Source organism: Lactuca saligna, chromosome 6 (genome assembly GCF_052625555.1).
Source record: "Lactuca saligna cultivar CGN05327 chromosome 6, ASM5262555v1, whole genome shotgun sequence".
NCBI lineage: Eukaryota > Viridiplantae > Streptophyta > Magnoliopsida > Asterales > Asteraceae > Lactuca > Lactuca saligna.
In genome coordinates, this window is record NC_136422.1 from 147373802 (window position 1) to 147445890 (window position 72089).

Genomic DNA, 72089 nt, shown 5'->3' on the forward strand with positions numbered 1-72089 from the left:
AGTTCGGGAATCTGTCAGCCAGCAGCTCGGGTGGAGTCTGCGGGACTTCAGCAGTGTGGGATTGTGTCAACGGGACTTCAGCAGTGTGAGGTGAGTTTCCTTCCGGTAGGAACGGGTCTAAGGCCACAATGCCGGCCCGTTTAGTAGCAGTAGTTTCCGGACTTGGGTCCGATGCAGTTGTTAGTTTGTTTGATGCCTTCGTGGCTCAGACAGGATTTATGTGTTAAGTGTTATGGGCTACGACCTGACGTAGTATGCAGTATATGAGTTTATGATCATGTGTGTTATGCTATTTGATATGTGTTTTGCTATGCTATGCTATGCCCAGTCAGTTCCGGACTTCGATCCGATGCAGTTAGTTCCGGACTTCGGTCCGATGCAGTTAATTCCGGACTTCGGTCCGATGCAGTTAGTCCCGGACTTTGGTCCGATGCAGGGGACAAGGTCGCAGTCAGTTCCGGACTTTGGTCTGATGTAGTTAGTTCCGGACTTCGGTCCGATGCAGGGGACAAGGTCCCAGTCAGTTCCGGACTTCGGTCCGATGCAGGGGACCGGACTTCGGTCCGATGCAGTTTCCGGACTTCGGTCCGATGCAGGGGACAAGGTCCCAGTCAGTTCCGGACTTCGGTCCGATGCAGTTTCCAGGCTTCGTTCCGATGCAGTGGGCAAGGCCCAATATGTGTTTATATGTTATTGTATGGTATGTTGTGGTTTGGGGGAGCTCACTAAGCTTCATGCTTACAGTTTCAGTTTTGGTTTCAGGTACTCAGTTTTCAAAAGAGGAGCTCGGGAAGATTGCAGTGCACACACCATTTGTTCAGCCTGGGATGTTTATACTCTGATATATTTGACAGTTGTTATAATATTTTGAGATACATTGCTTATGCTTTCTATATGAGGTTTATTGACTATGGTTTTATCATTAAATTAAACGAAATTTTCAGACTGTGTTTTTGGGACGTTACAATTATTGTTTGAGAACTCATCTAGTGGGAGATAAGTATCCCAACTTCTTCCATAATCTAAAACACATGATCGAAGCATATCTTTGAGCGTTTGAATCATTCACTCGTTCTGACCGTTGGTATGGCGGTGATATGTTGTACTAAAATGCAACTGAGTACCCAACTCCACATCGAATGTCCCCAGAACCTAGAAGTAAAACGAACATCAAGGGTTTGAAACCACTGAATCTGGTACTCCAAGTCAAACTACCACCTCCTGAGTATAGATATTGTCTAGCTTCTCAATAGATATTCTCTCAGAAATCAGTATGATATGAGCACTCTTGGTCAACCTATGCACAATGACCCATATAGAATCAACTCCATGCGCCTTGGTTGGCAGTTTTGTGATGAAATCCATGGTAAAATCTTCCCACTTCCACATGGGAAAGGGTAACGAATGTATATTTCCATGGGGTGTTTGATGTTCGGCCTTGACTTTCTTGAAATTCAGGCACCACTTGACAAACCATGCTATCTCCCTTTTCATATAGGGCCACCAATAACTCAACTTCAGATCTCGATAAATCTTTATAGCCCCTCCGATGGATTGAGAACTTTGACTTATGAGACTCCTCCATAATTGTTTGTCTCACCCTACTAGTAGTCGGAACCCAGAATCTACCGCACTAAGTCAACAACACTCGGCTATCTATGACAAATGATGGAATCCGACACCTTATTCGCTTGGATTTCCAATTCTCTTTTTTCAATGCCTCCACCTGATCCTTTCTGATGAAATCCAACAGAGATGAAGTAATAACCATTCTCCAACAAATATCCTTGATAGGACCACCCACTACCTGATGGCTCAGAGCGTCGGCCACTACATTGGCCTTCCCAAAGTGGTACATAATCTCACAATCATAGTCCTTAACCACATCCAACCACCTCCATTGCCACATATTCAAATTCGATTGATCCATCAACTACCTCAAACTCTTCTGGTTAGTATAAGTAGTACACTTAACCCGATATAGATATTGCCTCCAAATATTGAGGGAAAAGACCTCAACCCCCAAGATAACTCTACTTATGAGGCTTAAACTGCCTTGAAGCGTAAGCAATCCCATGACCCCTCTGCATAAGGACAACTCCCAAACCTGAAATAGAGGCATCACAATAAACCAGAAAATCATCCAGTCCCTCGAGAGGTGCGAGAATCGAGGCCTCACACAAACTCTTCCTAAGAGTATCAAAAGGCAGCTGCTAATCAGGCCCCTACCGAAAAGTCACATTCTTCTTCGTCAAGCAGGTCAAAGGCACTGCAATATTGGATAAATCTCCGATATTACCCTGTGAGACCTAGGAAACTCCAAATCCCAGATGGGCTGCTTAGAACCTGTCATTGCATCATGACCTTAATCTTGGGTGGGTCGACCAATATACCCTTCTGATTGGCGATGTGCCCCAAGAACTGCACCTCACAAAATTAGAACTCACATTTGGAGAATTTCACATAAAGCCTCTCCCTCCTCGTGAAAACCAAGAAGCACCATGAAGCTGGTCACACAGAGCGTCAATACTCAGGAATAGATAACATCATAACAGTTATTCAATGTTAGCTTATTCAGCTCCCAATAGTCAATACACATCCCATGAGACCCGTTCGTTTTCTTCACAAACAAGATTATCGATCCCCATGGCGAACTGCTCGGTCAAATGAAACCCTTGTCTAACAGCTCCTACAACGGTGTAGACAACTCCTGCATCTCTGGAGGAGCTAACCGATATGGTGCCTTGGCTATCGGTGCCGCACCATGAATCAAGTCAATCCTAAACTCCATCTGCCTCTCCGGAGGCACCCTAGGAAAATCCTCCAAAAACAAATCCAGGTACTCCCGTACAATCGGTACATCATCCACGGTCACCTTACCCATATCTTAGGTATCCATAACATAGGCGATAAATTTGGAAAGATAGCGACTGACCCTAGCCACTGAACAAAGAATTGGCCCATGCTAAGCTCTCTCTCCCAGAACCACCAACTCTCTCCCACTTGGGGTCCAGATACGTACCAACTGATGCTCACAATCAATCAATGCCTCATTGGGGCTTAACCAGTCCATCCCTATGATAACCTTGTTCTCATGTAAAGGAATAAGAACCAAATCCATTAGATACTGTTCAATAAACATCTAAAAAACACAACCCTGATAAACCCTCGATACCTGGAAATATCGATCATCTACAATCTCGATGTCTAAAGGACAATCCAGCTCCCTCGGAGCTCCAACAAATCTCTCGTTAATCACAAGTGATACAAAAGATCGGGTAAACCCAGAATCAAACAACACCAAGGTAGAAATACTGTTCACGAGGAACAATACTAAAATAAAACACATAAATATAAGTAGGAAATATAATATAAATAAAAAGATAAAGAGAAGACACATACCTTTCACCACATCAGGTGTTGCGCGAGTCTTCTCGACCGTCAGCTGAAAAGCCCTGCTCTTCACCACAGGTGCATCCGCCTTGCCATGGCAGCCATTGGTGTTCCTCAGCATCGCTGGAGCAGGTGCTACCATTGGTCCTGCTACTGTCAAACTTGGACAATGGGCCTTCTTGTGGCCCCTGTGATTGCAATGGAAGCAAATCAGATCAGACTTTGGGATGGTGGTGGTGGTAGTAGCAATACAATCCATGCTATTATGACCCGTCCGGCCGCACTTGAAGCAACCATAACCACCCACCCTGCATGTCCCATCGTCTATCTTGTCATACTTGCCATAGCAACTCCGACCGAGCTGGCTCTTAACCTAGAATCAAATACCTTGGGCCTTTGCCCGAACCCCCTGAAAACTGAGCTTGATCTGGCATCCTCTTCCCCTCCATCTAAAGATCAATCTCTCTCACTCTCTGGCTCACAAACTGGCGAATATCACTGCTCAGCATCTCATGGTATCTCGCCTTCTTCATCTCCTCGTCCGCCACATATTGTGGAACCAACAACGCCCACTCACAAAACATCGTAGTGATCTCAGCCACTGTCAGAGTAGTCTAGCGAAGGTCTTGGAACTCACTTGCCAGTTGACGTACCTCAATCACCGGTGCGAACTCAGCTCAGAATTTGGTCGTAAAATCATCCCATGTCATTGAATCAACAACTTCATCACCAATGAAGCACTTAACCTCCTCCCACTAGTCTCGAGCTCTGTCTTAAAGAAGACAGCAAGCAAGTCTGTGGTTTTCTCATTCGGGACGTCTCCTCGTAGTAATTCAGAGCCCTACATGCCTGGAACTCCCTGAAGGTCTATGAATGTGTCTCAATCAAAGCCACCATCTCAGAATGGCAAGAGCCCAGGTGCTCCTCCAACACCTCCATGATACCCTCCTTGATCGTACCAAAGATCACATGAGTCTACTTAAGTATGTTGCGGGTAATCTCAGATGAAATAAACTCCCATGTTTGATCATCCAGTTGCTTGGCTCTAGAACCTACACCTGAGCCTTCACCAGCACCAAAACCACCAATCGGTCTGCCTCGAAGAGTCGTCATACTAAAAATAGACCATACAAACCATTACAAAATGCATAAACAATATCGAGAAAAATCATACTCTATAAGCTTCCAAGTTTCATCGCAGATCTTCTTGATTCGAGTACGGATCATCTGCTTCCAGTGGTATGGGCCCATACTACTTTCCATATATATCCGTACTTTCCTCAAGGATCACTTTGAATCCTACAATTCACTCCTTATCCCCATATACAACCATCCACAAAACAAGGCTCCCAACACTAAATCTCTTCCTAGTTTTTCCTAGGACAAACACCACACCACTCTTTGCTATCAGCTGCAGAAGGAACTCCTACCAGCACCCTCTAACTAGCTTACGAAGACAATTACATATCACCGGCACCAGATAATTCTTCAAATGAAAGGTCCCACACTACAACGGTTGGACTCAAACAAGAACTGTGCAATAGAGTTAAAACCTAACCATCTAAAATTATTTAGTTTCCGTAATATGTAACTTAGCATATTCATTTACTATTTAGATGAAATTAGTGAGAACTCCTAAAAAGCACAAAGCAAGCAGCATTCGAGCATGGAGTAATAGAAATTAAGCATGACCTAATCAGACCATCCTATCATTTACTAATCAGTACTAGCATGCAAGTCTACAAGTTGATACAGTAGGCAATAAAAAGGCATCTCTCCTAGCATTTTATCATGTAAATCATGAGAAGCTCCTTAGCCGTAACTAACATGTGATTCACAGATTCACCAAAACATCATCATCCAACCAAGGTGGAACTAAGTGTATCAAATACATCATAAAACATTAGAGAAATCATAAAATGCGGAATGACATGGTGTGTGCACTGCAATCATCCCAGACTCTTACCCTTCGAACCAGAAGTACCTGAAACATAAACTGAAAACTGTAAGCATAAAGCTTAGTAAGTTTCCCAAAATACCACATAGCATACATAATAAACACATAATAGGCCCCACCCGGCATCTGGCTCTGCCATACATTGAGCCCCGCTCGATATATAGATATGTCAATCATTGGTCCCTGCCCAACATCGGTCCCTGCCCAGTATACATATAATCATATAACATATAAACACATAACAAATGCAATAATTATAAAGATAAATAGCATACAAAATGGTTATCGGGCCCTGCCCGGTAAGCATATAAGAACATAATACGTGTAAGAGTCACACAAACATCTACCATCCTAATATAATAAACCATGGGTCGACATTGGTGTCTTTGACCAGTTTACACAGTGAGGAAACTCATCTCTTGCTGCTGAATAACTCAATTGAATCTCTTTCTGCTGGTCCGGAAAATCTACGCGCTATCAACATAAAAATAACATCCAATTAATAATTGGATTTTGACCCGTAACCAAAAACCTAAACTACTTAGCCCATAACTAGAGTAAAAGACCATTCTACCCCTTATCTAACTTTCCCCATAGCTTAGGCCCAACTCAACCACTCAAAAGGCTCAAATCCTAAATGGAAACCCAAAGCCTGATTTATGGCCCAATCTTCCAAATAGGGCCCAAACATGGACGTAAATCCAAGGAAGCCCAACATACTGCCACCAAGTCCAAAACAGAAGTCTAATGGCCCAACAAGGCCCAAACTTACAATGTCCAAAACATGGCACCATACCAAGAATGTCATGCCCAAAAGCCTATCTGCTGAATATGTGGGGTGTACTCAGCTCGTATGCTTAGCATACTCCATCCGGGGCTAGTACATGCAGCGCACGAGCTGGGTATGCCCATCGTACTCCCCATATTTCCAACCTACTCCATTAAGCACTTAATCAGTTAATACCTCAAGCCAAACTCTTACATCTGGTCCCTAAGTGTGACTTATCACATGAAGTTGGCAACTTTTCACTCCTGTAGGGCTTAATGGGATTCAAAGCTCAAAAGAGCTTAATAAAGATCTTAATACTTGCATTAACAAAAAACAACCATAAAGTTTGCATTTTTATGAACATAGGGCCTAAATGGAGCTTAGATCTAGCATCTAGTGCTTCTAGAGTAGATTAAAAGCTCATATTTACTTCGAAAGACTCAAAAATGCCCAAGAAACAACATAAAGTAGAGCTAACACAAATGATCATCAAGGTGTGAGCTTTTTACCTCAAAAAACTTGCAAATGAGAAGATGATCTTGGATATATAAGCTCAAGCTACTCCTCCAAGTGTTCATCATCTTATTCTTCTCCACAAAATACCAACAAATCACTTTTTAAGCTCAAATATTACCAAAAGCTGTTAGGATTTCGTTTTTAAGGTAAAGGGGGTGGAGGTTGGTCAATAATGTCCATGGGGTGGGTTTAAGTCATTTAAATAGGGCACAAACCCTAAAAATTAGGGTTTGTCCAACCTTGCATACACTATGCGTACTCCACATATGACCTGCATACGTGGATGAGTCCCGCGATCCGGATTGGGCTAGTACGCCTAGCGTACTCTAGAGTACGCCCACATACTAGCTAAAGGACCAAAATGAAAAGTTTTTGCATAAAGTGCAAAAAAGGAAACATACCAAATTTTGAATGTTACATGATTCCTTGCAAGCTCCACCAAAATATCACCTTCTTCTTCTTCTCTTCTCCAAGCCAAGGAAGCTCCCAAAAAGACCAAGAATCAAGCAATGGATGAAGGCTAGGGTTTTCTGAGGTGAAAGGGGGCTTGGAGACTAATAATGAACCCTAAAATGGGTTTAGCAGCTGCTACACTGTGACCTTCATTGGCTACGCCATGGTTACCCAAAAATACGCAACCTGCTTAACCATTGTCACGTCGTGGCATAGGGTCTCTTCCAAAATTTCATATTCGGCCCTTGATAATTGTAAGCTTAACCAATCTGGAACATGGTTATTACACTCATCATCTACAAACTGATGGTCAGACTGAGGTTGCAAATCAAAGTTTGGGAAATTTATTAAGAAGTTTGATTTGTGGTAATCCCAAACAATGGGATCTTATTCTTTCACAATTAGAATTTGCTTATAATCGATCAATTAACTGTACCATGGGAAAGAGTCCATTTGTGATTGTGTATGGTAGAAATCCAATCACCATGCTTCACTTAGCTCCTCTAGCAATTATTGATCAGTTTAGTGTTGAAGGTGACGAGCAATCAATTCAGATTAAAGAGCTTCATCAATAGTTTCGTATGCAGCTTGAGAAGCATAATAAATAGTACATTGATCGAGCCAATAGGCATCGCAAGCGAATTGTTTATCATGAAGGTGGTCTTGTGTGGATACATTTAAGGAAATAGAGGTTTCTGAATAGGTGTTTAAGCAAAATCCAGTCAAGAGCAGATGGTCTTTTTTTTGTTTTGAAGAAAATCAATGATAACAGATACAAGATTGAATTACGAGGTGATCATCATGGCATTTATCTTAATTGGTACCAAACTGTTTCATATATAATCTCGTAACATGCGATCATCATGGCATTTATCATCGATTAAAAATCTCATAGACCTCACCGAGAATTGCCCAAAGAGATCGGCTTTGCACACCCACTTTTCAAACGAATTGGACTTAATCGAACCGTCCACAACAACACCTAAGAAAACCAACTCCTCCGTCTCTTGACCTTTTCTCGGGTTTCTTTCCCTCCACCCCTAAAACACAGCCCCATTTTCACCGTTTATTCAATATGAAATCATTAAAATATTTATACTCAAGTTTGTACAAGAGCCCAAACTATTTGTATTTCAAAAAATATGTGGTTAAATGCTCACAATGGATTTTAGATAGATTTAGTTTCACCACTAACTCATCACGAAATGATTTTTTTTAGCAACGACATTGTAACAAATTTCTTTTTCCTTGATGATCTGTCAAAATATAAGTAAATCTTTTAATATTGAAATCCGTGCTAAGTCATTGCTAACACAATGGAATTTCTAGCAGCATATTCCTCCGGTAATTCGTACTGCAATATTTTTTTATCGTTTCTTGATGTGGATTTGTTATTCCTATCACATATCGATTGCCAGATTTCTCGGCTAATCCATTGTGCTATTTTTCTTGAATTCGGAATAGACTTTGGTAACAATGCATGAAAAGACAAAATTTTCGTTGATATCTTCATCCCTTGTTAACATTAACGTTCTAATCTTGTTGTCAAATAATGCATACAATGTTTTGTCTCTAATTGTTTGTCAAAAACCTCAAAGCATTAATTTTGGACAGCTAGATTTTTTTGGGTAGCCAAAACCTAAGCAAAACTTTGACTATATATATAGACGTGAAAATGTAAAGTCATTGAACTATCATCCTTTCACTCTCACAATATGGCGCATTGGCCCAAGACTTTCCAACTTAACTTGCTACTACTGAGTCTACTTGTAGTGCACTTCTCTCAAGCTAGCAGGCTTACTTTGTTTAATACACTAACGTTGGGTTCTACTGTTAATGAGCCACAAGGCAATAGCACAACATGGGCAGTTCTTGTGGCTGGATCAAGTGGATACCAAAATTATCGCCATCAGGTGATCAATATCTAAACTTTTTATGTACTGAGTGCGTATAAGAATGAAACACAATTCAATTCAATTGTCCGATAAACAAGAGTCGAAAACCAAAAAGAAGATAATATAACATCTTATATGTGTTTCCAATTCAGGCAAATGTTTGTCATGCGTATCAAATACTTAAACGTGGTGGGTTGAACGATGAAAACATAATTGTATTTATGTACGATGATATTGCCAATGACCCAAGCAATCCAAGGCCAGGTACATTAATTAACAGTCCCAACGGCTCAGATGTCTACGCTGGTGTACCCAAGGTATGTTCACCACCAACTTTTTACACATCCATATTAGTTGCTTCTTTATATAGAAAATATTCTGTCACTTATTAGCAATAATTCACACGGAAAATGACCAAAATGTCATCGAACTTTCTAGTTTACCTGTAGAGTCCCTAAAGTTTTTTTTCGGGCTTTATGGGTCCCTACAATAGGATATGACATGCTCTTTTAGTCATGTCAACGTATAAGTGACCTTTTAGACCAAAAAAAAAAAAAAAAAAAAAAAAAAACTTATATTATATCTCTATAAAGCAAAAAAAATAAGTTAGGAATAAATTCGTACCAAAAAACTCTCCTATTTTTCTAAAGCTTATTCATACTCAATTCGTATTCATCCCTGAACTTATTTTTTTGGCTTTATAGAGGTAGAATATGAATTATTATTTTTTTATGTTAAAAGTCATTGAACCGGTTATTACAGGTTGACAGGGACTAAAAAAGCAGATCATATCCTAGTTTAGGGATCCCTAAAGACCGATAAAAATCTTTAGGGACGGATAAACCCTAGAAAGTTTGTAGTGCATTTGTGTTATTTTCCCTAATTCCTACAAATATACATTTCAATAAGATAACCCCAATGTTGGATTCAATTAAGTAATTTTGTTGATTAAGCAAGCTATAAAATCATGTTAATTAGGATTATACGGGTGAAAATGTGACTGCGGCGAATTTCTACGCTGTGCTTCTTGGCAACACAACAGGCGTGACAGGAGGAAGCGGGAAAGTGGTAGCAAGCAAACCAAACGATAGAATCTTTGTTTATTACACCGACCATGGTGGTCCTGGAACCCTTGGTATTAATTAATATTGTTTTTCCATATTTTATTTTCTTGACAAAAATCAAAAATGAAACATGATTATATATTAACATAATCCTTGTGTGTTATAAATTACCTAGGGATGCCCAACATGCCTTACATTTTCGCTAATGATTTCATTCAAGTTCTGAAAACAAAGCATGCGAGTGGCTCATATGATGAGATGGTAAATAAAGAGTTTAATTGGTATCCATTTATCACACCATGAGATGTTAAATTTGATAATGCGAATAATAATTCATGTGCTAATTAAATAAACGTATGTAGGTGATATACTTAGAAGCGTGTGATAGTGGAAGTATTATGCAAGGTCTGTTGCCAGATGATCTGAACATATATGTAATAACTTCAACGAATCCAAGTGAGTTGGGTTGGGCTACATATTGTCCAGATATGAACCCACCTCCTCCTCCAGAGTACGACGTTTGCTTAGGTGACTTATTCAGTGTTTCATGGATGGAAGACAGGTATATAATATATGCATCTTGTTTTTATATTCAATGGCGGATGAATTGACATTCAAAAGACGACAGTTTTTAAGCTAGGTGATTCTTTTTAAAGTCTTGTAATTGTTTGTGAATTTTGCTTCTTAGTGACTCACAAGATTTGAATACTGAAACTTTGGAACAACAATACTTAAAGGTTAGTATTTTGATTTTTCTTTTCCTTTTCTTTATCAATTATAATCTGTCTATACATTCTGCAGGTGAAAACGAGGACTTTAAATAGTAATTATTCGGATAAGGGATCTCATGTGATGCAATTTGGTACTCTAAGTATAACCAATGAGACTGTTTCCGTTTATCAAGGTTCCACTCCTTCGAACTTCTCTGCCAATCCAATTCAATCTCTGGGCTCCATGGATGTTGTTAACCAAAGAGACGCAGATCTTTATTCAATGTGGCAAAGGGTATATATATGCGTACTTAATGAAAAACAATGATACTGGACTTGATGGTTTTATAGTAATGTATTAATATTATAATTTCATACTCTTTACAGTATAAAAGATCAACAGATAATTCAGAACAGAAGGAACTACTGAAGAAAATCAAGGAAATAAGAACACATAGGGAGCATTTAGATAGTAGTGTCGATATGATCCAAGGCCATTTATTAGGCAACGGAGAAGAGTCAGTGAGAGATGAAGGATCGGTTCTGGTAGATGATTGGGAATGCCTCAAGTCTATGGTAACAAAAGAATACATTTGTCATTCACTTTAGCATGCTTTTGCTAAGTTATTTTTCTATATTACTAACTTTTTCTACTTCTGATTGATTAAGGTTCGAATATTTGAGACACATTGTGGATCATTAACTCAATATGGCATGAAGCATACACGAACTTTCGCTAACCTCTGCAACAGTGGAGTTACTAGGGATGCCATGGACGCTGATTCAGAGGCGACATGTAGCTCGTATAACATGGGGAAATGGAATCCTGCAACTCTCGGTTATAGCGCCTGATGCACACCTGAGAGAACCCCTTCGATCAAGAAGGAATGAAGAATTGGTGTATTTCGAGATTTTCATTTGTAAAAAGAGAATAAAAATCGTTAACAGAAATCTCAAACTACGACATGATATTTCTTGTTCCATAACCAATTCATCATGGTTATGATTATGGTATAAAAAGAGAATAAAAAACGTCAATAATGAGCAAGGATTATATTTTAGGTTTGAGAAAATTTGGTTTTTTTAAACGGATAAATATTTAAAAGTTATGAGAATATTTTATGCATTTTAATTTTATATAATATGCATGTGACTGATCGATAATGATTTGCGTTGGGTACATGGACCCCACTTAGCAAGATTGTTACCCTAAATACTATGTAAAAAGGTAAAATATATTTGTTGTTCTTCTGCTCCCCAGACGACCCCAAAGGACAAGAAAAACAAAGACCCTTAGTAGCTTAATTGGAAAAAAGAAAAATAAGTTTTCATCCAAATCTAAGTATAAACCATATCAAACGAGTATACTAATTACTAAGAGAAAGCTGAATTACAAAGCCATCTAAGTATAAACCATATCAAACGAGTACAAATGTCAAGAAAAACAAAGACCCTTAGTAGCTTAATTGGAAATAACTAATTCGATGCTGGAAAAAAAATCAATATATTCATTTCAAATACTGGACCGATTGTAGGCTTTTTAGATCCGATCAGATTCCAACTTCTAACTTCGTTCGGTTCTACTAAACAAGCATGCTCTTATTTTTTATTATTTAACTCTTTGGTCTTTAAATGATTTTCTTTTTTTTTTTTTATAAAAAAAATGGATGAAACCATTTTTCTTTATCGTACATTGTTCTCAATTGCATACTGTAATAAAAAGCAAATTATTATGTTTATCATTTATATATTTATATATTTATAATTATATTTAGTTATGTAAAATTAAATGTAATTAAAATTATAAACTAGAAAACTAAACCAAACACTACAAAATCTAATCCAGTTTGTTTTTTATTCACAATAAAAGCGTCTACATCATTGGATGCGACATTTCCAGTTTTATAATCGGGGAGAAAATCAATGTTTGCTGGATAAATAAATACAAAAGATAATATTTTATAATAAAAACAAACTCCCTAAATAAAAAGTAAATAGGGGGATGAACGTGAATGGAAAAATAAAATTTAGTAATATAACTTTATTACAAACATATTCATATATTTTTGTACAAAATGTAAGTTATATCAACATTAAATTAAATTTTCTTAAATATTTGCTAGTAATTAAAGTATATATTTATTTTAGATTTGGCTATAAATAGTAATATATTTTAGATTTTAATATTAAGTTTATTAATTATTCAATTTACATTTCATTACGTTCAATTAAAAAAATTAAAATATTATACATATAATTTGTTGAAATATTATTACAACAATATAATTTTCGACTTCAGTTTAATTTAAATTTAACGATTAAAAGTAAAATGTATGAAATCACTAAATTGTATTTTTTTTTTTATACATACGAGTCTTACGAAAAAAAAAACTAGGGAATTTATTCGCCCACCCTAAGATTCCAGTCAGTCAGTCACATAGCATATGTAGTAAACAAACACGGAGTGCATCAGTTTCCAATACATAGAGGAATTTATTGCAAAAAATGGATGAATGTAAATCTTCTAATTGAAAGGAGACTCCATAAACATTATACCAGAACTTGTGTCCTATCCAGGGAGTCATTATATGGATGATTAGTATCAACCCAAATCAGAATATATCTAGTAATATGGAAGAATTCTATGGTAAATTTAAATCGATCATGTGCGATAAAATCTTTATTAGGCAATATTTGAGCCCCCATGTTAGTGCTGGCATGTATAGCCAATATCTAAAGCATGCCGTACTAATAAGTGCATGACTTGTTTATGATAATCATGCTACAATATTTGAGGCTTTATTCAGGACTCCTAAAACGTTCAATTGGCCTTTTAAACACTAATTATTATGTTACAATCAAAACAAACAAAATTGAATACACTGATAAATTTCAAGATGGCCATTTCACATGTCCCAAAAAGCATTTCTCATCGTACCTTCTGAAAATGTCCTTTTGTAATGCAAAGTGCCCATTTTGGAAAAATAATAGTATGTAGAAAGTAGGAACTAAATATCCAAAATACCCATTTTGCGTATATATTGATTAATTTCCTTCTCATAATAATTTTGCAAAATTACCCTTTAGCATGAATAGTAGCTAATGCCTAAATCATGTGCTAGTGTAGAGAGAGAGAGAGAGAGAGAGAGAGAGAGAGAGAGAGAGAGAGAGAGAGAGAGAGAGAGAGAGAGAGAGAGAGAGAGAGAGAGAGAGAGAGAGAGAGGATGTCATTTGGTCGTGGGTAGGGACATTTTGGTGCATGTCACTTTGCGAAAATGTTTGTTAATTGATAAATCTTGTATCAACATTAAAAAATAAACGGTTTATCAAAATTTAAACTTATAAAAGTTCAAGAAATTTTATTTGAATTACTGTTTTATCCTATATGATGATGATAAGTCGAGAGCTTTTCTTAATGTTAGAAAAAACGGTTTAAAAAAAATTACAACTATCCAATCCATTAAAACTCACTTCTTAGTACTTAGGACCATTTCACACAATTTAGAGGTGATCATAGTGCGGTCTTTGGACCAAACTGAACCGTACACTACAAGGTGTGGTTTTGTCTTTAGAAAACCATTGGGTATCGTTTTAACTGGTTTTGTTTTGCAGTTTTCCCATCCAGTATTGGTTTGTATCGATTTGACGTTAGTTATTAAGTGAGTCAAAAATATGGTGCGACTTTTATGTTTACTACTAAGGTTTTATATTGGGTAAATTACACCAATCGTCCCTCGAGTATGTGTCCAAAAGCACGTTTGATCCTTATTTTCAAAAATTAACTCGGACCGTCCCTCATTTGGTTAAAAGTTGCATGCTTCGTCCCTCGCAGATATAAAATGACTATCTTGCCCTTTTCTTTTTCTTTTTCATTTATTCTTCATTTGTTTATAATTTATATACTATTTTTTTTGTTAAGTATAATTTTTAGAAAATGGAAATTCCACTTAAATTGGTTCCGAACCTTCTCACCATCAACGACCTCTTACAACCAGTCACTTCTGATACCAGCCACCTCCGGCCACCAGCTAACTCCGACAAACACCACCATTCATCTCCAAAAATAAAAAATAAACCTGGAATTAAACCCTAAAACAAAACCCAAATCCATACCCTAGATCTACAAATCAGTTAAATGAAGAAGAGAGATGAAAGGATATGAGAAACACTGTGGTCGGACACCAAGCGTTCAATCCCTTATCCTACCATTGCCATGAAACCTGAAACCTGGAACTCCGGTTGGTTTCTCCCCAAACTTGTTTGAAAAAAAAATCCCAAAATTTGTTTCAGTGAGGAGAGTTGATGTGATCTATTCGGACATTGTTCTTCTTCCACCAGGCATCGTCGTTCCCCTCCCTTTCCTTCCTCTTTGTCTCGAAACTCAAGGAGCTGACGATCTATTAGATGATGGTGTAGATATGAGACAATGGTGCCGATGGCTTACAGGTAGAGATCGACATTTTCAAGTGTTTCCGGCGAAGAGATGGTGACGATGGCTTACAGGTCTAGGGTTTCCGGCGAAGAGATGGCGAAAAGATGGTGACGATGGCTTACAGGTAGAGATCAACATTTTCAAGTGGCGATGACAATGTTGTAAGTGGCTTTAGATGTTGATGGATGTAGAGAGAAGTTTCATTGGAGGTTAGGGACGATGATTGGAATAGCCACCTGAGGGAGTGGTCGTCGGAGGGAGTAGCTGCCAGTGATGGTTTAAGGATGGTGGTTTTGAGTTTCTTAGAAGAGGTTAGAGACAAGAGGAAGAGAAATATCGATAGAGGAGACGATGAGGTGGGTGGGAAGGTAGGACAGGGGCCTTTTTTTTCTTTTTTAAATTACTAATAATAATAATAACATTAAAGTTAATGGAAAACAAATGCACATAGGGCATTATAGTCATTTCAGATCCAGCAAGGACTAAAACCGCAACACAATAATTTGTTAGGGACGAAGCGTGCAACTTTTAATGACACGAGGGACGGTCCGAGTTAATTTTTGAAAATAGGGACTAAACATGCTTTTGGGCACATGCACGAGGGACGATTGGTGTAATTTACCCTTTTATATTTAACCATAATGTTCATGTGAAGATTTATGATTATATGTCATGATGTCGTTTCCTCATTTTTAGAAATCATGATTTCAAGTTTTTAACGTTGATTACTTCATTTGCATCCAATACTCTCCAGGGACGGATCTAGTATGGTGCCAACAGTGGCACCGACAACACTTAGTTTTTCCTGACGTAGTGCAAAATTTTCAATTTTTTTTTCTTTTTTTAGTATAAAATATGTCATCGGCAACACCTATTATCGATCGGCAACACCTATTACGGACCGACAACACCTACTACAGAATCCTGGGTTCGTCTCTGATAGTCTCAAACTCATTTTTTGTTTAACTTACACTTGTAACTTGTAAGTTATAGCCCGTAGTGGTTCCAAAAGCTAGCAACTCACAAACACAAAGTGATAAACTTATAAATTGTCATCAAATTTAATATATAATATATATTAGAATTTATTAATTTTTTTAAAAGTACATATAACTTTATATAATATAAATTTGTGATCTATTGTGTTTATGCATGCGGTGCGGTTGGGTTTTGGTGGTACACTTTCTAGATAAAAACCCTAACATAACAATAAATTCGGTTTTTGCGAAAATTAATTTCGTAGTACTATTGTTTATTGCATCGTTTTCGGTTTTCAGTTGCATTTTGTTGCCTTTTTAACAATTTTTTTTATTCGGTTTTAGTTTTGATCACCATGATAAAATTGTTGACTATTTTTGAAATGAAATATATATATAGAAAAGTCCTAACATTTTACTATAATTTTGGAAAAATCTCAAATTAAAATTTGTTTACGAAAAGACATGAATTACTCTTATAAATGATGATTTGACCCATTTTTCCTGGTTTACTGGCATCATTATTTACTGTGCTCCATTAAAGTCTTATTATTTTACTATAATTTACAAATATTTTTCAAACAAAAATTAAGTGATGATTTTATAGGTTTCATGGTTGACCTAGACGCTTAATCATTAAATGGGTTGATAATATTGATACGATTGGTTATATAATGTTATGTTTATCGTAAAATTTGATATCCATCTCATCGGTTCTTTTATGATTATGTATCAATTTCAACAATGGAACCGGTAAAATGTGTGTTGGCAAAAAAAAAAAAAAAAAAAAAAAAAAAAAAAAAAAAAAAAAAACTTATGAGATATATATTGGGTTACATAAGATTAGATAAACAACTTGAAACCTTTTCTAAACTTAAAAAATGACCAATTTGTTACTAGTTTCTGTAATTATTTATATTTTATAGTTAAAAATATATATATACAATACATCATGATATCAAGTTTTATGATAAATTAAACTAATATTATACAACTAAATATATTCATCTCATCCGTTCATTTAATAACTAGTCGTTCTGATCAGGAATTAAAACCGACAATATATATGTTACATAAATAAAATTTATGAAATCATCGCTTAGTTTTAGTTTGAAACTTATTCATAAATTATGATAAATAATAAGTCGTTAATGGAATTGAGTAAGTAATGAAACTTGTAAACACTGAAAAAAATGGTCAAATTGTTTTTTTTTTCGTAAACAAATTTTAATTTGAAACGCTCTCGTAAATTAAAGTAAAATATTAAGATTTTTCAGAAAATTTACATTTTCGAATTTACTTAACTTTCGTTATTTTTTGAAAAATTAGTTATGTATTTACCTGTATTTTCATTTTTTTTCTCTATATAAGATTTTGTAAATGACCCAATCTTGCAAAACCTTTATTTGATTGTTGGGTTGACTAAAGGGCAAAAAGTTAGGGGAAGGGGAAGAGCAATGAAGGAAGAAGACACCTACCATACCCTTAATCCAAGGACCAGACAAGAAAAGTAAAAGCTTTGATTAACCTATCTGCACGCACAAGCACCCACTAAAACATAAATGAATTAATTAATCTTCAGTCCACGTGGCAGCCATGGACTAACCTCTGACCCACCGTGGCACCATGGACCAACACCATTATCAAACATAAGTCCACGCCAGACCACAGCCGCTACGTACAGAATTCAACCCCGGTCCAAATCGACATAATTCATCTGGTCTTACTCCGGTCCCACATTCCACTAATCAGCCAAGCTAATAATGAAGCCAGTTAAGCCAACAAATTTTTTTTTTTGTTTATTTTAATAGAGGTGTATGGACTCGTGGGAAAAAGAATAGTAGAAAATAATATTTGTAAATACAAATAACTTCACATTTTTACCTTTATAACCATATAACCGAATATTTGTCTTTATTAACCGCTAGGTCGTCACATATCTGTTATTTGACTTTATTAACCGAATATTTATCTGTTATTAACCGCTAGGTCGTCAAATATATTATAAAGATCTCATGATAGCAAGTAGCTAGAACATGAGGAAAGTATAAGAAGACTTAAATATGACAATTTTTAACAAAATGGAGATATGTTCCAATCAATCCATCTATTTATAGCATGAGTATTTCTATATTTGAACCACAAATATGTTTGGGAGATCATCTGCAATCTATGCAGGAGACGTGCTATTAAACACCATATTATTCCTAGGTATCCAAATGAACCATAATAAACCATATATAACTTTATTGCACATTTCTTTTTTGTGGGGACAGTTGCCCCAATTTGCCGTGAAATTTAGTAATGTTGTCATGTTGTTGAAAGACATCGTGGGTATGCCGCACCATTTTAATATCTAATCCCTCGCCTCCATCGCTATCTTGCATTTTATCAATAAATGCTCACCTGTTTCTTTTTCTTCTTTGCAAAGAGGGCACATAGATGATTGTAATATGACACCTCTCGTTTCCACATTTGATGCAACTTGGATTCTATCTGGGATCGCCCTCCATATAAAGCATCTGATCTTGAGTGGTACCGCTTTAGACCAGTTAATTTGTACACTGTTGCCAGGGGCTACGATTTTTGAGTCCATCAGTTTCCTTAGAGTTTTAACTGTGTACCTACCATCCTTATTTAAAGTGAAGTTTAGTCCATTCTCTGCTGGTGTTATGTTGAGATTTGCAAGTAACGAACAAAAAGCCAAGAAATCAGCAGACGTCTCAGCGTTCATCTGTTGTTTCTTCCAGTTCCATGTGTGGCCATTACTTTGAATCTTGTCTGAAATTAGACACAACTTAAAATTTTCCAGATCATATAATCCTTGGTGGGATGTCAAGTCCACCAAGCAAATTACACCCTTTGTTTGTAAATAAAACGTAATATAATGGTAAAAAGAAGTATCGATCCTTAGGGGAATGGTCGTATTCAATCACCAATACAATTTAAAAGAACTATTGTAGATAAACTAACTAACTACAATTAAACTAAATGGAGGGTGTTTGATTACTTGAAAACTAAAAGACTTGAATAACTAAAAAAAACTTGCAATTAAGCAAGATAGTGGGATGCTCAAATATTGGAGAGAGTTGGTTAACTAAGGCAATTCAACACAATGAACATTTGTGTGTTTATCATTAGGATTCAACATGAAGCTTATCATTCATCCCAATTTGGTTATAGTAATCATGAAACATGATATGCCAAGATTCCTCTTAGGTAGTATGGAGGTTGGGGAAGCCCACAACACACCTTCTTAATCAAGATCAAGAGTTTAATTGAGGCAATTGAACCCAAGAAGTTAATTAGCCTTAAGAAAAAAAAAAGAATCCCTAATTCCTAAAGGATGTCAATGCTTACACATCCATAAAGGGGCTATGATTCATAAACTAGAGATGATTTTTACCATCATAAAGCCCTTGTTCTAAGTTAATTCAATGATTCAATGCAAAACCAAATAAATAAACTAACAATAGCTCATCCAAGTGCCAAGCTCATGATCAAAGCATTAAACAAGCATAAGAAATGTGATCTAGAACCATAAACATAAGATAATTGATAATCTAGCATGAATCCTTCAAAAACCCACAAACATTTAATGGTTTTAACCAATGTTAACCAATATAGAGAAATTAGCCACTCATGGCAACAAAATAACAATCACAAAAGTCTAATTGCATAAAGAAACTACCAATGACTTGGAAAGATGAAAAGAAACGGGTTTCAAGCTCCAAAATTGCCTTTTTCAGCTCTCCAATGGTGTAAAATCGAGGTCATGACTGCTAGATCTGATCCCCCAAGGTTATGGTGTGCCAAATAACTAAAATGCCCAAACTGGGCAGTTGCGCGAGTACCTACGCGACAGAAAATCCACTCGCGCAAGTGTTGTTGTAATGTTATTGGCCCTTCATTCCTCCACTCCACCCTTCCACTACCAAAGATTCCTTTGATCCCCTCCATATCCATGTGATTTAAACCAACCAATCATCAGTTAGCTACAAAAAATGGATACTCCAAGCCCGAAATAAAAGTTTATGACCCATCTTCACAAGCCCAAAATATCCAAGTCTTTAACTCTTAAGGCCCAAATCTTCTTTTATGGATCTGCCAAGCCCAACAATGCCTCGAGAGCCCACTAAGCCTGTCTCCAATCAACCCGTAACCGCAACGAACACCGAAAACCTGTAAAGTACCTTATGCAAAATAAAAAGCACCCGGTACGATCCATAACAAAGAAAATAAAGAATATATAATGCATTAATAATAAAAACATCTAAAAATTCTAAAGTAAACTATAAAAAAGTAAATAAAATAAACTATCAAATCACCCCAAGCTTAAACCTAATTTGTGCTCAAGTTATAACAAGACTAAAATGAACTCGGGATGAACTAAACTAAAAAGAGAAAAAGAAAGATACCATAGAACTTGGTCAACATCAATCAACATGGTCAGAATTAGTCCTTCATGGACCCTACGCATCGTCAAAATGTTCCCCGCTTTAAAGCCATAAACCACATTCTCAACCACTTGATGGGCGAATAGATTCCGAATGGATATGGACGTGGTGTGCAAGACAAAGGAAATAGAGGATGCGCCCAGTGGGGGCACTTTGAATCACCAATGCAAACCATAGTGCATGAAGGAAAGGCGCCTCTTCACACACTATGATTCCTACATTTTTCAGGCTAAAGTGTATAATAACGAAATAGGGCTTTGCAGCACTGCCGCCGGGAAAACATCCGGTTTCAGAGGCTTCTCCCTTGTACTGTCCTTTCCAGTCTATTGTCTCATCGTCATAACCTTTTCTCACCAAAATCAAAAATAAAAATAAAATAATAAAAATCTAATTAACCTAAACCTAATAGCTTAAATCTTCAATCTTGAACTTCGGTCTTCAGTTTTCTTTGCTGCTTGATCTTTTGTCTTCTTATTTTTTTTTCATAATAAACCATAGGTCTTGAACTTGGATTCTTATTCTTCTTTTTGTGTTGCTCTTTTTCTTCATTTTTCTTCTTTGTTTTTGTTGCTTTTCTTTAATCTTCTTCATTGCTTCTTTTTGTCTTCACTTTTCCAATTTCTTCATTTTTTTTCTTCTTGGAAGGTCTAACGAATTTCACCATATAATATAGGATGGAGGCTAACATGAACACCTAATGATCATTGACAATTTGCCAAGATCAACTAAAAAGGGTGGGATGTGACTCAAAAATGGGTGTTACGGAAAAACTTGGCCCCAAAAGATGTAAATTGGGGGACTTACTTCAAAGTTCATCAAGCACCTCAATGTAAGGTGTGATAAGCAAAATCTATCTAACTATCTATTCTAGACCCCTAGAAAAATGATGACCTGTCTTAAAAAGGTGGTGAGAATCTAACTAAGCAAGGCTTGGACAAGACTCATGTCTTCAAAAACCATACCAGGCTAATCTTTGCTCGCACACATCGGTTTGACCAACCACATTCCTCCGCACCTAGACCCAATCAAGCTACATGCATTTGACCCCCACACAAGCGGTCTTAAAGTTGTATGTGAGGCTCAAAATGTGTCCCATATCTCAAATACAAGGAATTTCATATCAAGACCCAGGACCAATCTATGATTTAATACTTATGACTCGGTGTTATGGTACCTGTAGGGATGAGAAGACAAGAGAGAACAAAAATGCATGGACTTAAACTAGAATGTATCTAAAAGGTATGAAAATTAGAAAAGAAGGAAACAAAATATGCAATATTTTTGAAATTTTTATGCACTTTTTATGAATGACCTAAATGACTTACTCTAAATGCAATAATATACAACCTAAATGCAATAAAAAATTAAAATATAAGAATACCTCACCCCAAGCTTAAAATTAAGCATTGTTCTCAACGCGTAGGATGAGAGTAAGGAATGATCATACCGGGATCAAGGTGGAGGAGGCCCACGAGGGGGGTAACCGCCTTCGGGCTAAAAATGATACCAAAGATCCTCCATTTAGTTGTTGGTGCGAGCTTGCTGCTCCTCGATGCGGCGAATGGCTGCTGTATTTTGGTTTCCCTGGAGGCGCAATGAAGCAAGCTGACTGTAGATATCAAGAGGGAATTTGTGCTTGGTATCAGGATCATTGTGTTCCTGATAGGAGTGGTACTCATGTTGTGGCTGAAAGTGTGATCCTGAGGGCTGATCATGATAAGGTGGTGGCAATTGTTGGATCGGGAGGTCATAATGGTCTTCGGCCTCAAATGGACTACCAGCATTGGAATTGTAGACTTGCATTTCATCATCATCATCGTGTAACTCTTCAGGCAAGAACCAAGTTTTGGGGTCGCTGGTGGAAAAGGCGGAGATGCTAGGATTAGGCAAGATGTAAATTGGTTCCTTGACATGATTGAGCCAAGAAAAATGGTTATGATGGGTAGGATGAGGTATCAGTAATTCCATCCAGGTGAGAGTTATGAAGTCAAGGAGGTAGAGAGGTGAGTCATCCATTGGAACATACTCAGACTCAGGAAATTGAAGGCCCACACCAAAACCAATTAGGGTAATGAAACCTCCGATGCAAATATCGCTAGTGGTCTTCGTGCAGATGTTGTCACATTTATCCAAGAAAAAGTGGCGAAATCTGGAAAAGACCAATGCTGATGGATCATGCAATAGAGAAAATAGAGCTCAACTGTGTTGATTTGTTCCAACTCATGATGAGAAAAGATGGAAGTTGAAAGGATTCAGTGGGTGATTCTCCAACAAAGATGGATGATGTAAGGATCTTTTTGTCAACTTTGATTGTAGTTTGGAAGACTTGTGAATTGAGTCCAAAACTCTACTTTGGGCAAGCTCTTGAATTAGGTCTATTGATAACTATAGATGTCGGTGTTGTGGCTATCGTATGTGTCCATGATTGTGTTGAGGGTGTCATATGTGAGTCGGTGTTGCCGACCCTGGGGTCTAAATGTAAGCATCTCCTCCTTGTTATCCCGCACATAAGTAGAGAGGAACTTAAGTGTGGGTTGCTTGTATGTGCGTGCGGATAGAGCTAGGGACTCGTGCCAACCAATGTCGAAGAACAGTTGTTGCAAGAATTCGTTATGGCCAAGGTTGATCATCGACTCTTAGTGGTAAAATTTTGTAGCTCGGATTGCACGTTTTTGGAGATTTGACTTGAACTGTTTGATTTGTGCACTCGTGAGGGTATGGTTTCCATCACGATCAACATGGTTGGTTGACACTTTTTTGGGTGGCCCTGAGGATTGAGCTACACGGGAAGAACCATGAGTTGCGTGAATGGTTTTATCCCTTGCATTGTACCTTTTAATAGAACCTAACAAACACAAAAACTTGGCCAAAATTATACCTAACACTCGCCTCACACCAATCCAATCAAACCAAATAGCATAAATATAAACCGGGAAAATATTCCAAACTTGTAATTTTGTACAAGTCACTGTAATCCAGTCAATTCAAAGAAAACTAAGCCTAATTATAATCAACTTAATGCATAGCACTAGCCTATGAAATTAGAAATTGAATGCAAAAGAATTAAAAGAAATGTACCAATTTTTAGAGTGTCGAAACCCGAAAAGATATCCACAAAAACCGCACCCCAAGCTTGAATTTGACCTACAAGATTGAATCTTTTGAAACTCCGGTCAGAAACAAAAATTTTGAAAATTTTTGGTCAAAATTAGCGGTGGCAGCGACAGACGGCGGTCAGTGGTGAAGCTAGGGTCCCGACGAATAAAATCTGCCCAAATGTGCTATAAATCGATGTGCCCGGGAGTATTTGGTGAAGAATAGCCCAAGAAAAATGTGAATTGGATGGAAGGCGGTGGCGGAATGGAAATGTTGCGACTTTTATGACAAGTTGGTGAAATATGGTGGAGGCGAAGATTGAAGGCTGTGGTGGGGCTGGTTGTGGTTGGAATTAGGTAGGGATGAGGGTGATGGGGTTGTGCCAGTGATAATAGCAGGCGGTGAGGTAGTATGTGTTGTGCTCGTTTTTTCAGCGAGATAGGGAGTGTGAAATCGGGGCTGTGGTGCTGTCGTTGGAGGGACAAGAGGAGGAGAGGAACTTGCGAAGGCGACGGAATGTAATGGTGAGGTTGATGACACCAACTGGTGGCGAAAGCAGTGGTAGTGGAGCTTCGTCAGCGGCAGTCGGCATTCGTCGAGAGGGAAGGTTGCTTGTTGTAGACGGGAGGAATAAGGGCGAAGGGGGATCCGGTGGGTTAAGGAGTTATAAGGGTGGGTGGTAACTGTGGGTCGAGTTCAGTGAAGATGGAGCGGGTTATCGGCTGGGTTTGTAGGTACTGGGTCGAGTAAATGGGTTATACAGATCAAGTATGGGTTGTGGGTCGAAACAATAAATATGGATCAGTGGGTCACGCAATAGGGGTGATTATTTTGCCTTGGTCGCGTAAGTGAGTGTGAGGGTGAAGGTTGGCCACGCAAGTGGTTGCGAGGGTGAGTATTCAGGCATCATAGAAGTTGTATGGGTGGGGGTTCAGTCGCGTGCATACATCAGTGAGCATCCCGTGTGGAGGTAATTTGGACTCGGATTTGCACGGCTGGGGGTCGTCCGCATAAGGGTTGTGCGGGCACCCGTGCAAATTGCAGATTTTTGGCATTTTTCAAACTTCACCAAGATCATTGCTAGACTTCAATATGCTTATTTTTAGACCAACTTCAAGCTTAGAAACACCCAAAACTTCAAGCTGAGATTATTTATTTACAATGCATTTATTTAACGTATTTTCCAAGACTTAGCCCCGTTTCTGTTAACCTTCGTAATTCGGAGTTTCCAATGTTACGTTATTGAATTCTCCTATGTCAAAGCCTTCATAAATTGGTTTCAAGCGATGCCTGTTCACTTTAAATATTTTATTTGTTTCCAAACTCTTGATTTCAACCACACCGTGATCAAACACTTTTATAACAATAAAAGGTCAGTGCCATCGAGATCGTAACTTTCCCGGGAATAGATTTAAGCGTGAATGATAAATAAGAACTTTTTCGGCCTAGAATAAAATGCTTACGATTGATGTGCTTGTCATAAAACACTTTTTTCTTATCTTTGTAGATGCTTGCATTTTCATAAGACTTGTTCCTCAACTCCTCGATTTATTGAAGTTGCATCTTTTGGTGTTTTCCGATTTCTTCGAGATTGAAATTACACTTTTTAACCGCTCAATATGCCTTGTGTTCCAGTTATATTAGTAAATGTCAATAATTTCCATAAACGAGGCGGAATGGAGACATACCAATTGGAGTTTTATAGGCGGTCCGATACGTCCACAATGCATCTTCTAACTTCAAGCTCCAATCTTTTCGTGTAGTGTTAACTGTCTTTTCAATAATTTATTTGACTTTTCTATTTAACACTTCGGCTTGGCCATTCGTTTGAAGATGGTAAGCAGTTGATATTTGGTGTGTGACACCATATCTTTTTATCATGGCTTCCATCATTTTGTTGCAAAAATGAGTACCCCTATCACTCACCAAGTCTCTCGATACACCATATCATGCAAAAATGTTTGACTTCAAAAAGTCAATTACAGTTTTGGAATCATCATGCCTTGTAGCCTTTGCTTCCACCCACTATGAAACATAATCAACCGCCAAGAGTATATAAGTATAACCGAAAGAAACGAGGAATGGACCCATGAAGTTGATTCCCCATACATCAAAGATCGTACAAATGAGGATAGGGATTTGAATCATTTCATGCCTCATGGATACAGTTCCCGTTCTTTGACATCTATCACAACTCTTGAAAAATAGATAGGTATCTCTTGACATTGTTGGCCAATAGAGTCCACACTCAAGCACTTTTCGCATGGTTTTGTTTTGACAAAATGTCCTCCGTCTGCATACTCATGACAAAACTTCAAAATTAACTCAACCTCGTTTTGATGATCACACATTCGTATTAGTTGATCCAGACAATGTTTCCAAAGATAAAGGTCATCCATCACATAGTATTTGGAATCACTCTTCAATTTGGCTTTTTGGTACTTGGTAAACACGTGAGGAATTTCATTAGTAAACAAGTAATTCACAATATCTGCATACCATGGAATGGTGTTTGAAATATAGAAGAGGTGTTCATCTGGGAATTCATCAAGGTTAGAAGATGAGGAGTCACCAATATTGAACCAACTTAAGTGGTCGACAACTAGGTTTTCGGCACCACTTTTGTCCTTTATTTAAAGATCGAATTCTTGTAAAAGAAGAATCCACTTAATCAACCGTGACTTGAAATCTTTCTTGGTCATGAGATATTTCAAGGCGGCATGGTCGGAGTACACAATCACTTTTATCCCAAGAAGGTATTGTCAGAATTTCTCCAAGGCGAATACAATGGCTATAAGTTCCTTCTCAGTGGTTGAGTAATTGGCTTGAGCATTATCCAAGGTTTTGGAGGCATAGTAGATGACATGTGATGCTTTTCCCTCCTTTTGACCTAAGACCTCCCCAACTACAAAATTGCTTGCATCACACATTATTTCAAATGGAAGCTCCCAATTTGGAGGTTGGATTATTGGACTGGAGGTGAGCAAGTCTTTGAGTTTCTCAAAGGCTTCTTGGCATGCAACATTGAAGTCAAAATCAACATCTTTTTGGAGAAGGAGGCACATCGGTTGCGTAATCTTTGATAAATCTTCTATAGAATCCCTCATGGACCAAGAAAGATCTTACTTCTCTAACACATGTTGGGTAAGGAAGGGTTTGTATGACATCAATTTTGGCTTTATCAACTTCAATTCCCTTTTGGAGACGATGTGTCCCAAGATGATGCCTTGATTGACCATGAAGTGATATTTCTCAAAATTTAACACCAAATTCTTCTCAATGCACCTTTCCAAAATCTTCTTAAGGTTATCTAAGAATTCATCAAACGAATTCATATACTGTGAAGTCATCCATGAACACTTCAATTATATTCTCAACATATTCGAAGAAAATTCTCACCATGCATCTTTGGAATGTGGTTGGGGAATTGCATAATCCAAATGGCATCCGCTTGTAGGCAAACATGCCAAAGGGGCATGTGAAGTTCGTTTTGTCTTGATCTTCAGGGGCAATGGGTATTTGATGAAAACCCGAGTATCCATCGAGGAAACAATAATGTGACTTGCCCGCCAATTACTCAAGCATTTGGTCGATGAAAGGAAGAGGAAAGTGATCTTTTCTTGTGCTCGAATTAAACTTTCTATAATCAATGCACACCCTCCATCCATTTTGAACTCGAGTGGGTACCATTACTCCTTTGTTATTCTCAACAACCGTGATTCCCATTTTATTGGGAACCACTTGAACCGGACTAACCCATATAAAGTCGGAAATCGGGTAAATCATGTCCGCATCAAGGAGTTTGATTATCTCTTTCTTGACAGCTTCCATCATGGGGAGATTTAATCGTCTTTGAGCTTCCCTCCTAGGCTTACAATCATCTTCCATGAGTATTTTGTAAGTTCATACATTAGGGCTTATCCCCTTAATGTTTGCTATTGTCCACCCCATGGCTTCTTTATGATCTTTCAAGACTTCAATCAATTGGTTTTCTTCAAAGCTTTTCAATTGAGAAGATATGATCACCAGTAGAGTTTCATCTTTACCTAGATAAGAATATTTCAAATGGATAGTTAAGACTTTCAATTCAAGTGTGGGTGGGTGGATTATGGAAGGTGGCATCTTGTTTGGAGAATGAGATAAGGCAATTTGAGAAACATCCTTCTTTATGGAATTGTTAACTTCTAATGTTTTCATAATCTCATCAACTTCAAATTCCAATGTATACATATCAAATGTATTCTTCAAACTTTCACCATCAAGATTCTTGTTGAGCACCATCTTCAAAATATCTCCATGTGATAACTCAAATAATTCTTGGGTGATTGGCTCAATCACATCAACCCGAAACAATGGAGAAATGTTGCTAGGGTATGTCATGGCTTCAAAGATGTTGAAGTGAATGGTTTCTCCATCAAATTCCATGGTGATCTTCCTATTATAAACATCGATAATCGTGTGAGAGGTAATCATGAAAGGTCTTCCAAGAAGGATCATGGAAGACTTGGAAGGGGTCTTCTCTTCAAGGTCAATGACATAGAAGTCCGCGGGAAATACTAGTTGATTGACTTGCACTAGTACATCTTCCAACACGCCCCTTGGAAATACACTTGACTTTTCCACTAATTGAATTATCACTTTGGTTTCTTCCAAAGGTCCAACATTGAGAGATTGAAAAACCGAGTATGGCATCACATTAATCGAGGCTCCAAGATCTATCATGTCACTTTCGACATGCAAATCACCAATGGTACAAGGGTTTGCAAACATGCCCGGGTCCATGCATTTAGGTGGTAGCTTCTTTTGGATAATCAAAGAAACATGTGCATTGAATTGAATCTTTTCATTCGCCTTAAACTTCCTCTTATTGGTGCACAAATCCTTAAGAAATTTGGCATAGCACGGAATTTGCTTTATGGCATCCAATAGTGAAATGTGGATTTGAACTTTTCAAAAAGTCTCAATAAATTCTTTTTCCTCCTCTAGTTTCTTTTAGGGAGCCAACCGAGATGCGAAAGGTGGTGGTATGACCAATGGCTTGATTTTCTTGTTGGAAGAGTTGGGTTGATCATTGGTTGGCATAATTGGTTCCTTTGTAGTAGCTTCAACCTTCGGAGGATCAACAACAATAACCTCATCTTCTCCTTCTCTTGAAACTCTTTTAGGATTGCTTTATCCAAGTTTTTTGCCACTTCTCAAAGTTATTTCACTCACATTGGGGTTCTTCTCGGTTTGAGATGGAAGTTTAACCCTTTGTTCCATCTTGTTGAGAGCGGTGGCCAAGTCTCCAAATTGTGCTTGAATATTGGAGAAGGTGTTCTTGGTCTCTTGTTGAAATTGGGTTTAGCTTTGAGCAAGAGAAGAAACAAGTTCTTGAAGAATCATTTAATGGTTACTACTTGATTGGCCTTGTTGTGGAGGTTTTTGGTAATTTAGAGTGGGATGAGATATTTGTGTATATGGAGGTTTTTGTGTTGGATATTGAGAAAATTGGGGTTTCATCATAACATGTGGTGGGTTTTGCTTTAGTGGGTATGGGTTGGTTGTGTTATTCCTCCAATTTGGGTTGTAGTTATTTTGAAAACCCATGGGTCTTGTTTGACCTTGATATCCTCCCATTTCATTAACATCCTCCGGTTCACTACCAAGTGAGGGACACTTATCTGTATAATGCCCCCCTCATTTCACGAATGCCACACACCATCAATTGTTGACCATTTCCGACCACCATTTGACTTAGCACATTAGTCAAATCCAAGAGCTTTGATTCCAAGTATTGGGTGTTCCTAACTTCACCAACCATTTGTGGAGAATTTCTCTTCATTTCAATTCGAGTTCCAAAGTTCCTTTGATTTTGAGAAATGGTTCCAAAAAGCGATCTTATCTCTTGAGGTGTCTTGTTGAAGATGTCACCACCACTTGAAGCATCAATCATCCTTCGATATTTTTCATTCATACCATCATAAATTGTTGAAGAATGTGACAATCCGAAAACTTTCCGTCGATGTAACCAGTTTCTGTCAGTAAAACCGTTGCGTTCAATTTTTTCCGTTAACTTTGGTTTAAATTAATTAAATTGAGATCTTATTTTGACATCATAAGTGTCGGAACACAATGAAAACACGTGAAAACATCCCAAATGTTTATTTGGAAAATTTATAGTTTCGACCACGTCGGGTTACAACAACTTAATCGAGTACAATCAAAAGCCTCGTTTAACGTCAATATCGGGTAAAATTCCACTGAGCCTCAAACTCGAACCATATTTAATGTTGAGTGGCATTCATTTGAAGCTTTTACACACACTCTCTCTCTCTCTATCTCTCTCTTTACTCTCTCTCTCTACAAACTCAATCTTGGATCCAAAAATCACTCTTTCAAGCTCCAAATTGGTATGTAATCCATCCTAGCTCATAGTATAACACATTTATCTTTCAAATTCGTGTTTAATTCATGAAATAGGACCAAGAACAAGTGTTTATGGCCCAAGAACAGCCCTAGCCCGCAAACACACATAAATGGGGTTTTAGAGCCCCAAAACCCTTCCAAACCACTTCTGGAGCTTAGATATGACTTAGGAGCTTACAATACTAGAATTAGAACACCAAAACCTTATCATTTGAGGGGTAAACGGCCCAATAACATGCATGGACCGTAAACACCCTTTATTAGGCCGTGAACACCTTTTAAGGTGTTAAAAAGCCCCTTAAACACCTCCTAAGCCTTGGAATAATGTCTAGAATCATCCACCATTGTGTTAGGGACCTTAAACATGCGAAAACCATCCCCTAGGGATATTATGGTTGTAAACCCCCCCAAGGAATGGTTCCTGGGCCATAAACTCCTTTGTGATGGTCAAATGGTGCCCTAACTTCCTTCCATGGCTTCTACTTTGGACTAGAAACACTTGTGCTTGATCTAGGACCACCAAAACACAATAAAAATGGGTACTTGAGAGTTTACGGCTGTAAACGCCTAGTTTAAAGCCATAAACTCCATAAATGGTCCATATGTTGCTCAAGTCCCCTTCCAATGCCTTAAAACTAAACCTAGCATCACCCCCACAAGAGTTTTAAGACCATTAAGCATCCAAGAACACCCCCACCATGAGTTTACGGCCATAAAATCATGGGGATATGGTATTAGGGCCGAAAACTCCCTCAGGAGTTTACTCTTGAAGAGCAAACTCCATATTTAGGCCATACACACCCTTAGATGCTACCAGGGTCACTCCTAACACTTGAAATAAAGTGTTTTCGCGCCTCGGAGTGTACTGTCTTATCTAATTAGTAGTTCAAAGTATAAATAGATACAATTATGTATCTATTCATATTAAATAGGAACCTTGCATGTTCTCAATCCCCGAACTGACACTTAGCATCCAACCGACACATTTCTTGTCTGGTGAGTTCATACCCCTATGTTTTTCCATGTTCTCAATGTTTTCAGGGGGGATACAAGCAAAAGTACAAGGAAATATTGTACTCAAACTTATTATTTCATTTGAAATGTTTCATATTTCGTATGCTTTTAACACTGGAAATTGTATTAACCAATCGTTCAACTTGCAGAGTAAACCTTCAAACTATTTGTGAAACTCGTTTTAAAATGCTATATTTTATATTTCACAAATGAATTTCCACAACATTACTATTAAAAGCATGAACCTTAAAACTTTAAAACGTCCTTGATATCACTCCCCCTAAATACGAGAGTGAAGAACTAATGACATTAAAACTTAGAACTTTAGACTCATCCTTGATAACACTCCCCCTAGATACGAGAGTGAAGGACTAATAACATTAATCTCAGAACTTTAACACTCCCCTTAGTTACAAGAGTTGAGGAATAGTAACATTAAATTTAGAACTTTAGACACGTCCTTGATAACACTCCCCCTAGTTACGAGAGTGAAGGACTAATAAAATAGAATTTCCCGTTTTATTATCTTTTAATTCATTAATCTTAAGATTGGAGAGACATCCTTGTAACACTCCCCCTAGTTACGAGAGTGTAGGACTACCCCCGTAACCAGAATCTCTTGGAGGGAGAACGTGACTTGAGTGTATAGATCTATATGGGATTGACAACACCACACTTGGCTGCTGGCTACAGTCGAACCGAAAGGTTTAAGGGTGAAAAAAGTCATAAAATGATACTGGCCTCGTTTCGAGCCTTATCTAGTCTATTGTATGGTTATGGAACTCGTAGTTTAGATTATGAAAACTTTTCTACTTACTTATTAGTTTTATATACGTGTTAAAACTAATGTACTTTTGAAAGATAACCAGTCTTTCAGGAAACTTCACACAAACACTTTAAGTATGGTAGATACTTGTACATTACATTCAGAACCGATAACTGATTACAAACTTTTAAGGAAAATAAGGGTTTTTCCTGGGATAACAAATTGTATATAACCAGATCGTATAACAAACGGATAACTAAACTTTAATTATAAGAAAATATGGGATTTTCTTGAATAACAAATTTTCAGAGAACTAAAGGAAACTTGTTCATTTTCAGAAAACAAACCGCTTATGAACTCACCAGCTTTATGCTGATTTTCAAACTGCTTGTATTCTCAGGTCCACATTAGATAGGTACCCACGATCTTTTAGAGAAGACGGAGCGTTTCATCAGACTCCTCTTTACTTTTGTTCATTTTGGATGTATATATCTATAATCATGTATAACTTTACTTTCAAACAAATGTAAATACTTCTATGTAATGTAATGGCTGTGTTTACTGTGCTTACTATGTACATTGGTTGTCATACTTTACATGACGTCCTCCGCTCCGGAACGTTTCCGCCATCGGTTTCGAGGTGTGACAATTTTATATCAGAGCCCTTGTTTATTGTGAACTAAGTAGACCAAACCTTATATGGTATAAGACTATAAACACTAAGGGGCCGCAATGCTCTGAACTAAAAGTATACTTTAAAATATAAGTATTTTTCAAAGTATACAAGTATACCTAACCACCGGAAACCGTAACTACGAGTAGAACAAAACATAAGTAAATGGGTGTTGTACACTGTGGTTAAACCTGGGCAGTTATGTAGTCGTGTCTAGGGTCAATATAGCCTGATCAACTATATTCATTCGAGACACGACCAACATGTGCTTGGGAGTGACTGTGGTATGCAGCATGCCTAAAACTTACCTAAGATCTAAACAATGATTCGTTGATGCAGCGAAACATAAAATACTATGGGAGTATTTTAGCCAAAACCGAATACGTTGTAGAAACTCATTCCGAGTGTTGCTACTCATTCCTTCCTTAGCGATAGTTTATATGCTTTGATAACTCTTTCCTGTTTATCGCTTAATAGAACTTTAAATCTGTCATAAGGAGATATTTCTTGTTCCATATCTCTTGATTTAATTCAGAGGACTTATAATCCTCTCTTTCCTGGCTATTATAGATCAAGATGCCTCCAAGGAAAAGACCCAACTCAAAGAACAACAATCCTCCTCCTCCACCACCTCCCTCTCCATTTGATCCTGCCATGTTCCAAGCAGCTGTTACTGCTGTTGTGGCTGCTGCCATGTCACAAATGAACCCCGGTGGTTCAGGCGGGCCAGGAGGTGGTACTCAGTGTCAAAACCAGGAAAGTAGCCAGGGCCACCGGAAGGAGTGTTCCTACAAGGACTTTATGAATGCAAAACCCACACCCTTCAATGGCACTGGAGGTGTCATTACCCTAACCCGATGGTTCGAGAAAATCGAATCTATCTTTGAAATCTGTTCCTATTCGGAATCTGATAAGTTGAAGTTCGCCGCCTGCACTTTCACCGACAAAGCTCTGATTTGGTGGAACGACCGAGTTAAATTCTTAACCCTACCTATAGCCAATGATACGGGTTAGCAGGTCATGAAGGAACTCCTGCTTGCAGAATACTGCCCTCGGGGCGAAATGCAGAAGCTGGAGCACGAACTCTGGAACCTGAAGATGAAGGGTTCCGATATCGCCGCCTACACTTCCAGATTTGATGACTTGGTGCTTCTCTTCTCGGGAATGGTTACCCCAGAGAGTAAAAATATTGAAAGATTTATTTGGGGGCTGACCTAACCAACCAAGGGAAACATTTTGGCTGCGAAACCAGATACCTACGACAACGCCAAATGCTTAGCGCAAACCTTGATTGACCACAGTGATGACCTTGAGGAAATGACCACCACTCCTGAACCGACAAAAAGGAGTGGTGAGAAAAGAAAACTTTGGAAAAAGAACAAGAGTAAGTCTTTGCAGGAGTCCTTGAAGAAACAGCAAACTGTGGCAGTCCACGCTCTGACTTCCCCTGCTGTTGTTTCTGCTGTTGGATCCACAACCCAAACACCTACTAGTAGGTATGCTGGTACCCTTCCTATGTGCAACAAGTGCAACTATCATCACCTCACTTCCAGCCCATGTCAGGAAGTGCTTTGCAACAACTGTGGAAAAAAGGGCCACACTGCGAAAAACTGCAAGACACCAACCCAATCAACAAATCAACCTTCCGGAGTGGGTGTCGGTCAGGCCTGCTATGGATGTGGTGAAGTCTAACATTTCAAAAGGAACTGCCCCAAGGCAGCAACAACTGGTAACACCGGGAGATTCCTAGCTATAGGACAAGAGGAGGCAGCCACCGATCCCAAGGTTGTCTCGGGTACGTTCCTTCTCGACAACTCTTATGCTAGTATGCTTTTCGATTCTGGTGCTGAAATAAGTTTTGTTAGCCATTCATTCAAACATCTCATTAAACATAATCCCCAACCATTAACCGAAACGTTTACCGTCGAGATGGCTAACGGAGAGAAAGAAAACGCTAACGACATATTCATAGGCTGTACCCTTACCCTGAAAGATCATTCTTTTCCAACCGACCTAATGCCAGTGTCCATTAAGAGCTTTGATGTTATCATTAGCATGGATTGGTTGAGCCCTAATCATGTAGATATCCTTTGTTACGAAAAAGCTATCCGTCTTAATCTCCCCTCTGTCCAGACTCTTATGATCTACGGCGATAAACTTAGTTCCAATCTTCGCATCATATCTTGCATCAAATCTCAAAAGCTTCTACGAAAGGAGTGTCACGCATTCCTAGCTCATGTAATCAATGAGAAACAGGAAGTTAAAGACCTCGAGAGCACCCCCGAAGTCTGCGACTTTTCTGATATCTTTCCCAAAGAGCTCGCGGGAATTCCCCCCGCACGTCAAGTCGAGTTTCGAATAGACCTAATTCCTGGAGCTAATCCTGAAGCCAAATCTTCGTATCGCTTAGCTCCAGCAGAAATGCAGGAGTTATCCAGTTAGCTCAATGAGCTACTCGACAAAGGGTTCATCAGACCGAGTTCCTCACCTTGGGGAGCCCCAATATTATTTGTGAAGAAGAAATATGGATCCTTTCGAATGTGCATAGACTACCGCGAGTTGAACAAGTTGACCGTCAAAAACCGTTATCCTCTTCCTCGAATAGATGACCTCTTTGATCAACTTCAGGGAGCTAGTTACTTATTGAATATTGACCTTAGATCAGGGTACGATCAGCTTCAAGTTCACGAGAATGATGTTTCCAAGACAACATTCAGGACTCGATATGGTCACTACGAGTTTGTAGTGATGCCCTTCGGCCTAACCAATGCACCGACTGTGTTCATGGACCTGATGAACCAGGTGTGTCGTCCTTTCCTGGACAAGTTCTTCATCGTGTTCATTGACGACATACTTGTCTATTCCCGAAGTGAAGAAGATCACAAGCAATACTTGAGGTTGGTGTTGGAGACACTTAGAAGGGAGAAGTTGTACGCGAAATTCTCCAAATGCGAATTCTGGATTCGGAAGGTAGATTTCCTTGGTCACGTGGTAAGCGAGGAGGGTATACACATGGACCCATCCAAAATCAAGGCGATAGAGAATTGGTCGGCACCGAAGACACCCACAGAAATCCGTCAACTCTTGGGTCTCGCTGGCTACTATCGCAGGTTCATCCAGAATTTTTCCAGAATCGCCAAACCCCTAACTACTCTACCACAGAAAGGTGTAACCTTTTGTTGGAGTGAGAAGCAAGAAACTGCATTTCAAACATTGAAACGATCCATGTGCAGTGCACCTATTCTATCCCTGCCGGAAGGAACAGAGGATTTCGTTGTTTATTGCGATGCATCCAGTCAGGGCTTAGGCTGTGTGCTTATGCAAAGAGGAAAAGTTATCGTTTATGCCTCGAGAAAGGTGAAGACACACGAAGTCACGATTTGGAATTAGGAGCAGTGGTCTTCACTCTGAAGATTTGGAGACATTATCTCTAAGGAACTAAGTGCACAATCTTCAGTGACCATAAAAGCCCGCAACACATCTTCAATCAGAAAGACTTAAACATAAGGCAACGACGATGGGTAGAGCTACTCAGTGACTACGAGTGCAAAATCCGCTACCATCCCGGCAAGGCCAATGTGGTAGCAGATGCCCTTAGACGAAAGGAGAGTTCAAGCCACAAGGCAAAAACCCTGACGATGACCATTCATTCCTACCTATCCGTACAGATCCGAGAAGCCCAGTTGGAATCCCTAAAACCAAAGAACGTATTGAACGAAGCCTTGACAAGAATGGATAAAAAACTTGAGATTAGAGGTGACTGAGTCTATTGTTTCATGGATCGAATTTGGACCCCAAAGTTCGGAGGTTTGAGGGACGTTGTCATGAACGAAGCTCACAAGACCAAATACTCTATTCACCCTTGTTCGGACAAGATGTACCTGGATCTCAAGAAATAATACTGGTGGCCAAACATGAAAGCCGAAATCACAACCTTCGTGGGCAAGTGTCTGACTTGTGCTAAGGTAAAGATCGAGTATCAGAAGCCCTTGGGTCTGCTCCAGCAGCCCGAGATACCTGATTGGAAGTGGGAGATGATTACCATGGATTTCATCACCAAGTTACCCAGATCTCCGAGTGGGTATGATACCATTTGGGTAATTGTCGATCGTTTGACAAAATCCGCTCACTTCCTTCCGATTAAAGAATCATTCAAGATGGAAAGACTCATGTAAGTCTACATCCAAGAGATAGTCCGACTGCATGGTGTGCCTGTGTCCATTATCTACGATCGAGATAGTAGGTTTACCTCTAGATTCTGGCAGTCCCTTCATAAAGCTGTTGGAACCAAGCTGGACATGAGTACAGCTTATCATCCTCAGACATACGGACAGAGTGAGAGAACTATCCAGACCCTGGATGACATGCTGAGAGCATGTGTCATCGATTTCGTAAAGTCGTGGGACACCCATCTACCCTAGATCGAGTTCTCGTATAACAATAACTACCACACCAGCATCAAAGCTGCCCCGTTTGAAGCCCTCTACGGTAGTAAGTACAGATCCCTTCTATGTTGGGCCGAGGTAGGGGACACGCAGCTAGACAAGAGTCAAGTTCCCAATAGTGCTCTCACTGGTCCTGAAATCATTCGTGAAACCACCGAGAAGATCATCCAAATCCGAGAGAGACTGAAAGCCTCACGAGACCTACAGAAGAGTTACGCTGATAAACAACGAAAACCAGTAGAATTTCAGGTTGGAGATCATGTCGTGTTGAAGGTCTCACCCTAGAAAGGCATGATATGCTTTGGAAAGCGTGAAAAACTTAACCCAAGGTACATAGGACCTTTCGAGATCCTCACTAGGATCGGTCCTGTAGCCTACAAACTCAGATTACCTCAAGAACTTAGCAACATCCATCCTATCTTCCACATCTCAAATCATAAAAAGTGCTTATACGATGAAACCCTCGTGATCCCTCTTGGCGAGATTGAGATCAAAGAAAACCTGAACTTTGTGGAAGAACCCATCAAAATCCTGGATCGAGATTTCAAACGTACGAGACAAAGTCGCATCCCGATAGTGATGGTTCGCCGGAATGCCAAGCGAGGACCCGAATTCACTTGGGAGCGCGAATACTCGATGAAACAGAAGTATCCACATCTCTTTTCAATTCCATGATTTGTATTTTAATTCTAAATTTCAGGATGAAATCCCCTCTAACGGGGGGATAATGTGACAATCCGAAAACTTTACGTCGTTGTAACCAGTTTTTGTCAGTAAAACCGTTGCGTTCCAATTTTTCCGTTAACTTTGGTTTAAATTAATTAAATTGGGACTTCTTATTTTGACATCATAAGTGTTGGAACATAATGAACACACGTGAAAACATCCCAAATGTTTATTTGGAAAATTTATAGTTTCGACCACGTCGGGTTACGACAACTTAATCGGGTATGATCAAAAGCCCCGTTTAATGTCAGTATCGGGTAGAATTCCACCGAGCCTCAAACTCGAACCATATTTAAAGTTAAGTGGACTTCATTTGAAGCTTTTCCACTCTCTCTCTACTCTCTCTCTACAAACTCAATCTTTGATCCAAAAATCACTCTTTCAAGCTCCAAATTGGTATGTAATCCATCCTAGCTCATAGTATAACATATTTAGCTTTCAAATTCGTGTTTAATTCATGAAATAGGACCAACAACATAGGTTTACGGCCCAGGAACAGCCCTCGGCCGCAAACACACATAAATGGGGTTTTGGAGCCCCAAAACCCTTCCAAACCAATTCTGGAGCTTAGATATGACTTAGGGGCTTACAATACTGGACTTAGAACACCAAAACCTTATCATTTGAGGGGTAAACATGAGTTTACAGTCCAAGAACATGCTTGGACCATAAACACCCTTTCTTAGGCCGTGAACACCTTTTAAGGTGTTAAAATGCCCCTTAAACACCTCCTAAGCCTTAGAACAATGTCTAGAATCATCCACCGTTGTATTAGGGACCTTAAACATGCAAGAAACCATCCCCTAGGGAGATTACAGCCGTAAACCCCCCCAAGTAATGGTTCCTGGGCCGTAAACTCCTTTCTGATGGTCAAATGGTGCCCTTACTTCCTTCCATGGCTTGTACTTTGGACTAGAAACACTTGTGCTTGATCTAGGACCACCAAAACACAATAAAAATGGGTACTTGAGAGTTTACGGCTGTAAACACCTAGTTTACAGCCATAAACTCCATAAATGGTCCATATGTTGCTCAAGTCCCCTTCCAATGCCTTAAAACTAAACCTAGCATCACCCCCACAAGAGTTTTAAGACCATTAAGCATCCAAGAACACCCCCACCATGAGTTTACGGCCATAAAATCATGGGGATATGGTATTAGGGCCAAAAACTCCCTTAGGAGTTTACTCTTGAAGAGCAAACTCCATATTTAGGCCATACACACCCTTAGATGCTACCAGGGTCACTCCTAACACTTGAAATAAAGTGTTTTCGCGCCTCGGAGTGTACTGTCTTATCTAATTAGTAGTTCAAAGTATAAATAGATACAATTATGTATCTATTCATATTAAATAGGAACCTTGCATGTTCTCAATCCCCGAACTGACACTTAGCATCCAACCGACACATTTCTCGTCTGGTGAGTTCTTACCCCTATGTTTTTCCATGTTTTCAATGTTTTTAGAAAGGGGGGGGGGGGTGGAATACAAGCAAAAGTATAAGGAAATATTGTACTCAAACTTATGATTTCATTTGAAATGTTTCATATTTCGTATGCTTTTAACACTGGAAACTGTATTAACCAATCGTTCAACTTGCAGAGTAAACCGTCAAACTATTTGTGAAACTCGTTTTAAAATGCAATATTTTATATTTCACAAATGAATTTTCACAGCATTACTATTAAAAGCATGAACCTTAGAACTTTAAAACATCCTTGATATCACTCCCCCTAAATACGAGAGTGAAGGACTAATGACATTAAAACTTAGAACTTTAGACCCGTCCTTGATAACACTCCCCTTAGATACGAGTGTGAAGGACTAATAACATTAATCTCAGAACTTTAACACTCCCCCTAGTTACGAGAGTGAAGGACTAATAAAATAGAATTTCCCGTTTTATTATCTTTTAATTCATTAATCATAAGATTGGAGACACATCCTTGTAACACTCCCCCTAGTTACGAGAGTGTAGGACTACCCCCATAACCAGAATCTCTTGGAGGGAGAACGTGACTTGAGTGTATAGATCCATACGGGATTGACAACACCGCACCTGGCTACTGGCTACAGTCGAACCGAAAAGTTCAAGGGTGACAAAAGTCATAAAATGATATTGGCCCCGTTCCGAGCCTTATCTTGTCTGTTGTGTGGTTATGGAACTCGCAATTTAGATTATGTAAACTTTTCTACTTACTTATTAGTTTTATATACATGTTAAAACTAATGTACTTTTCAAAGATAACCAGGCTTTCAGGAAACTTCACACAAACACTTTAAGTATGGTAGATACTTGTACATTACATTCATAACCAATAACCGATTACAAACTTTTAAGGAAAATAAGGGTTTTTCCTGGGATAACAAACTGTATATAACCAGATCATATAACAAACGGATAACTAAACTTTACTTATAAGAAAATATGGGATTTTCTTGGATAACAACTTTTCATAGAACTAAAGGAAACTTGTTCATTTTTAGAAAACAAACCGCTTATGAACTCACCAGCTTTATGCTGATTTTCGAACTGCTTGTATTCTCAGGTCCACATAAGACAGGTACCCACAATCTTTTGGAGAAGATGGAGCGTTTTCTCAGACTCGTCTTTACTTTTGTTCATTTTGGATGTATATATCTATAATCATTTATAACTTTACTTTCAAACAAATGTAAATACTTCTATGTAATGTAATGGTTGTGTTTACTATGCTTACTATGTACGTTGGTTGTGATACTTTACATGACGACCTCCACCCCGGAACGTTTTCGTCATCGGTTTCGGGGTGTGAAAAAGAAGTAGTTGTTTGGGAATGTTATGTTGAGGACAACTTGTACACAAGTTGTTGAATCGCTTCCAAAAATCATGAAAAGTCTCATTCTCCCCTTGACGAATCCCCAAAATGTCACTTCTTTGGCTTGATGTTCAGGAGGTGGGATAGAACTTGCTATTGAAGGCTTTGAGTACCTCTCCCCATGTGTGAATAGATCTTTGTGGTAAGTTGAATAACCACTCTTTAGCTTTATCTTCCAAGGTGAACGGGAAGGCCGTTATCTTGAAATCATCCAATGTCACATTTTCGGGTAACATGCTAACACACATCATATGAATCGACTTCAAATGCTTTTTAGGGCCTCGAGAGCCCACTAAGCCCGTCTCCATCCAACCCGCAACCGCAACGAACACTGAAAACCTACAAAATATGTTATGCAAAATAAAAAGCACCGGGTATGATCCATAATAAAGAAAAGAAAAAATATACAATACATTAATAATATAAACATCTAAAAATTCTAAAATAAACTATAAAAAGAAGTAAATAAAATAAACTATCATAATCGGGGGAATCAATCTTGTAAGGTTAAGTCCCCGCACCACCTGTCTTTCCAGAAAAGGAAACTATATTTGGAAATTGGATTTACAGTGAACAACTCATGATAATTTACATCAAAGGATGGTAAAGATTTAATTGCTTTGTTATGTTACACCAAACACCATTTGAATTCTTAGCAATCATTATGACTGGTCTTTTGATAAGATTATCAATGGAAACAATGATGGGTTAAGTTCATAACATCATTCCTATGGTGTACATGCAACCCTAATTGCTTTCATCTAGGTTTTTCTAATTAAACATACAACTATGAATACCAAAGTAATGAACCCTAATTACTAGCATACAAATCTAAAAAACACATATGATTAGGGTTTAGATCTTACCTTGATTGTTATGTAGCAATAACAATCACAATCCTTCTTGATCTTAACTTATGAAAGCCTAGTGCCTCAAATGTTACACCTCTAATGGAATCACAAACACTCAATGCAACAAGATGACTTAGAGAGGGAAGGATTTTGGCTAGTGTTTCTCATAAAACTCATAGGGGGCCGAAAATCCTATGTAAAGGGCTCCTTATATAGTTGTGTGGGATGCTAGGGCTTCTGACGGAAACCCGAATTCTTGCTTAAGGCCTAAGAAGCCCATGGATTCCTTCCTTAGAGCCCTTGGACGAAATATTATGGGCTTCCCCATAAATTTTGTCCACTTCACTCTATGGAGTCCATTAGCTCAACTAGCAACTAACAGTTAATTGCAATATCAGTCCCCTTTATTTAATTAGTTTTTTTATCACCAAATTAATTTAGGATCAATACTAATTAAATAATATGATTTCCAAATAATATATTAAACTTGTAGTATATCAATAAAACCATTTTCGAGTAGCAATTTATTATTCATATAATAAATTCTACCCTCTCTCCTCTTCTCTTCATATCAAGTTGCATGAGTGAGGGCAACACAAAAGGACCATGTTCATAATCAAATCAAGTACATACCTAAAATAGTTATGGGCTTAGACAACTAATCCAACATTCTCCTACTTGGATAAGTCTAATCACTATTTTGCATATGACTTCAGAATTTGATCAGCAATCGTAGCATTCATAAGCCGTTGTCGAAGTCTAATCATATCATAAACATGTACTTTAGATAAGGGATCATATATTCTTCCATTCTAGATATCATATGAACTCAGACATGGATTAAAATCATTCTCTCCGTTCATGTGTTTCTTCCCGATTCCGATTTATGACGACTGACAATAGACTACAATTGAACACATCAACTTAGTACAGGCTTGGCCAAGCGCTTAACGTGTCATCACTAAATCATCGAGGGGCCTATAGATATCGCTTTTATCCCACTTTGGGTAAAAGGAACGGATAAACTTCGACTCAAATGTTCTCTTGTACCTACTCATCAAATCACACACAACAATATGTTTTATAACACCAAGTTACTGGTGCGTTTACATATTATCAATGGGTAACCGACTTGCAAACTATAACTCACACGTCTCCCTTTCAAGAATATAAGATATTATCATCTCACTAATCACTCATGATAAAAACCATAAAGTGATTCAAGTGAGAGTGGGTTTAATCCAATACTCAAATCTTATTTCAGGAGCACTCATGAACATTGCGGCAGACTTTTGCTATGTCTAAAATGCTTTAGACAATCTACAGTTGAATTCATGACACTCTTACCTCATTACCTACTTCCAAAGTATGATCGCCTGTGTATGGTTTAAATAATCTTATTATTCGGGAAGTCAAAGCATGCAAAATGAAACACAAGAATAATCGAAGCTAATATGACCTCAAACTTTTGTGTGTAAATAAAACACCTTTTATTTAGTCACCATATTTATTACACATTATTCATTGTATAATCTTTAGGATAATCAACTTATTACTTGAATTATAAAAATAGTTGTCCCATGCTCCAAGCATGCACACTATGTTTACCTATGGTCCTTACTTTGTGAAATAGATCAATCGAACACATTTCCAACGATATTCATTTCACAACTCCTAATCCTTATCATTAGTTTAAGAATACCCAATTCTATCCACTATTAGAATATGTTAGATTCTAGCATTTTATGCAATAATCCTTTCGTAATATCATAACACCAAAGCCACCAAGACTTTGCCAATGATATTACAAAGTGCTCTATTGGAGATTGTTACAAGGAAATTCCATAGATATGAAGTCTCACATTCAGATTACATTCCTTTGAACATCCTTCTTGCATAAAAGTTTCTAATCTAGACATAGATTCTTTATATCCAAATCCCATTTACGGAAACATTTCCATATTTTCCATATGACAATTCATTCTAAATAGAGTCCCATCTATTCATAATAATGTCAATATGGTCCATCCAATACTATACTTCCAACTGCCACAAGGAACAATCCTTAGCGAACCTTAGATTTTCCTTGATAGTTGCTTAATTATTTTAGTCATTTCCAGTTCTAGTTCTTTTTCCCTCTTAATGCCCTAGGAATTTGGAAAATCAGAACGGACGAATATTATAGCATATTCAATCAATCCTATACCTGAAGCGTATGGGATACGATACATAATGTCTTACATAAAGACATGATACTTACCAATCTCTTGCTATAATATATATATATATATATATATATATATATATATATATATATATATATATAATTCCCTTATGTTGAATCTTTTCAACATACCATTCATATATGTCCTTTGAATAAATTTGATTAAAATTTCTTGATCTAAGCTTTTAGGTTTTGAAATTAAGTACAATTTCCTCTCCCTTAATTATAGCAAAACAACTTTTCAACCCCTGTAACTTTGCAAAGTGAAACTTTTGTTTTCTATGATTAATATTGCTAATTCGCACCATAATAATCATGCTCCCACTAACATGATAATTATATCCTTACCAACATAACACTTATGATCCTACTAGATTGGACATGTATTTAGAAATTAGTTGGACATCTATAAATCAATAATTATTGACTTTCTTCCTAAAGTTAATATTTCTAATACAAACTACTTCGATAAACCTTTATCCAAGCTTCTCAAAATCATACACCTTTCCTTAGAAAGCTCATGTGTGTGTATCTAAACCATTTTAGAACTTATAGAAATAAGTCTTAAATGTTCAAACTAATTGCCAAATCTCACAATTTGAACTATGAAGAGGAATTCCGTAATCATAATCGAATTTGAGAATACAAATATCACAATTGCTATCTCTTTAAAATCTCTCTTAGTGAAAGTGTTTCCTCACAATCATTTTTATGAAACGGAGAGAAACCTTATGACACTTAGATTTTATGGTGTATGTGTTCATATCATTGTGAATTTTCCATAACCATAATCACAAGACAAGGTTTGTGACAAATCCAAACTCATATGGACTGAACTTGTTCAATCTTAATTTCTTGCCTCATGGCAGCACGAGCGCCCACCATTGCTTCCAAGTTGTTAAGTAATTCACCTTTAAAGATCAATGAACTTTCATTAATCACGGTGATTTGCTTTATGAAATCAATTGAGAACTCTTACAACTCACATACATAGTCAACTTTACTGGAATGACATAGAAACAAGAATATGCCAACACGATAGGTTATAAACCTCAAGTCGTGTGCTAGTGATGAATAACTAGATTTATTCTTGATTTTTTCTTGAAAAATTTCAAGATCATTAAGACTCCCACTGACCTCTTGACATATAAGATTCTCTTGTCAAGAAACATTCCTTAACAAACAAATATTTAAGAGTTAGTGCGGGTTCCTATCAAGACAAACACTTCACACAATTGATCTTAGTTGGTTTTTGTCTTATCAAAAGACATCACAACTTACCAATTTAAAATGTGCAAGAGTAAGAAAAATTTCTATTCCGCATTTGATGAGTGTTTTAAACTTACTAAAGACGCGTCACTCAATATCACAATCTTGAAGTATGATTCCAAGACTTGATTTTGGAACAATGTATGATTCACCTTCTTATTCAACCACTTCAACAAATCCTGATTCCTCTTCTTAGCCATACTAGTGCACTAAGATTTACTTAGATGATCAATTGGGATATGGTTTCATAATTAATGAGACGATCATAAAACATGATACTAAAGTACTCTCTCATCTTTTCAGATTGAAGAACCTTTTATCTTTCTACCCAATTGATTCTTTTTATTCGTTCTGCTATTATTGAAACCTTTCCAATGATTCATACTCACACTTAAACTTTTAAGCATAACCATATTTACTAAACTTTTAGCAAATCATGACGAATAGTCTTATTGTTCTTTGTTGTGGACTTGACTAGTGCATAACTATGTGTACTAGATCCTTTAGTCCTTCACTTGACTCACATACTTGTATGAACAAGGAATTAGTCTTAATTTCCCAAATATGAAGGTTCTCATTCATCACACAATACAAGTTGTAAGATTCCAAGTTTCTGTCGAATTGAAACTTGGGCGATGAGGATCTTTCCTTATTTAGTAAATTTTTGACACTACCACAATTAACATAACTAAGAATCATTTTTCAATATTTCTAAGAATAGAAACATACAAACATCAATTTTTTACAAATAACATTGCAAGGATATAAATAAGACAAAATCACAAATTTATTTTATTTATAAAAGTGCAGAAAAACTTTACGTTATAATGCAAATTCAAATGAAAACTATGCTATTACATATTCCTAAGCAATCTATCATGACTCTCTAAGTGGCAGCTTAAAATATGATATTCGAATCATGCGATCGAAATCAATTTCTTCGTGATCAGACTCAGCTCACTCTTCCTTTAAGCTTCCTTTCTTTTCTTTGATCCTATAAAACATCAAAATGCAATCTGATTGCATCATGTATTAAGAATCTGCAAATAGGAACCTAATAGATCCAGATAGTGAATGTTAGCTGAAGCAAATTCATACACTTTGACTCTCCCATATCTTAGATCTCTCAGGTAGTTAAGGCAGCTTCGTAACCAATGCCCCTTCTCGTGCTAGTAGAAACTTATCGACTCTTATAGAATGGTACACGAGACTATCTTAGACAACCTTTCTCTTGCGTTGAGAAAACTTTTCTGGACTTCCAATGTTGCCATTGTCCATAAAAGGTTGGGACATTGATTTACTAGAAAAACTTGCTTGACCAGTCCGCCAAATCATTACTGATTCAGCAGCAATAAGCAAATAGGTAAGATCAATAAGGGTCACATAGTCTTCCATCATATATTACTCTCTAATGAACTCACTATATGAGTCAGGTAGTGATTGAAGAACGAAGTCAATGGCCAAATTCCTTGAGACATCGACACCCAACATCCTCAACCTATCAATATGTGACTTCATCTCTAAGACATGTACACACATAGACTTTCTATCTTCGTGTCTTTTTGCCAATAGGGTTTGAGTGACCTTGAACTTTTCAAGTCTTCGAACACGTGGGTTAGGGAGAATTATTGGAGTAGGTGGAGGTAGTGAAGCATGATTTCCATTTCCACAATCCAATCGTGGAACATCATCTTCATGTGCAAAACGTTTTCCAAAGGATTCGAGAAGATCATAGTTAATAGACTTTATCATCTACAAAATGGGATAAATTCAAGTTACTTGATAAGAATCCTTAATAATCATCCAAATGAAATATTAAGGCTAGGACCCAACACAATATCCTACAACATGGAAGAGGGATACCGTAATCCAAATTGCAGAATATTTAAAGGTAGGTAAATGACGATTTACCAATTTCCACCATGAAAAATGAAAAGGAAATTTAAGTTTTAAATGAATTGAAACTCATATATCTTTTGAGATACATTGAACTTTTCAATGGCATGTTTAATCTCAATTATGCCCATCAAATTTTTGAATGGGATGCTGAGGATCACAAACAAGGTATGGATAACCATGCAAATTAGCTGGTACTCTCGATGTTACAAATCACCTATCAATGCGCCGTTTAACCACACATGCTCCATTGATCTATGATAAACATCAATCTACCCATTGCCATCCTTCATTGGTCCCATATTAGTGTGTCGGTAAACCACACACGCTCCACTAATGACCAACAAGGTGCAATGTGCAATTTCATGGATTAGCACCATCTCTACATTTTTCCTAAAGTAACTAAGATTTGGGAATTTATAAAAGTGTTTTGTTACTTCGTATTTTATTATACTTATAATGGAAGGTTGTGTCATATCCTACCCGTTCGGCTAACGACCCTCCACTAGTCAAGAGTGCGGTGGGTGATAGTGGACACCCATTTAATCACCATTTTATAAGTAATTTCTTTAAACACCCCATATAGACCAGCTTCGTGAATGAGATATACTAACGGTAAGAATAACATTTACTTATACATATATAATATTAAACTTTTAATTCTATATAGTCTAAGGGTGTATTTTATACTTTTAAAATACTAAGTGGTTTAATCTATTAACAAATTATACTTTTAATTTGATTAACTTAAACCATATAATTATGGATTTATTAATTATCTCTTTTAATTAAACTCTTAATTAAATTAATAAACCCATAAGGGTGTAATTTGAACTTTTCAAAATACTAGGGTCTTAAAATTTAATATTTCAAAATTAATACCTTTTAATTAAATTTTAAATTCCAAAACTTGAGGACAAATTTTGAAACCTTTCAAAATATTAGGGTTTAATTATTTAAATTTCAAAAACTAAAACTTTTAAGTTCAAATTTAAACTATAAAACCTAAAGGGTGTAAATTGAAACTTTTCAAACTTACTAGGTCAAATATTTGAATCATAATAATCATATGTTATCCATATTTAACCAAATCCTTTAATTTTGATAAGGATAAACATACCCAAACATGAAAAAAAACGATTTTAGGCAAGAAAAACGAGTTTAGGTAATTATCCTCATCAAAATCTACTCAAAAAATCGAAAATCTCGACAACTCGTTGAGTCGGCTGCGCAAACAACAAAATTGTGACCTTTTGATCCTTTGGCAGTTCACTTTTGCATCTATTCAACTAGAAAAACGACCTAGGCTTTGATACCACTTATGGGTTATGTGCATAACATCATTCCTATGGTGTACATGCAACCCTAATTGCATTGATCTAGGTTTTTCTAATTAAACATACAACTATGAATACCAAAGCAATGAACCCTAATTACCAGCATACAAATTTAAAAAACACATATAACTAGCATTTAGATCTTACCTTGATTATTATGTAGCAATAACAATCACAATCCTTTATGATCTTGACTTATGAAATCCTAATTCCTCAAATGTTACACCTCTAATAGAATCACAAACACTCAATGCAACAAGATGACTTGGAGAGAGAAGGATTTCGGCTAGGGTTTCTCATAAAACTCATAGGGGGTGAAAATCCTATGTAAAGGGTTCCTTATATAGCTGTGTGGGCTACTAGGGTTGTTGAAGGAAACCCTAATTCCTGCTTAAGGCCTAAGCAGCCCATGAATTCCTTCCTTAGAGCCCTTAGACGAAATCTTATGGGCTTCCCCATAAATTTCGTAAACTCCACTCTATGGACTCCACCAGCCCAACTAGCAACTAACAGTTAATTGCAATATTTGTCCCCTTTATTAAATCATTCTCTTTCGATCACCAAATTAATATCAAATTAATTTATGATCAATACTAATTAAATAATATGATTTCCAAATTCAGCAATGATACCTTCGGGTGCTTTGAATAAAGAGAGGTAGTATGTTGGTAAGTTATTAAGGACTTACTTAATTAAAGTGAGTCGGCCACCAAATGATAGAGTTTTTGCCATCCAAATAGATAACATTGACTAGAATTTCTCAATCATTGGTCGCCAATTTTTCATTAGTGCCATATTTGCCCCTACAGGCACACCAAGGTAAGTGAACGAGAACGTACTTTGAAGGAAAACTAGCACTTGAGCTTGTTGATATAAATCTGTGTTAGAAATATCAATACCAAATAACCTGGATTTTTGAAAGTTCACCTTAAGTCCAGATGTGATGTGGAAACACTTCAAGATTGTGACATCCCCAAAATCACAGCTAGAAAAGATGGGTTTCATTTGTGCTTTTAAAATAATTTCAGAGTAAATCGTTTTGATTTAAAAGAGTTGCGGAATTTGTTCCCAAAACAAAATATGATAAAATAAAGTTTATCAAAGCATTTCATCAAGAGATGCATTTTCATTATATAACAATATTTGGGATGTCATGTTCCGATAAACAGACCAAAAGCATAAACAACAAAAGATAGACCATGCAACAATTACATATAACAATTGGTCTAATATCAAAATATCTTGATAAGTCATCCAACTTATGCTCTTGCGTCACTACCTGTAATACAACAAAACTGAGTGGGTCAGGCTTGGGAGCCTGGTGAGCATATAGGGTTTTCAACCCACAATAAATAATTATATTTAATTTTCACCAACCAACAATAACCCGATTACCCATTCTCGTTATCCTCACTTTACAAGGGACCTAATATAGGATTTTCATCTGGATGGACCTTACTGCAAAGGGGTTTCCTCAGAAATAGATATCCTAAAGGCAACCATGAAAGGGATAAAGTACACCGGTGAACACATCGTTCACAACACCTATAGGTTATGAACTTGCTAGCGTTCCACTGGACTGTCTAGAAAGAGTCTGTGGTCGTCATCCATACTCCGCTAGATGACTAGGTCAACATCAACAACATCGAGGCCTCTCATCAGTTTATCACACATCAACTATCTACCCAAGTTCTACCCAACATTTTGTAGATAACAATATACATATGCATACATATGGAACTTAAAAACTAATAAGATAATCATTTAATACTCGTTCCAAATATACATATTCATTCCAAGTAACAGATAATATATATCTATATACACATAGCACGTATTCACTCGGAGATACTTTATATCTATGTGTTAGAAGAAAAGGAATATACACTCACTTGATCAGAAGATGATCAGACAGGACTACGGCTTGCAGAAGCAGTATTCTTCGGTAGATCTAGAATATCTTCACACACCGGGCTTCTCGCAGGCAAAGCTTCGGCTCGGAAACTCTTTTCTTCTTGGGAACTTCGGGCTTCAGGACTCGCTTCAAGTCTCAGGATGCTAACGGGGCTTTGGGTGTATTTCTTTACATGTAAATCGAGGTAGAACGGGAGTGAGAGGAGAGAAAATAGTGACCCTAAACGGCTGGCCCTTCAAATCTATTTATAAGGCAAAATTTGCCCTTGCCACATCGTGGCATATTTTTCCACGTCGTGGGCTTGGTCGTCACTGCAGGCGCCATCGCAAGTTGCATCTGGGGGACTTCAGAAGGTGTCAGAAGACTTGCCACATCGTGGCACTTCTTGTCACGTCGTGGTATCTGACAGTTTTTGGGGTTTCGCGCCCCGAACTTCAGAAATTCATAACTTTCGTATACGAACTCCATTTTCGACGTTTTTTATATTGACACGTAGGTGAGATTATGATCTACATCTCTCGTTTAGACTCCGTTGGATAATTTTGAATTTATTTTTAATATATTATAAATATATTACTTATATATTATTTTTTGTAGGCCAGGACAGGAAAACTCCGTTATAAATTCATAACTTCTTCATCCGACGTCCGTTTTCGCCTATCTTTTTATCGTTTCACTACTATTAACGATATCTTCAATTCTCATTTAGATTGTTTCGGCTAAAAACCGTTCGATCTCAAATCAAGTATTCGGGCTACATACTGTTAAGCCGAAACTTCAGAAAATCATAACTTCCTCATACGAAGTCAGATTTGGGCATTCTTTTTATGCACGCTCTCGGTTTAACGAACTCTTCAACTTTCGTTTAGATTACTAAGGCTAGTATTGTTCTATCTTAGATTCATATTTTACATCATTCGGCGTCTTGTTGGTTCTGTAGCAAAACTTCGACAGATCATAACTTCTTCGTTATAACTCGGATTTTGACATTCTTTATATATTCAGAAACCTTGTTTCAACTACTAAAACATTATCTAAAGATATCAGCTTTATCTACTATTTTATTTTGATGCTTATTTTTTATTCTTAATTCATTTAAGCCACACAACTAAGCAGAAAACATATAATACTCAAATAATACATTCTTATTATTTCAAAATGGGTTACAAAGGTTAACGTAGAATAATACATTGCTATTAATGACAAGCCCAGAAACACAGGAATTACAAAGATTCTGGCTAGTTTTTTTATGGAACAGATGTCCCATTTACCAGTGAAGATAGCGTCATCCACATAGAATAAATGGGAGAGAGAAGGGCCTTTATTTTGTAGTGTGATTCCAGTAATGAGCTTCTTCTCTAATGTTGTTCTTATTTCCTGGTTTAGGCCCTCCATGGCGATAATAAAGAGGAAAGATGATAATGGCTTACCTTTCCTTACACCTTTTGTGATTTTGAATTCATCAGTTGGGGATCCATTTACAAGCACATGTGCTTTTGATGAGGTGAGACAACCACGATTCCATTTCCTCCATTTGTTACTAAAGCCCATTTGTTCCATCACTGAGTCTAAATATTCCCAATTAATCGAATCGAAAGCTTTTTTGAAGTTGATTTTTAACATGAATAATTTTTCTTTTGTATTCCTAGCCCAAGAGAACACTTCTTTGATGATCAAAGGCCCTTCTAATATGTGTCTACCCTCTACATATGTAGATTGCACTTCATCAACTACAGAACGTACAATCACCTTAAGTCTTGATGCCAAAATTTTTGATACAACCTTGTATAAGAAACCGATCAGGTTTATCGGTCTATAATCACTAAGGAGTAGACGGTCCTCTATTTTCGGAATAAGGGTAATGAATGATGCATTGCATCCATGCACAATTTTTCTATAACGTTCAAAATGGGAGACAAACTGAATGATGTCGTGTTGAATTATTCCCTATTGTTGTTTTAACACTTTAAAAGTGTACCCATCTGGAGCAGGAGATTTATCGCCTCCACAACACCAAATTTCTTTTTTAGTCTCTTCTACTATGATTGGAGATTCCTAGAGATCACTGTCAGCGGAGGATAATGTTTTAAAGCCATTGGAGATAGACTTTTGTCAACTTGGCCATTTATCCTAGAATTTATTCTCAAAAAATCGATGGACCTCCATCTTAATGGCTGATGGTTTAGTGTTCCACGCCCCGTTGATTAGTAGGCCATGTAATCGATTCTTTCTGTTTTTATTTTTGACAGCTCCATGAAAAAATGAGAGTTTTCGTCACCATCAACTAACCACCTTATCTTAGCCTTTTGTTAAATATCTTGTTTAGCGAATTTCTCCAATTCAACAATCAGAGATTTATGAGCTCTATGATTGTAGACTTCATCCTTTGTGAGAACCCGGGATTCAACACATGATTCTAACAATTCAACCTCCGATTTTAATTGCGGCAATTTTTTGGCTTCATTACCGGATTTCAGTTTGCGCCGTTTACCTATTGACTTCCTGACAAATTTCATTCTAGCTTTGAGGTACATATCAGGTGCTCCAAAACCTTTAAAAGAGTACCATGCACTACAGAAGGCTTCATTGAAACCTTCCCGGAGTAACCAAGAATTAAAAAAGCGGAGAGGAGGGGGTCCAAAATCGTGATTGGAGGGTTTGAGAATCAGTGGAGTGTGATCAGAGTAGTCATGAGGGAGAACCAAGACAGTGGTAAGTGGTTGATGGGCGATGAAATTAGAGCACATGAGAAAGAGATCAAGCTTTTTCAATTTTAAACCGTCATCACAAAGGTAAGTGAATTTCTTGCCACCATGGTTGAACTCCTGAAGACCAGAACTTGCTATGAAGTTATTGAAATCTTTTGCAATTACACAACAAAATATCGAGTTAAATCTTTCATGATCGTATCTGACAACATTAAAATCACCCAACAGGATCCATATTCCATCAGTACTATGTTTGAGGTTAAGAAGCTCATCCCAAAGCTTTCTTTTATCTATTGCTAATTGAGGACCATACACATTAATGAGTGTAGTGATGCCAGGACCTCCATTCCAATGCTCAGATACAACTACAAAATTTCTAGAGGATGTGATATGAGACTTAACAAAGATTGTCGGGTCCTACATACTTATAATGCCACCTGATCTTCCTACTGGATTCACGAAGGCTACCTCGAAATATGAATTTCCCCACATGCCCTTGAATCAATATCATTTGAATCAGCAACTCTAGTTTCTTGTAAACCCATACTATTTTGTGTGATTCACCACACCCCCTGACATTAAGACATAGACAATTCATTGAGGGTTCTTTACAACACCAGCACCATTTTCAAGCACATCATGTACCATAGGATCATCAATCGCAATCTGGAAACCCACATCGTTTCCAACCATAAGTGTATTCGAAATTTCCATGGAGGATGTGTCTCAATCTCTAAAAGGACAACCAATGAAAATAAATAAATAAATAAACCTAATAGCGGTCAATAAAAACCCTTAACCACCCACAATTCGTTAACTTTTTTGTAATAATAATATTGCACATCCTCGCAAAGGTACAAAGATAGCTATCTATAAATTATAAATATGGTTGTATGTTTGGCTTAATACTTAAATGACAAAAAAAATTGAAAATTATTATCCCAAACAAAAGATTTTGGATTGTGGGTTGGACCAAACAATAAAAAGACGTTTGTCTATGTTTTTAGGTTGTCTATAGCCTCCTTATATGTGTATTGTTCATAACTCTATATATAAATTTGTTCACATAGAAAGTTATGTTCATTTGAGGTATATTCTTATGATTCTATGTATGAATCATCCAGTTTAACTAGTTGTTCCTGAAAATAATTCCATGTCAACAAATAGACATGAAAACTCTATTTGTGGTGAAAAATAGTATATCACACCATCAAAATAGCCAGTCAAAACCATCCCATGGCCAATAATATTAGGGAAATCACATAACACTAGTAATAGTATGGACCAGTAATAGTATGGGTGTATGAGAATTTGACGTTGGACCTTCCATGTTGAAGTTTATACTTCAGTTGGCTTCCATCATAGTAAATTAACAAATTAGATGAGCGAAATAGTTTGGCTATTGTTGAGTTAGAGAGCCCTTGTTTGCAACTAGTTAAGTGTAACTAATAGTCTTTTTAAAGTTAAATATATAAATTGCCTCCTAAAATTACAATTTCAGTTTTCAATGTAAAAGTACTCATCTATTTTTGGTTTAGAGGATAAAGAACAGAAACTCAAATATATAAAAACTTATCTTTGTCAATGATATTGTTTCATATCTAACGGGTATCTCGGCACGGAGGGGGTAGGGGTGTATTTTGATATTCTAGTTCCTCCCATCACTAGTGAATATTGATGCAAGGTTATGTGGTGGGTAATAAAGATTAGTGTGGATGATAGGAATCTGAAAATCGATTTATATGACTTCAAAAGGTCTGGAAGTGTAGGGTTGAACAAAAATGTGTTATCCCTGATTTTAAATCCATCGAAAATATTTTTTTAATTTATTACGTGCCAAAATTACCTATCGAAATGGATGTGTGTGGTTTGTGGATTCTTTGTGGAAAACATGACAATGTAGATGATGTTTACATCACCAAAAACTTATCTAAATTAGGGAAGCGTTTTGCATTTGTTTGGTTCTCAAAGATAGAGAACGAAATGATATTGGAAAATACTTTATGCTCGATTTTATTGGAAATATCTTCTTTCTTTTTGTCTATTGCAAAAGTCTATCAGGATGGAAAGAAAACCTCAAGAGAATACTATCAAGCAATGTATAATGGGATAAATTGAAGCCCTAATTTCAACGGTTGTAAATCGGTACATGGTATGTCTTATTTTATGGCAGGTTCAAATCTATTAAAAAAAGGCTGGGAAGAAAGATGGTAACATTAATATTAATAGGGATTCAAGAAAGTGAACATGATTGTTTTGGACTTTCTTGTAATAACTAAAGGTTCTCTTGCTATTTTTAGGAATGTAAGGGTGTAACACCTCAAATTTTCGACCAAAATTTTCATTTTTAAATTTCCAAAAACCATAGTTTCACAACCAACTTATCAAATACACGATCATCCCAAAGCAACAAGTATCCTAAAAATCATAGTACATAAGAATATGTCCCAATAGTAAATTCCCCAGCGTGTGTGTACCATCAGACTTTCAGCTTCCCGCGGTCCTGTGAAGTACCCGCCACATATAAATCAACAACTGTAAGCACAAAGCTTAGTGTGTTCCCAAGATAACACATATAACACAACATAAATAAACAACTATGGGATATCCACAACCCTAGGACTATCAGCAATCCCGATGAGCTAACAGCACACTCGAAGGGTTATCGACAACCCTGGTTGGCTATCAACAGCCTCAGTCACACTAAACCCTGCTTGTCATAATAATATAGCTACCCTACCATACATATAATAGTAAGTGAGGAGACTCACCTAATACTGATGACACGAAAAACCTAGCACCCGAACTGCCGGATCTAGACTCCGCCTACTCAACAAAATAATTAACCTTAATTAATAATTAAGTGATGTGCATAGATTATACCTATCTAGCTTTAAATTTATATCTCTAAATACTTATATACTAATGCACCTATATGTAGTGTACCTAGTCAGTATATAGTGTAGTAAAGTAAGTTGGATATCAAACACAAGGAACGGATTAAGCTAACTAATTTATCTACTAAATATTAATCTTAAAACAAGCAAACATAATTTCAATTTTTTTTATCTGATTTTACAAGTTCAAACAAACTTACTTTCTGAATTATCAAATTCAATCAATGACTAAAAACACTCTTGTTTAGTTTGAATCCACTTCTCCTCAATGGTTAGCTACTAATTATGGATAACTCATGTTAGTTACCAATTATTATATTAATAGCAATTCAAGTCCTAATTTACTAATATTTAACTAATTCATGTAGAACTATGTATGGTTACACATAATTTAACATACAATCAACTATGAATTATGAATGTAGCTATGTAAGATCGGTTAAACAAACATAATTATAATCACAATATATGTTCTCTAACACAGCCAAATTTAAATACTTTAATTACTAATCTAAGATTGGTTCGATCCTAGCTCTAGTAATCTAATGCCACTAAATTACTAGGTTTCAAATTCATTCGATTTATTGTTCACTAAGCTACACAGAACATGAATTTCAAGAAATTTAAGTATCAAATATTAGCATGCTAGGCATTAACAATCAAACACATGCAATAAACAACTAGCAAAATCTCTAACTAAATAACTAAACCAAGATAAAGTTGCGATCTTCAACTCTTTCGTCTTCTTTGGATGTTAATGCTTGATTTCTCTATGTTTTTTTCTTCCAGAATCGTATTCTAACCATCTTAGTCGCTGGTCAAGCTTTTAAAATCATAAGCACCAAGGATATATATAATATTTGTGATTTTGCACTCTATGTCATGGATTAGGACTCCACGTCGTGAATTTGGATGAATCCTTATCGGGCAAGGACTTTAACTTCCCATGTAATCATCTTCTAGAATCACCAAATCCACGTCGTGTAAGTGAAGTCCACGATGTGGATTTAGCTTTTCACTGGGATTTTCTTTTCTTTAATTATTCAATCCTCTAAAGTTCCGTCACTTGTCACTTTTAGTCCTTATTCTTCAAGATTGTTCCTTTTGGCTGCAAAACATAATTCAATCTTTGGACTGAATGTGTACAAAAACAATAAGTTTAAAGGCTTATTTTACACACAAAAAAAAAAAAAACATGACAAAAGATGTACAAAATGAAATTTATATTACCTTTTTAGGTCATTTTCCCTTTTTTAAAATAAATATTACAATATACTTATTTACTATTTTAAATAGTATGTTTAATCCAACACATAAATCATATTATTAAATTAATTTATATAAAATATATTTAATTGGATACTACTTTTCAAAATTTTAAAAATATTTAAATGTTGTAAATTAGAAGGACAAGTCAAATTAAATAAATATTATCAAAAAATTATATTTATTATAATTCAATTTTTTTTAAAAAGTGGCTTTTAATTAATTAATAAAAAAAAGAATCCTTACATTGCATTATTTTACAAACAATGGTTTATATATCAATTAATTATTATGATGGAAATTAAAAAGAAAAATTAATAGACAACTAATTTCAAAATAAAAATGTATAACATAAAATTTTAATACTAAAATTATAAATCATGTTTAGTTTTATTTAAACATAAATCATTGAGTAGATGCTATTGAATTATACGAGCAGGGGCGGACCTACGGGTGGTCCATGGTGGCACCGACAACCCCTAACTTTTCCGGTCGCAGTGGAAAATTTTTCGAAATTTTTAAAATTTTTTTCATCTACTGTGCAACCCTTGACTCTCCCGTGCAACCCCTGTTGTAAAATCCTACGTCCACTCCTGTATACGAGTATATTATCTATTTATAATTTATAATTATATGTTATATGAGAGCAATTTTCTCTTATTACTCATGAAAAATACTTACTTATTTATCATTCAGTCGTAGTTATTTCAAATTTTTATTTTCAAAATATTTGTTTTTCATATTCTTTTATATAAATTTTTTTTAATAGACTTTTATATCTCAAAACTAATTAATTTTTACACCAATTTTACATCTACTAAAATAATTAAAATAAGATACTCCAACCATAGAAACAAAGTAAAATCTAGTGAAATAATTAAAATAAGAAGCTCCAACCATAGAAACAAAGACTCCAAAGAGGAAATCTTCCCAAACATTCTTTTTGGTCGGGTATGTAGGTGTGGGTGTCCTTTAAGTGATCCGATGTCGTCACATTCTTAAAAATCACCTCTCTCTCTCTCTCTCTCTCTCTCTCTCTCTCTCTCTCTCTCTCTCTCTCTCTCTCTCTCTCTCTCTCTCTCTCTCTCTCTCTCTCTCTCTCTCCATTGACCTAAAAAACTGAAGAAAAGAGATAATCTGGTATATATATGTGTGTTTGTGTGTATATATATAGATATATAAATTGGTGTGGTCTCCATCAGTAGCTGGTGCCGGATGGTGGAGTATTAGTGAATGACCGCCACCTTTTCTCCGCATCATCTTCCTCTCTTTTCTCAGCAGGAAGCTTTTCCGGCAATCAAGCTCTTCCCATCATCTTCTTCAAATATCTAAAGATATAGAGATATAATTCTGTAATTAAGTAAGATACACTTTTGTGTTCATCCTTTGGTTTTATGTAGCTCTTCTAACAAAACAACTTTGTGTGCTTCCTTTCTTTTTGTTGTATTAGATTTTATTTCCTCGGGATCTGATGTTATTTTAGACAGCCGAAGGACAAACTTCTTTTCATCACTTCAATTCCCGAGGAAATTAAAACGTTTGGGTCCCAAACTTTCTTTTCTTCTTTGCTCTTTTGCCTTTGTTTTTTTGTCTCCTTTGCTTGCTTATTAATCGACGACGAGGGATCTTGTACCAAAAGGAACTATTTCTCTCTCTGATCAGCATCTACTGGTAGCAGAAGAACCAGATCTGTCTGAAGAAATTTGATTACTTGATCGATAATAAAAACCATTTCCAAGGTTTTGATTGTTATTCTTCATCTTCTTCATGATCTTCTCTCTTTATAGTTTCTTTATGTATGTGTGCGTTCTGATATTAATCAGTTTCCTGGGAATGATTTTCTCAAATCCAACATTAGTCCCATGATATGATTATTCTTCTAACTTACGTTCCAGCATAGTTTATGTATTAAGATTAGAGGAGAATATATTCGGTTGTTCAATGACGAATAGACTTAAAAAAGTTCCAACTTTTATTTAGTCATTTTTACAGATCAGAATTCATGGTCATCTATGTTTTCTTCTTACCTCGATGATTATATTTCCTTAATTGAACTTCTTGTTTTTTGTTTCCATTTCTGGTTTGAGATCAATTTGCTAACTAAATCTTAGCAGATTGATTCAATGCACTTCTATAGGTGTATTAATCTGAAGCGATTTAGTATGTTGACATTGTTAAGATGTAGTTATTTATAATGCATTATTATCTGGTTATTTACTTTTGATGGGTGGTGCAAAACTTGAGTGGTTTTCCTCAAGAAAAAGCAAACTTGAGTAGTTTTATCTTGATCATGAAGTAATAAAATGGTGCTTCTCCCATGAGTATGCATGGCAGAAACGTTGTCGACACACTGCATTTCATTTTCTTCACATCATTAATTTACATTCTACCCTACACCATGTTAATTTCTGCAATTTTTCTTTGTGTTTTCATCTGATTTATCTTCTTCTACATTAGGAGTTTCTTCTGTATTACAGAAAATTCCCCCCATTAATGTACCTCGATTTTAGCCACTTCTATATGATCTTATACATGAATAACATCAATTATGTTTGCTCCTCCTTCACTGCAAGGTTAAGGATTCATATCGTGTAAGAAAAGACTATCTTCTTTACCCATCACAATATTAGGAAGTTATCCTCTTCAAAAACCGGTGCTTAGGTGTTAGTTACTTACGAATGTATCTGGCTCAAAGTGAGTATGAAGAGCAATAAGAATCTTGTTAATTAGTTTTATTTAATCATTAATTCCAAAAAGGTTAGGCTTAATAAAGATTAAGAGTTCAAAATATGCTATGAGTTATAAATATTTCAGCTTTATAGTTATGAGATATAGGTTTATTCGTTTCACTAATTTACTTCTATATATTTATGTTCTTTGTATTATCAGTCTGGGCTTAGTGTAAGAGTTTAATATGATTAATGTTCTATAAACACTATGTTCATGAAATACTAGCTATGAAAATATTTGCTGTTAATTTGACCTAACTTCTTGAACTTATATAGGTTCAGTATTAAAAAAAAACCATTAGCTAGTCCAAGAACGTGCTCTGATGATCAAATTAAAAACTTTTTTTCCTCTTAAACATGATTCTTTGTACAAAACTGATCAGCTTCCACTAAAGAGATCAGGAAAAGTTTTTTTTGAAGTGGCGAAGAACTTATATCGTTAATTTTGCTAGAATGGTGAAATAAGTTCCCTTCAATTCTTTATACTCAAAACCGCTCATTTCGTTCCATAAACTCTGCATCGATGCAACTGCATGTCCTTAATATTCTACTTGTCACATGTGATATATACTGTTCATTTGATAAACTTATAACACATGTGAATTGAGAATGCATCGATATATATAATACATTATCTCTACTTCTTTTACTGATCAATAGTTGTATTTGCCCATTGCAGGTTGTAGACTCACACCTTTGAGAGGATGAATACCTTTTCACACGTTCCTCCAGGTTTTAGATTCCACCCGACGGATGAAGAGCTTGTAGATTACTACCTTAGGAAAAAGATTGCAGCAAAAAGAATTGATCTTGATGTGATCAAAGATATTGATCTCTATAGAATTGAACCATGGGATCTTCAAGGTATTCAACATGAACCAATACAAGTTAATTAGATGCTCCTCGAAAATTGCATTCTAGATACATGTGTTTGAGTTGTGCAATACAACTTAGTATGGCATTACACATCTCATGGATGCAAACTAACTTTCCAACTCCCTAAGTAGTTATATAATTCTAATATGAAATACGATAATGAAAGACATTCAAACTGTAATTGACTATATTTATGTTATCTTAACAGAATTATGCAAACTAGGAACTGAAGAACAAAATGAGTGGTATTTCTTTAGCCACAAGGACAAGAAATATCCGACAGGAACTCGAACTAATAGGGCTACAAAAGTTGGTTTCTGGAAAGCCACTGGAAGAGATAAGGCGATATACTCGAAGCACAATCTTGTTGGCATGAGAAAGACCTTGGTGTTTTATAAGGGTCGAGCTCCTAATGGACAGAAATCAGATTGGATCATGCACGAGTATAGATTAGAAACCAATGAAAATGCTATGACTCAGGCAAGTAGTATATTTTTCACCCTTCTATCAGGTCTTTGGTATATTGATCCAAAAAAAAGAAAGAAAGAAAGAAAGAAAATCACTCACTCTTTTGTCTCAAGAAACAAGGAAAATTTACTATGCAAGTTTTAGTTTCACTAAATATATGACAAAAGTGATCGCATGCATTTTTCCACGGGTGAACCTATATAGGTTCGTATAATATACATCACAGAGAATTAATTGCAACTATTTCGCATAAAAAATAAAACATTTCATTTGCTATTTATCTCCTGAAACAATTTTTTTCTTCTAGAAGATAGTTTAATTAATTGTCCATTAATCAAGGTACGTTGAAAGTGGAGAACTTTTATGATTAAATTAACAGCTTCAGTAAGTTAAATATTCTTGAATTAGTTTGTTATTACAAAATGAATCCAAAATTAATTTTGCAAAAATATAGTTTTTTGTGAGAGTTGAATGAGATAGATAGATATGTCTAACCATTATAGAATGTTCAAACATTACAGTATATTGGCATTCAATATATATTTATATATACTGTTCAATATATATATATATATATATATATATATATATATATATATATATATATATATATATAAAATTCAATAGTCATTCAATTTTTCAAAAGAAACCTTGTAATTTTGAAAAATATATTTCATTGAACTTTATACAGTTGAATGTATTTGTAAGAAAAATAATTTAATATAAAGTAATATAAAAAAACAAAATGATAGATGTGTAAGTCGATGAAAGTCTAATAATTCCAATGGATCGTAGAAGCCAAACAAAAGCTAGTTTTTGAACACATGCGTTGGTAATATTCATCAGATATCCCGATATATACTTACCTTTAAACAAAAACGATATAACTTTATGAGTTGACTTATTATCAACTGATTCTAATGCATGCATCGTTCTTTATATTTATTTGCAACAGGAAGAAGGATGGGTTGTATGCAGGGTGTTCAAAAAACGAATAACAAGCGTACGTAGAATGGATGAACATGATTCTGTGTGTTGGTACGATGACCAAGTCTCATTCATGCCGGATTTTGAATCCCCAAGTCGAGTATCTCATTCTCATCCTTATACATCAAACAGTTCATTCCATCATCAATTTCCCGCGAAATCTGAGCTTGATGATCAAATCCATTATAACTTCCCTCGTGAGCACTCCTTCCTCCAGCTTCCTCAATTAGAGTCTCTTAGATTTCCACAATCTTCATCTGGTAACATTAATGCTTCCTATGCAACCACTTTTCAACCTCCAACCGATCACCAGTTGAACCCCAACTTTCTTTATGGTTATAATAATAATGTCGATGGTGGTGGAAATGATGTTCAAGTGACTGATTGGCGTGTAATGGATAAATTTGTTGCTTCTCAGTTTAGTAACGATCAAGATGCAGTCACCAAGGAAAACAATTATTTGAATCCTCCTTCATCGTCACTTCAAATGGCTGCTGAACAGGTGAACATGATTTTAAGCGAGTCTAAGAGTGATGAGATGGCTTCAGAAGGCGCCTCGATATCCACATCCACCTGCCAGATTGATCTGTGGAAGTAATTAATCAAAAAATTAAGAACTTTAATTGAACTCCTTGTTCATCAAGGAAAAAAATGAGGCATATATTATAGTGACTAAAGTGAATGTACTAATATATATATCAAAGTATCAAACTGTTGATCTAGTTGTTGTACATAATAAGTCTAATATCGGTCATCAAATTTGTTGTGCTAAGCTATACAATATGTATTATCTTGATTTTAATAATTTGGTATTCGTTATTAATACGATCGTTTGTTCAAAAATTGATATATATTGCTAATGAATTTTTCCTGATCATCATTGTATACATAGTTTTGTTGCTTAATCATTCATTGCCTTCATCGTATGCACATGCGAATGTTTAATAAAAATGTAAATATTTGGTAGCGTAAAGAATGAAAATTTCTAAACGATTTTTATGATGCATGCATGCATGCATTGAAAACTTTTGTAGTGACAATACCATATTCAAAATTTGTAGTGTAAACAATGAAAATTAAGTCCCAGATCTTCCACTGTTTATACTACAATGATGTCAAAGAATAGCTATAAGTACGTATAACTATATATAGATTTAGTTACTAGATTAATGTTCTTAATAATATAACAACATCCGAACAAAGTACCTGCATAACAAATGTATAGACGGAAAACTTCAATTCACCTACAGCGCAATAACAAGCTTCTTGATTTTACGGGATATATATAGCTGATGGAAAGAAAAAATAGCATATCCGAAAAATTAGCAGCATAATCAATCAGTAGTCAGGACGTGTGCATAGGTGTGGTAGTGTATGACAAATAATTTTGCGAATGAAGTTTATGACATGATGCATGTTTGGGGGATGCTGATGAAATCAACCTGGTAATCGGAGTATGTCAATTAACATGAAAACCATGCATGTAACTCCCTCTCAAAACGTGCAATATAATTCTCTTCTGTTATACAAAGTTTTCAACATAAATAAAATTCACACTATTCTGCCTTCAAAGGTATATACTTCAAATATATATTTTTTTTCGGGTAGATTTACCAAAGGATTCATGGCATACCATGAGATTAAAAAGGAAAATTGATATAAAAAATTAAAATTAAGAGAGAGAGAGAGAGAGAGAGAGAGAGAGAGAGAGAGAGAGAGAGAGAGAGAGAGAGAGAGAGAGAGAGAGAGAGAGAGAGAGAGAGAGAGATTGTAATTAGCTCTACAAACATAGATGGAGACCTTTGGTTCATTGTTTTGTGAAAAAAGGAAACCGCTTAATTATCACTCTAGATAGGATCCCTATGGAATCGAAACAAGAGGCCAAATTTCCGTATAATAATTGCCAAACCACATAATATCATTTAGTATGGGCAAACATAGTTGTGTAAAATCAAATAGAGGTAAAAGCATGATTGGTGAAGAAGGTACGTCGAACCAGACACTGAATGGTTTGCTTATTTTCGCTGGTTAGTATGTTAATCAAGGGATCACGACAAGTTTAACATACACTAATGGCATAAAAGCAAAAAAGAACAGGATAAAAAGTTGCTTGTTATGGACAATTTCTCTATAAAGTCCACAGTCCATCAACTTGTCAAAATTAGCACAAATGAATCTCGAAATGTAAAGCCTTTCATGCATGGAAACCCTGTGATCCGTTTAAATGTTGAACCAAAAATTATGAAATTAAAATCTACGCAAACTACCCAAAAATAACAATAAAGAACTATAAATTTTGAGACAAGATCCTAAAAAGGGAAACAGTATTACGGTATGCATGTTTGGCTTTATGGGAAAAAATGTAGGACTTACCATGAATTCGAGGACTCCCACTTATAACCGAAGAATTCACTGAAGCAATCTAAGAGAGAATATCTATATATTACGAGGTTTGTATTCTGAATCTGATAATGAAGTTTGAGGGAATTCAGGTGGGATCTTGAGATCTTCTCCATCTATAAAATATTGAGAAAAAGAAAAGACAAGTAATGGCATGAGTCGATGATTCTGTAATGAATCTAACAAACAAGGAACAATAATAATGATAGGTCTTACTTTGTTTGAGGTCAATAAGATGGTTGTGTTTTTACAATTTGTTTTCCCTTTTAAGCGATGCCAACTTCACAGCAGACACCATCATGAGGCGTGCTCTTCTTATGGTACTCATATAGGTTCACAATTAAGATAGAGCAACCACATCCACACACAGAGAATAAACCTTTTGACCAAGTTTGACGACAGAGACAATTCTTTCATTGGAGTTAGGGTTCGTTTGTGGTCTTTTTTTTTATTGTTTGATAAAGTGTTTCCCTTCCTTAGATCTATGTATTGATTAATACGACGGTTATGTTAATCTATCATTCTATTGTAATACTTCGATTTTTTTGATAAATTATGCATCGATATTAAAACCTTCTAAAAGTTTATAATATAGGATTCGTAAAAGTATTTAAGCTCAAAACAATCCCATCAAACGATTTTTTTGAACAATAAAAAGTTTTATAAGCATAAGGGAGGGAGAAGTTAAAATCTGTTTATGCATTGAAAGTGAGCTCTAATACTACAAGAAATACGAGTATTAACAGTAACAAGCGTTGCCGCTAAAAGTATGAGTTGTCACCGCTGATTTCTCGCAGCGAATACTCCCCAAGTCGCGGATAATGCTATATGTTGCCGTTAATACAAGTGTGTCGCCACTAAAGGCATTGTCATTAATTGTATTTTTCTTTATTTTGTATTTAACATTAAAATTAGAAAAAACATATATAAAAAGTATAAAAACTATTATGAAATTAATCTAATCCAACATCCGTCCAAAATATTAATCCAAATGACATCCGTTCAAAATACTCATCCACACATACTACCAAATATCCAAAATACATGTCTACAAAACAAAACATTACAAATATCCTAAAAATAGCTACTTGTCATCATCGCTCTCCTCATTTCTACGATATCATTTCTTTGTCGCAACGAACAAAACCATTTTTCATGTGCAACACTAAATGTCGGGTCTTTTAAAATTGTTTAAAGCATGTTCAATTACAAAGAAAACAGCTGTCTTATAAGTTAAACCAACAACTTACGACAATATATACATCATAGAATTGTACTTTTTTTTTATTTTTTCATTATAGCATTGTACAATAACTAAACTTAGGAAAATATAAACAAAGTACATACTAAGATCATGACGATTATAGCATCCTAGTTTTTTTTTTTTTTTCCATTATAACATAGTACTTTCTAATTAGAATTAAACACACATGCTACACATACTGCATATAACACGTTATAGCATTATACTTTTTTTCATTTTTTTTCCATTTATAACATTATACTTTCATAAACTAACAATTATCAAACTAAAAAATACCACCATATTAAATTATAATCAAACTACAAAATACCAATATATCAAACTATAACCAAACTAACAATGACTAACATATAAACTATTACCAAACTAACATATATATATATATATATATATATATATATATATATATATATATATATATATATATATATATATATATATATATAGAGAGAGAGAGAGAGAGAGAGTCAAGATCAAATAAGAATGAATTTTTTGGTAGGAAGGTAAGAAATTTTTTATATACATATTTTCTTAGGAAAAAAAATGATATGAATCATTAGATGATTCAAAAGTAAGATGATTCACAAGAAAAAAAATCCGGAAAGAACACTTTTATTATTCATTTTTAGGTAAATCAAGAAAAAAATTCATTTTATGACAATTTTAGTGAATATTAACAAAATCATCGAAATATTTTTTCGGGATTTTTTTTTGTGAATCATGTTATTATTGATTCATCTAATGATTCATTTATTTTGTTCGCCGAAAAAAAATTTCTTACCTTCCTACAAAAAAAAATTTCTTACCGGATCTATATATATATATATATATATATATATATATATATATATATATATATATATATATATATATATATATATATATATATATTAGATTTAGAAATGAAACAGCCGTGTTACCTGTGATTGTGGAGATGGTTGTGTCATTGGTTGTTCCTGATCGTACATGGACACAACCATAGAATGTTTACCCCCGATGCCTCTAATATAGCCGTGTCGAACACCATAAAAATTTTCAGAACATTTTTTATGTCCTGTAACGTCAGATCGCTTGCTTCAGAATAAGGTTGGGTTTGTTTATTGATCTCTTGTAGCAAAGCATTCTGTATTTTCAAAAAAAATTGATTAACATCATTATATATATATATATATATATATATATATATATATATATATATATATATATATATATATATATAGACACACACACACGAAAAAAAAATTTTACCACATACATATCATTGCTCGATTGTAGGACTATTAAATACACCTTTACGATTGGTATTAGCCTTACGAAATGCTTCGAGTCTACTAATGCCCTATTTAACATTAAAATTTAGATTAATTATACTTTAAATAAACAGTTAAATATAGCATAACTTACTTCTTTGAGACAGACACTGCTATACAAGCACGATACCCCCTTATTTACAACCTTTTGTAGTGCACAAACTCATTTGTTTGTCGTCGTATGCTTTATAAGTTCAGGCATTTGAAAGTGTTCGACTGTGTGCGCTCAATTTGCAGGTGATATACCCTTTGGGGGTGGGGTGGCTAACGCCCTTGGGATATCTGCAAGCCGTCCAACATTCTGAAAATAAGTATGTGCTTTGTTTTTCCGGCCTCTATAACATTTTTATAGACTTGCATCAATTCTATGCAACAACTGAGCACGCTGGGGATTAAAGCTAAGCTTATCCAAATTAAAATCTCTCTGTAAATACAAAAATTTAGTTAATTAAATACCAATCTGAAGAAATCGAATAAAACGAGAAACTCCTGTTCATCGAAGAACCGGTCGAGATTTGGATGGGGAAGTGAAGTGTACGAAACAGAGTCGTATTCCGTTTGTGAATGTTCGATGGAACGCTAAGTGTAGACCAGAATTCACATGGGAACACGAAGACCAGATGAAGCAGAAGTGCCCTCACTTATTCTCTCATTCATGATCCTACCTTTCAAAAGAACTTCAGGATGAAATTCCCTCTACCGGGGGGATGATGTCACAACTAGCACTCTCGGTTAGGAAATTTTATCAATATATAATAAACTTTTGATGTGTTCTGCAACTTTAATCTTGATAATACATGATGTTCATTTCAAAAACCTAATTCAAAGCATTTCATACACTCAACTGTGGGTTATAACCCTAATGTTCATGTTTAAACTCAGATTGGACTAGAATCCTTTTACTGGGCCTAATAGGCTAGTAAACTTGGCCATTTTGGGCCAAGGAACACTATTTGGGCCCTAATTAGACCCACATTCATGAAACCAAAGTATTGTGGGCCATGTGCGCCTAGAATGATTCATCTTATCCCTAATGGGTCATGATGGGCCATAAATGATTTCATTAGCCCTAATGGGTCGTAAACACATCGGTGGGCCCAATGGGTCGAAAACTTTATTTAGTGGACCTTATATTTTCGGATATATTCAATTCAAGCCCAACATCAAATTCTTTCCTTCCCTCACCCCATTCACGGTTCAAAAAAAAAAAGGAAATGGAGGAAGATTTAATTTAAGCTTGACAACACATAATTATCTATCATGTATCAAGATAATCACATACATCTAGAAACCTATTATCCTTCATGCAAAATTTTCTAATCTCCAGCCTCCTTCCTCTCTATTTATGGCCCAAGATCCTTCACCCCACCACAATTCATCCATCTTCAATCCCTAAAATCCTCTAATAACTCTAAAGAAGCCTATTATTTCTCATCAAGAAATTCGTGTGTGTTTGTGTGTGTGTGTTCAAGAACATTCCATCAAAGTTCATACTTGGTAAGATACTTTCTATTTAAAGTGTTTAACTTCATATGAAAAATCTTTCACTTACTAACATTCTAAACCGTGATTCATGCTCTTAGAAGTCCCTAGGACTCGAAATCTCTCCTCAAGAAGCAAGCAAGGCCGAGAATCTCTCTCATTCTTCACCAAAACCGAATTCAACACCCCTAAGTGAGTTCATACCCCCTTGTTTTCGGTTTTTACTATGTTTTTGGGCAGAATACAAGTTGCTTTTGTGATAGATCAATGTATTTGTGCATGTTTATGTATGTTTTCTAGGTTATATGTTGTGATTATGTGATGAAACTTCATAAATCTCGAAAACTCTACCAAAACTTGGTGCTATTTGTAAACTAAAACACTTTAGGCAACTTACCATGAAGATGAAAGTGTTAAACATGTCAAGGATGTTGAAAAACTAAACAAAATCTTGTAAAGGGACCGTTTTTGACAAATAAACAAAAAGATGAAGCTTTTATGATACTTACGATTTATCAAGGACCAAAATAGTCATTTTTATATAAAAATTTGGTCTTTATGATATTCATGGTTTTAAAAAGTGCCAAAAGAGTAAATTTTTACAAAATTAACTTAAATTTGGCCTTCATGGTTTTATAGGCCAAATTGGAAAAATTATGACTTTTGTGGATTAAATTGTCATTTTAAACAAATTTCAGCCAAAGATGTTGTTTTTCGGTTAAAAAGGGCTGAAAATGCCAATTTTAATAAATTGGGCCGAAAATGTAAACTTTTATATAATTGGGCCGAAGATGTCAATTTTCATGATATTGGGCCGAAAATGTTATTTTTAACAAAGGTGGGCTAAAAATGTCATTTTATTTGAAATTGGGCCTGGAAATAACTTACATGCTTTTTAGGCCTAGAAATAACTTACATGTTTAGTGGGCCTTAGTTGTCCTTCTACATGTATGTTGGGCCTCACACATTCACGTACATACTCGTTAGACTTTGCAAACTTAAAACATATACAGAAACATTATACACAGTGTAATACAATATTCGCATAAACCTAGTTAAGGATCTAGTGAGACATGTTGGTTGACACCTCTCGAGTGTACAATCGTAGCTTGTAGTTATAACCAGGGTCTCCTGGAGGGAGAGCAAGAGTTTGTGTATAGATTTATATAGGGCTGACACCCCATGTAACAACGTGAATTTTCAAAACAAAATTTTCATTTCTTAAAACATGTTTCCATCCAACACAGGCCATAAAAATCCAATGTATCATAATCATAATACAAAACATGTCAAATCCCAAGATCATAAAATAAATCTTCCGTCAGTGTGTACAGATCACGCCGACGCCTTCCCACGGTCCTCGCTAGTACCTGAAACATATAACACAACAACTATAAGCATAAATGCTTAGTGAATTCCCCAAAATACTACTTACACACATACGCCTTTCCAGGCCATGACCTTCCGGTCCATGTGTCTCAGGGGACTTTCGTCCCAACCCGGTAAACCTTCCGGTCCTACCCGTGTTGACCTTCCGGTCCACATCACAATGCCTTCCGGCCCATATCAAACATAGCATACATAGCACATACAAAACGGTTAACTTAATCACATACAATGCATACATCTTATAACATATCCGACCTTCCGGTCACACATAGATACCCTTCCGGGTACAGTATAGTGAGAAGACTCACCTCGTAGGAAGTCTAGAATCTCACGTGCTTGGTATCTCTGAATCTCGAAACGACGACCCAACCCCGCCTATTCACAAGGAAATATCATTCTAATTAATATAGGCTTCCAAGACTAAGCTACACCCTTTTCATTATCCCACAGAGGGGTAAAAGACCATTTCACCCCTCCTTGACTCAAAAGTCCACATGTTAACCAAAACCCTAAAAGTCAACAAAAGTCAACAGCAAGCAGTACGCGGGGCGTACCAGCTTCTGTACGCGGGGCGTACGTCGATGAACTACAATCGGGGATCTCAACCCCTTACGCTGTGCGTACTGAGAGTTACGCCCAGCATAAGTCTCAGTTTAGCCATTCCATGGATTTTGGTCTTAAACGGTTAAGACACTCCTTCAACTTCAAGATCTGGCTCTCCTTAAGCCTCTTATCCCATAAAGTCAGAACCTTTAAGCCTTGGCATGGCTGTAAAGGTCTCTACACCCTCTAACACCTTTCGTTTCTCCTCCAAAGATCTAGATCTCATGCATGGCTCAATATTTACATCCAAGATTACATTTTTATGAACATACAACTGAAATAGTCCTGGAATATGATAGATCTAGGCCAATGGAGACTACTTGCTCATAAAGTCTCCATCTTGGGACCAAAAACCCTAGAAATTGGTCCAAGAAGCACACCATAAGAACTACAAGGCAAGATCTGAACTTTTTACCTCAAGAAGAAGCTCCAACCTTTTTTCTCCTCGGATCTACACTTGTCCACCAACTTCTAGCCTCCACAATGGACTCCTCTTCTCTTTTGCTACCTTGAAATGACACTTTGAAGCTTAGAACACTCACACCCAAGCTAAAAATGGAGGAAATGCTCTCTTAGGGTTTCTTTCTGAAGGATGGTGGCTGAGGGACAAGGCCATCTCATTCCTTTTATAGCCCTCAAGTCATATTAGGGTTTTGGGTCTGGACCAGTTATGCCCGGCGTAACCTTAGGTACGCCCAGCGTACCCGGGTGACAACGCGTTTCAATTAAGCGCACGAGTACGCGCAGCGTACTCTTTGTACGCCCAGCGTACTCGCCCAACACAAAGGGCCAAAATGACATTTATGAAAAGATGAAGGGTTAAATGGTTGTACCTGAATTTCAGGTTGTTACAATTCTCCCTCACTAGAACCAGACTTCGTCCCCGAAGTCTTATACCGAAAACAATTCCGGATGCTGCTCCCGCATCTCCGACTCGGACTCCCATGTCAGCTCGGACCCCTTCCGATGCTGCCACTGCACTTGCACCAAAGGCACTTCTTTGTTCCTCAGAACCTTAACCTTTCGATCCTTAATTGCCACCGGTCTCTCAACATAGTTTAGGCCCACATCCACCTGAATATCCTCTAATGGTACCACTGCCGACTCGTTGGCTATACACTTCCTCAACTGTGACATATGAAAGGTGTCGTGAATCTGACCCAACTCCGCAGGTAGATCCAAACGGTAGGCTACCCTACCTACCCTCGCGATTACCCTAAAAGGTCTAATATATCGAGGTCCCAACTTACCCCTCTTCCTGAATCAGATCACTCCTTTCCAAAGAGAGACCTTTAAGAGTACGAGGTCACCAACCTGAAACTCGAGCTCGGACCGACGCCTTTCCGCATAACTCTTCTGGCGACTCTGAGCGGTCAACAATCTCTGCCTGACCTGCTGTATCTGCTCTGTCGTCTGAAGCATGATCTCCATACTACCTATTAAACGTTGCCCCACCTCTCCCCAGCAAATGGGGGTCCGACACCTCCTCCTATACAACAACTCAAAGGGTGGCATACCAATTCTCGAATGATGGTTGTTGTTGTACAAAAACTTTGCCAGGGGTAAATAGGTGTCCCAACTTCCTCCAAAATACAAAACACACGCTCGGAG

General features: G+C 36.5%; 3 protein-coding genes and 1 long non-coding RNA gene across 5 annotated transcripts; 2 read left to right on the forward strand and 2 right to left on the reverse strand.

The window, feature by feature from the left end:
• Nucleotides 1–9189: 9189 nt before the first annotated feature.
• LOC145000408 (vacuolar-processing enzyme-like) lies at nucleotides 9190–11776 on the forward strand. The gene is made up of 8 exons (XM_078959631.1): nucleotides 9190–9300; nucleotides 9962–10118; nucleotides 10223–10308; nucleotides 10410–10609; nucleotides 10736–10784; nucleotides 10849–11052; nucleotides 11145–11333; nucleotides 11427–11776. Exons 1-8 carry the CDS (start codon nucleotides 9205–9207, stop codon nucleotides 11607–11609), a joined length of 1164 nt encoding a protein of 387 aa, XP_078815757.1. The 5' UTR covers nucleotides 9190–9204; the 3' UTR covers nucleotides 11610–11776.
• Nucleotides 11777–27622: 15846 nt separating this feature from the next.
• On the reverse strand, nucleotides 27623–28501 carry LOC145002989 (uncharacterized). Its single transcript, XM_078962157.1, has one exon. The coding sequence runs from the start codon at nucleotides 28499–28501 to the stop codon at nucleotides 27623–27625; it is 879 nt and encodes a 292-aa protein (XP_078818283.1).
• Nucleotides 28502–58078: 29577 nt separating this feature from the next.
• Nucleotides 58079–62752, forward strand: LOC145003199 (NAC domain-containing protein 7-like). Of its 2 annotated transcripts, none has more exons than XM_078962326.1 (4): nucleotides 58079–58330; nucleotides 60379–60563; nucleotides 60784–61059; nucleotides 62003–62752. In XM_078962326.1, the coding sequence occupies exons 2-4, from the start codon at nucleotides 60404–60406 to the stop codon at nucleotides 62626–62628; spliced, it is 1062 nt and encodes a 353-aa protein (XP_078818452.1). In that variant the 5' UTR covers nucleotides 58079–58330; nucleotides 60379–60403; the 3' UTR covers nucleotides 62629–62752. The 2 variants fall into 2 exon arrangements, with proteins under 2 accessions (XP_078818452.1, XP_078818451.1); XM_078962325.1 differs by lacking the exon at nucleotides 58079–58330 and adding an exon at nucleotides 58342–58709.
• Nucleotides 62482–64539, reverse strand: LOC145003200 (uncharacterized). The gene is made up of 3 exons (XR_013661890.1): nucleotides 64404–64539; nucleotides 63237–63319; nucleotides 62482–62616 (listed from the first exon to the last, which is right to left on the reverse strand). It is a non-coding gene; the product is annotated as an uncharacterized LOC145003200 (long non-coding RNA).
• Nucleotides 64540–72089: the final 7550 nt, after the last annotated feature.

Coding starts and splice junctions, on each gene's coding strand:
- LOC145002989 (XM_078962157.1), bottom strand. CDS start 28,501: ATGGACCCGGGCATGTTTGCAAACCCTTGTACCATTGGTGATTTGCAT.
- LOC145000408 (XM_078959631.1), top strand. CDS start 9,205: ATGTACGATGATATTGCCAATGACCCAAGCAATCCAAGGCCAGGTACA. Junction 10,119..10,222: donor TGGTGGTCCTGGAACCCTTG/GTATTAATTAAT, acceptor TAAATTACCTAG/GGATGCCCAACATGCCTTAC. Junction 10,785..10,848: donor TGGAACAACAATACTTAAAG/GTTAGTATTTTG, acceptor TACATTCTGCAG/GTGAAAACGAGGACTTTAAA.
- LOC145003199 (XM_078962326.1), top strand. CDS start 60,404: ATGAATACCTTTTCACACGTTCCTCCAGGTTTTAGATTCCACCCGACG. Junction 60,564..60,783: donor TGAACCATGGGATCTTCAAG/GTATTCAACATG, acceptor TTATCTTAACAG/AATTATGCAAACTAGGAACT. Junction 61,060..62,002: donor AAATGCTATGACTCAGGCAA/GTAGTATATTTT, acceptor TGCAACAGGAAG/AAGGATGGGTTGTATGCAGG.